The 72,089-nt window shown below is 38.1% G+C and overlaps 2 protein-coding genes and 1 long non-coding RNA gene across 3 annotated transcripts; 2 read left to right on the top strand and 1 right to left on the bottom strand.

The window, feature by feature from the left end:
• Window positions 1-41,495: 41,495 nt before the first annotated feature.
• Window positions 41,496-42,500, bottom strand: LOC115985331. The gene is made up of 2 exons (XM_031108285.1): window positions 42,004-42,500; window positions 41,496-41,574 (listed from the first exon to the last, which is right to left on the bottom strand). The coding sequence occupies exons 1-2, from the start codon at window positions 42,498-42,500 to the stop codon at window positions 41,496-41,498; spliced, it is 576 nt and encodes a 191-aa protein (XP_030964145.1).
• A 4,817-nt stretch (window positions 42,501-47,317) lies between these two features.
• Window positions 47,318-47,620, top strand: LOC115988045. Its single transcript, XR_004091302.1, has 2 exons — window positions 47,318-47,431; window positions 47,536-47,620. It is a non-coding gene; the product is annotated as an uncharacterized LOC115988045 (long non-coding RNA).
• Window positions 47,621-48,132: 512 nt separating this feature from the next.
• On the top strand, window positions 48,133-64,002 carry LOC115985330. The gene is made up of 10 exons (XM_031108284.1): window positions 48,133-48,177; window positions 48,296-48,419; window positions 48,503-48,611; window positions 48,712-48,885; window positions 48,970-49,074; window positions 51,011-51,146; window positions 53,413-53,472; window positions 53,754-53,948; window positions 54,066-54,240; window positions 63,514-64,002. Exons 1-10 carry the CDS (start codon window positions 48,133-48,135, stop codon window positions 63,816-63,818), a joined length of 1,428 nt encoding a protein of 475 aa, XP_030964144.1. The 3' UTR covers window positions 63,819-64,002.
• Window positions 64,003-72,089: the final 8,087 nt, after the last annotated feature.

Below are 72,089 nucleotides of genomic sequence, written 5' to 3'. Positions count from 1 at the left end.
GAGATTGAAGCCACGGTAAAAACGTTTTGGTGGGATAGCGTGGAGAGTTTTTGCTCAATGATGATGATTTTGGATAGATATAATAGGATTTCAGACTATATTTTTTGCTCAATGATGATGGTTTTTTACTATTAAGTTAAAACACCAATGAAGGATTTTTTTTTTTTTTTTTTTTTTTGGTGTAGACAAGATTTGATTCTAGATCCATTATTTAAAGACAAGTAGGGGTCCACAGTGATATGAAAAAGCCAATTGAGTTGACCTCTCCACACTAATCGAATTGCATCAAGTGGCTACTAATGGCCAAACTAAATGTGCAGTCCAATGGTTTAAAAGGGGGTTACTAATTTAGGGTTGATGTGGTTGTCGATAGCAGGTGTTGTAGAAAAAAATCACACAAACTGACATTTTATTAATAAGAAAAAAATTTCAGTTGTGCATGCTATCATTTGTTTGTTTATTTTTTTTTTAAAGGAAAAAATGCAAAACTAACCCTCTAACTTTCAGTCTTTTTCATTTCAGTCCTCTAACTTTCAGTTTTGTCATTTCAGTCCTCTAACATTTAATTGCTATCAATTTGGTACTCTGTTAAACCCCAGTTATGTCCTACCGTTAATTGAGCCAAAATGACGTCATTTTGGCTCTTTTTTTTTTTAAATAAATTTTAGATTAAACCAAACTATGAGCAAAATCAATAAATTTATTAGATAAACCCATTCAAACCATTTTCTGCTAATACTCAAACCCCAGAAACTCCAAGTCCTAAAACCATATACCCTTTTTAACCAAAACACCAATTAACATGAAAAAATTTCAGATAAAACCACTATGAGCAAATTCAATAACTTTATTAGACAAACCCATTCAAACCAGTTTCTACTAATACTCAAAACCCACAAACCCCAAGTTCTGAAACTATATACCCTATAAACTAAAGTACCAAGATAAAACCAAACTATGATAAAATTCAATAAATATCAGACAAACCCATTCAAACCAGTTCCTACTTATACACAAAACCAACAAACCCCAAGTTATGAGACCATATACTCTCTTAACCAAAACACCAATTAACATGAAAAATTTTCAGATAAAACCACAAAGTAAGGAAAACCCAACAAATTTATCAGATAAACCAACATGATTTCAACAAACCCATCATCAATCATCCAAAAAATTTCACAAACATTCATCAGATATATCAAAATATAGGTTGTAACAAATTTGGGTTCAACAGGAAAGAAATTCCATTTAGGAAAAACAAGAAAGTTGGTACTTTTCAGTTTTTTAGGACATTTCAATCGACAGCGACAACCAAGGAAGACAGCATCAAGGTTCGCTCAATCAACAGAAAATGTTTTTTTTTTTCCCTTTAGAGGGTCAGTTTTGCATTTTTGCCTTAAAAACAAAAAAATTAAATAAGGGGTATAGATGTTAAAAATTCCTGGCTCCGCCACTAACATGGATCTGTTCCTTTAATTTTTTGGGTATCAACAAAATTTATATCAATTGCTTCCAAGGTCCTTAATATAAGAACAATAAACATATAACTTGAAGGCGACTTCACCAAGCACCTTCCCAATAATTAATTTTGTCACTAATCATATGTTTTCATTCATTTTCTAATTAGTCATTCAAAGTTTATATTAATTGCTTTCGATGTCCTTAGTATAAAAACAGTACATCATATAACATGGAACAGATGTACTTCATTGCCATTGGTAGTTGATTATATTAAATAGTTAAATATTGGACAAAGTTTGGCTCCAGTCCGTCATAATGCACATGAGCAACACATCATATTTGTAGTGGGAGTTGAAGTTTAGTGGAGATTGACGCTTAAGACTCCAAACATATATGAAGCTAAATTTTTTATTTAAATATTATATTAGCTGTTAATCAGTTTCTATTTTTTAAGTTTTAGAAGAGTCATATTTTTTAATATATATATATATATATATATAGATATATATTAGGTATTAAATTATGATGTTTGTTGCATGATATGCACTTTATTATCGAGTCCAAATCTTTCATCTCACTTTTCCTGCTCCACTCTATATTCACAAATAAAAACTTAACACATATACATATATTTAATTAAGTTCTTTTTTTACTTATTGTAGGGGCCTTTTTTGTGTATTGTGTGTTGGGCTGAGCTGCCTCCTGCGGTAATGGGCCCGAATGTTTCTGAGTAAGGGAGTTGGGACTGGTCCAATTGTAACTCAAGTTGGGCCGGTTTGTGCACAAACTTATGTCTTGTCTGCCAGGAGTAGGCTTACGGTAAGCAGAACTGTTTCAAATGAGTTACGGCAGGCAGATATAATAATAACCAAAACAGAGTATTCTGACTATTTAAATAAATGGCTATGTAATCCCTACTTATAAAGCATGATTACAGTTGTGATAATGTCATTCACAGAGAAAATAAAGGAGGAAGAAAATAATATGAACTAATCAAGAATGGGCATAAATCAAGTTTTAAGTTTAGTCTGCTGAAGCAAAGCCAAAGAGGGGAGAACGCCTCTACTCAATGCAAATAATCTCCTAGGAAAAGATCCTGTCGTGGGGATTAATGGTTTTGAGGGAGTCGGACTTGAATGGTTATTGCCCAAAAGGAGTCCTTGTTACATTTTGGAAGAGAGCAGGATTTGAAGGGGGAGAGAGGGAAACCGACCTACTGGTGCATGCCCCTCAAACTATCTCTCTTTTTTCCTCAATTTCCTCTCTTTTCTTCTCTATTTTCTTTCTTTTCTTTTTTCTTTTCTTTTTACTCTACTTTTCTTTTTTACTCCGTGAATCCTCTGTTTTTCGGTCCTTTTTTCAGGGCACGGCAAGGGCCCTTTTATAGTGCCTGCCATGACCAATGTTTTACCACTTTACGCCTTAACCGCCTTTATTTGGTCTGGGCATACTTGCCGACCACCAAGTCTGTGCGACATTCACCCTTACCAGACAAAGGCAGGTTTGTTTCGTTCCTCAGTCCACCATAGCACTCTTACCTACCACGCCATAAATGCTTTCTCTCTCTTTCCCTCAAGGCATGCACCCAACGGTTCCCCCCTCAACCTTGCCTCTTTTGGGTGGTCTGTCATCCCAGTAGGACGTTCCTCCCAAAAGGGCTTGGGCAGGAGCCGCAAAATAGATCTTTTCCTCTCTCCCCACCACCAAACCATACCCCCTTTTACCTCTTACCTCTGGCCCATGGCCCCACCACGTCCTATATTGGCTGGGTACAGGCTGGTGGTGCCTGGGCCTTGCGCGTGCTTTCCTTTCAGATATGTCCAAAAGTCTGCCTACTGCTCATGCATTTGCCGTGATCTAGAGACTCTCTGTCTGTGTTTTCTGACCTTTTATGTGGGCTTTCCTTTGGTTTCCCGCTCCATTTAAGAGCTGGACTTTGTTTGATGATGGGCCTTACATTTCTTTGGTCCACTCCTGATTTTCTTTATTTCTTGTAACGTTGAACTGTTATTCCTACCGTAATAACTTAATCTTGCTGGATCTCTTTTGGGCCAGCCGTTTATTCCTTTTCTCAGTGGCTTGTCATGGGCACTGTTTTGCTTTTACTTATGGGCTTCTATGTCCCTTTGGGCTTTCCTTTGGGCATCCACGGCCCGTTTGCTTTCTTTGGGCTTCCTCGGCCCGTTTGCTAATTCCACACTCACATGGGCTTTTTACTAACTTCATTGGGCTTCCCTGACCCAATAACCTTATTCTTATCCTTGGGGTTCATGAGCCTACCATAAACCCCTTACTCTCTTAGTTTGCATTGCCTTGGGCTTGCGGCGGCCCTTTCTCGCTTTTCTACCTCATACACTGCCCATAGGATGCTATTTCTTTATTTCCTGGCTTCTTTGAGCCCGCTTGCCTCTTCAAGACCCATTTGTTTATTTGTTGGGCCTGTGATCCATTATTCCTGCCGCTTGGGCCTAATGGTTTTTTGCTATATATTTTGTCAATTCTTTGTTGCCCTTATTATTGGGCTTTCTTTCTGTCTACCTGGGCTTTCACAAATGGCCCTCAACACTTATTTTAAATTCCCAGACTTTCGTTATCCCCTCTCTCTATTCTGTGTGAACACTATTGTTAGCCTGCCTTAAAAAGAAGCCCACCTCACAGTTTCTCTAGATCTACAACTTTTTCTACCAAACCAAGCCAAATTGCTTTGTTGTTTTGAATTGAAAGTTAGAATGCATAAACTTCTAGACTTGCATTTTGTTGTGATTCAAAATATAAGAAGGAAAAAGGAAAATTTTCGGTGCCTTGATAATTGAAGAGGAAAGCTACCGAATAATTACAAATAAAAATCTTTTTTTTTTTTTTTTGAACACTGAGGTGGCTCTTCTATCAAAACAATAGGATTTAATATTTGGGTTTACTAAGCATAAAGGCAATTACTTGAAAATAGAGGTGGTGGTGGCTTAAATTGGCAGCATTGATAGCACCGACGATCTCTGCCAATGGTGACCGATGGTGGTGAGAATGTGTAGGGCTTTTTATTTTTTATTTATTTTAGGTATCTTAAAAGAGAAAAGAAAAAATTTGGAATTTAATTAAATAAGTGGACATGTGTGAAGTTTTTATTTGTAAAGTATAAAATGGAACACTAAAAGTAGGATAGAATATTTGAACTCTTTATTATCAAAGCTCAAATACCAATTAATTTTTAGTGTAAGTGGAATATATTTAATTAAATTATGTTATATCTTATTTAAAAAAATATTTAAATTATGTTCCACTCTTGGCCTTTTGCTGTTTTTTTTTTTTTTATGAATTTTATTATTTTTGAAATTTTATTTAGCAATACTTATTATTATTATAACTAGAATTATGCCCGTGCGATGCACGGCTTAATCAAAATTCATATGTAAATAATTATTTTATTAATTTACTTAAATAATAAAAATAAATGAATATTTTACTTTTAAGTTACATAATAAATGCATGTTTTGTGAGACTAAGATATTATAATTGAATGGAAGATGATAGAGGTACCTAAATATATATATATATATATATATAATGATTTTCAATAAAACATTGAACTTTAAGGCTCAATTAATCACATATATTTAAAAGGAAAACCCTTGAATTTAATAGTCAAAAACTATTCAATAATAAAGAACAATCTAAATTATTAAACATTTAAAAATTTTAAGTAGAGAGACTCACATGAGAATTTAATTTTTGTCCTTGAAAGCATGGAAGAAGATATTGATACTTGAGTGAATTTCACCCTACCAAGTTTAAGTTAAAACTTAAAGTTTAAGTCCTGTGCATTGCACGCTACATGTGTATGTATATGCATGAAAAATGATCTGAATTTAACAACTATTGTAGAAAAGAGGTGGTATAGTCTTACCCCGGTTTAGCTAATTCTTGTTATAATCCCTTTGTGTAGCGTGTGTATATGCATGAAAAATGATATGAATTTAATATCTATTGTAGAAAAGAGGTGGTGTAGTCTTACCTCTGTCTAGTTAATTCTTATTATAATCCCTTTGTTTTGTGGGGAGAGAGAGAGAAAAGCTTATTTTGAAAAAAAAAAAAAAAAATCAGCGTATAATATGTAATAGCTAAGATATAAATATTTGGAAGTGGTATCTCATACAGATTAGTATTTCAATTATGGATTTTGGCAGTTAGAAACTAGCGCATAGTAGTTAATAATTAGAAAATTACTTTGAAATTTAAAAAAAAAAAATCCCTTAAAAAAGTTTTAGTAGAATTTAAATCACGTTAATAAATTATCTCTCTATTCAATTTTTTTTTTCAAATCATGTTAATAAAAAAATTACTAATAAAACTATTATTAGTAAACATTTTTTAGGCTTATCTATTTAGCTTTGTTGCCAAATTTATATAAACTCTTTCATTTTATTTTATTTCCTTTTTTTTTCTGAAGAATATAACACAACCAAAAACCTATAAACAACAATTTACATTCAATATAAAGAATATAATCAAACTTGTTCATAATTTAAAATTAAGAAATTAACACAAATTATTAATTAAGATATAAATTTAGAAAAAGAACAACAAATAAACTTGTTTGTTTTCTTTATCACTTTGGGAGATGAAAGTGTGAGTATGTAACTAAAACTTGAACCAATTATTGTAGAGGATATATATATATATATATATATATATATAGAGAGAGAGAGAGAGAGAGAGAGAGAGAGAGAGAGAGAGAGAGAGAGTTTCATTTGATATAGAATTTATATCCAATTGGAATTAAGATTTCTAATAAATTTGTTTGTTGCTATCTCATAAATCCCATAAAAAGTGGAATAAAAAAAATGTCATATGAATAGGAAAAAAAAACATTTTTTTATGGAAAAAAAGAAAGTTTTCTTTTATAACCAAAAACAAACAAACAAACGTTTTTTTTTTTTTTTTTTTGGGAGAAGAAAGAGAAGGTGTTTAGTTTAAACTTAAATACTTATTACCTTATTTACAATTTTTTTTTACTTTATCCAAAAACATATTTGGTAAATTTGTATAAACAATAATTATCTAAAAAAAGAGTCACGTGTGAAGAGGAAGATTTTGCTATTGAATACGTTGCTTTTTTTTTTTCCGAGTAGTATGTTTTTTTTCTACACAAAGTAATATAATTTAAATTTTTTAAAAAAAAAGGAATAGATGAAAATTGTTGTTGTTTTTTGTTTTTTTTACATGTATTGTGCTTTTTTTTTTTACACGTAGTAATATAATTTATATATATAAAAAAAAAAAGGATTAGATAAAGAGTTTGAGTTGTAGTCAAATTAAAAAAAAAATTATCAACTTATAAATTATAATAATATAAGGATTAGATGAAGAGTTTGGATTGTAATCAAATTAAGATTTTTATTAATTTAGAAATTATCGAAGAAGAAGATAAGTACAAAAAAAATTATATTTATTTTTTTAAAATTCAAAAAAAAAAATCTACAATTTAGTGCAATCACTTGGCATAACCACAACTTCTAAACCCAACTTTTATTTTAAAGTATACTAATCACTAACCTGTGCTATGCATGGGAACCTATCTATTTATGAGGTAGACTAAAATAATTTTATAAAATATTCAATTGATTAAGAAACTACACCATTGTATGATTTGCTCTTGTATGACTTTAATTTGTGTTACAATTTGATGAAGAAGCCATTGCTTGAACGTGCAATGGCTTACAAAAAATTTGTCAGATAATTCCGCAAAAAAATAACTCAAAAATTAAGATATTAAAACTTCTAAAAGACAAAAAAAAATTAAAGAATCAAATGATTCACAGCTTAGAAATTATTGATAACAAAACAAAATATATATGACTAAAAAATAGATAAATATAAAAGAAAGATGTGTTATATTTAAAAGAATAATTTCAATTATTGCAAGCTTTTTTATCTTGTAAAAAATGGTTAAAAAGAGTTTGGTGGTTTATGTACAAAAATTTCTTTTTAAAAATACATGAAAAACCATAAAATAAAATAAAAAAATTAACAAAGTAGAGGAGAAGAAAATAACATAAGAAGAGCTTATACCTCTACTCTACTTTTTAAAAAAAAAATTGGGGTTTGCATTGCTTTTATAGTGTTCATAATTAACCTCGCAAAATTTGAGTTTAAGTTAGACTTGTTAGAGAGATAGAGTTTCACTCCTTGTTAAGTTTGGACTAAACAAAAACAATTTTGTTTAAAAAAATGATAATTATGAGTTTAAAATTAAGTTGAACTTGTTAGAGAGATAGAGTTTTACTCCTTATTAAATCTGGACTAACAAAAAATAATTTTACTTTAAAAATGATAAAAAAAAATTGATGAATTTGAGTTTAAGTTGGACTTGTTAGAGAGATGGAGTTTCACTCATTGTTAAGTTTGGACCAAACAAAAATAATTTTATTTAAATAAAATGAAAATTTTATTTACATATTGTGCTAACGTGGAAAATTGTGAACAAAAAAAATTTTGTTTATAAAAAATGACAATGATGAGTTTGAGTTTAAGTTGGACTTGTTAGAGAGATAGAGTTTCACTCCTTCTTAAGTTGGACTAAACAAAAATAATTTTATTTAAATATTATGCTGACGTGGAAAATTGTGGGAGTTTCAGAGGTTTCGGTTTTTGTTTTAAAAAAAAGATAATGATGAGTTTGAGTTTAAGTTAGACTTGTTAGAGAGATAAAGTTTCACTTCTTGTTAAATTTGGACTAACAAAAAATAATTTTATTTAAAAAATGATGAATTTGAATTTGAGTTTAAGTTAGACTTGTTAGAGAGATAGAGTTTCACTCCTTGTTAAGTTTGGATTAGACAAAAATAATTTTATTTAATATATATATATATAGATTATATGATATGATTTTTTGAAACTGCAATACTTATTAATTTAAGGGTGAATTACAAATTACACCCTTGACATTTGAGGTTGTTTGGATTTCACACCCTAAAATTTTAGAACTTGGATTTTACACCCTGAAGTTTGGTTCTGTTAGCAATTCACCCCTTATTGTTAGTTTCTGCTGTTAACTAACACATCACCATGCTAACATATTTTGTTTTTGCCAAATCAGCCTCGAAACTACTAGTTAAAAAGTGACCTGGCATACACAAAACTAAAAGCCTAAAACTACACCGTTTCAACCTTACTTCTAAAATCCCAAACCAAAACCCACGAAGGCAGCTCCCTCCCACCTTGCATGGCAGAGACACATCGTGAACACACAGCAGAACAGCTCCACAACAGCAGCCACAACAGTGGTCAAAGCAGCAACCACAACGGCGGCCTCAGTGAGAACCCTTTCTCACCTTTCCAGCTCTATTTCTCTTTCTTTGCTTTCTCTTTCTTTGACAAATTTTTGAACCCACAACAATTATTTATTTCTTTTAAATGGAAGAATTGTTGTATTGGCTAAGGTTGAATCTGGAAAAAAGTTGTAGAAGCTAAAAATAGTGGAAATAGATTAAAGAGGGAGAAAGTGATTTACCTATACAGATTCTGCATTTTCAGATTTGTTGGCGTCAAAGCACTAGCCAGTTGCCAAAGTTTACTTATTTCTTAGTGATTTACTTAGTGATAAACCGTAAACTCTTGCTTCTTTTAGAAGCATGGTAATTTTTGTATTATTATCATTCACTTTTCTTTTTATCAAACCTTCATACCCTTTAGTTCCCTTAACTTGATTGTTCAAATCTAATGGGGTTCACTGAAGAAGTTTAACCTGAACTATTTTCTTTGTAAATTTGTTGCAATGATACTCACTGTGGCTGCCGCTGTGGCTGCTGCTGTGACCACCATTATGGCTACTGCTGTGGAGCTGTTCACAATGGGTCTCTACCGTGTAAAGATGGGAGGGAGCTGCCTTCGTGAGTTTTGGTTTGGGATTTTAGAAGTTAGGCTGAAACGGTGTAGTTTTAGGCTTTTATTTTGTGTATGTCAGGTCAAGTTTTACTTTTCATTGAAACCGGTAGTTTTTGAGGTTGATTTGGCAAAAATAAAACATGTCAGCATGTTGATGTGTCAGTTAAAAGCAAAAACTAACCGTAAGGGGTGAATTGCTAACGGAACCAAACTTCAGGGTATAAAATCCAAGCAATCCCAAACGTTAGGGGTGTAATTTGCAATTTACCCTTAATTTAATAATATGTAACATATATAAACATATTTTTTGCTTTGAATTTTCAACTAAAGGGTACAACTACAAATATAATACAAACCAAAAACTAAAGCCTTAGCTCTGATCTCTCTCTGCGACGCCTCTCAAAGCGACACGTAAAGAGAGAGAGAGCGTGATTTTTTGCTTGAACTTCTGTGTGTAATTGTGTATATCTTTGACATTTGAGTCTAGAGATTTATTGCAAATTTCAGTCGGTAACGAAAACCCAACCCTTCCTCTCTCTCTCTCTCTCTCTCTCTCTCTCTCTCTCTCTGTGTGTGTGTGTTCGTAGTCTCTGCCACCTCAATTCTCTCCCTCTAAAGCTTGGTACATGATAAGGTTAATTTTTTTTAATTAATAAACTCATCCATATTAGGCAAAGGCGATGGTCCTAATGAACTCGTCAGCCTCACTTGCACATTCACAGCCCAACAACAATAGGATAAAGTCGACGGCTCCTTCTCAAAGCCGACGGTTACACCTTGAAGTCAACAAACATCTGGACGAGACGACTAGAGTACGTAGATGGGATAAGAAGTTGACAGAAGAAAGCTGAAGGGAATAAGCAAATTTTTTACGAGTTTGACGTGGCCTTACTTAATCTCCACGCATAAGTATATAAGAAAATATCTTGTTCCCCATGATTTACCCTAATCAAGGGGAGTCCTACAAGGAAAGGATTCCACAAAATACGCGAATTAAAGAGGATCTCTTCCACAAGGAAACATCTTCTTAACCAAGGAACAGATGTCAACCCTAGGTTACTATAAAAACCCCAAAACCCTCACAAACCTAGGTACGCATAATTTCCCCAGCTCTGGCACTCTAGAGTTGCAAAAGCTTTCTAACTTAACCTTCGAGGGGTCTTTGGCCAGTACCACACCGATACTCTCATAGGGTCTTCTTTGTTTTTTGTTTCGCAAGTATTGTCTCGAGCACATGAGCACTATATGACTTACTGACAATTATCGGCATCATCAGTTGGCGCCGTCTATAGGAAACTTGCAACTTGCAACTTGTAAGCCATACTATCGCTTCCCGAACAAAGAGTTGCATGGTACTTACTCACTCAATGGTGACCACCAACAATGTTCAAGGAGATAAACCACGCACAACCGCCCTCAAGAGACAAGTTTAAACTCTCGCCGCTACTGTGGAGTGCCTCACCAAGCAAAACCATGATATGAAAGAGCAGCTGTGCCAAAAGAACGCAGGGCTTAACATTCAGGAGGAAGATCAAGAAGGCACCAGCGCTAAGAGAAGGGACCAAGAAGGACGGAAGGTAGCAACGCCCCAAACAGACCAGAACGACAAGACATGAGCCGTCCATCCATCACAAATACGGCTCCACCTCACATAGTCACAGAGATGCAAATGATGAAGGAACGAATGGACATTATGATGAACACCTTTAGAGGACGGGTGTCTAGCGACCTCAATGACTTGGTCCATCGAACTGATTCACCATTCACTGCATTTGTCATTTCGTTCCCCCTTCCAAGGAAGTTTCGTATGCCGCAGATGGACAGTTACGACGGATCCAAGGACCCCCTAGATCACTTGAAGTCTTTCAAGACCCTGATGCACCTTCAAGGGGTGGTGGACAAGATCATGTGCAAGGCCTTCCCCACTACGCTGAAGGGTCCCGCAAGGATTTGGTTCAACAGGTTGACGTCTAACTCCATTGATACCTTTAAGGGGTTAAGCACCCAGTTTGCCTCGCACTTTTCGGAGGGCACAGATATAGAAAGTCTACTGCATGCCTGATGAGCATTAAGCAACGAGAGAATGAGACGTTAAGGTCTTACATAGCCCGCTTTAACAAAGAGGTGCCTTCAATCGATGAAGTTAACGACAAGATACTTATTGCTGCATTCACGAATGGATTATGGAAGGGTAAGTTCTTATTTTCTCTATATAAGAATGACCCAAAGACTATGTCAGATGTGCTTTACAGGGCAACTAAGTACATGAATGCAAAAGACGCACTACTGGCCCGAGAAGAGAAGCCTAAGAAGAGGGAAAGATAGGAAGACATATAGTAGGATAGGGAGCGGAAAATGGCTAGGATTGGAAAACGACAAGAGGACAAGCGCTCCAAGCCCCCCACAGGGAAGTTCACGAGCTTCATCCTGCTAATTGCCCTGATCGACCAAGTCTTGATGCAAATCAAGGATGAAGGAGCCCTAACCTTTCTTGGCAAGCTGAAAGGAGATCCTAATAAGAGGTCTAAAGAGAAGTACTACAGCTTCCACCATGACCACGATCATGACACAGCCGATTGCTACGACTTGAAGCAACAAATTGAAGCTCTCATCGGGCAAGGAAAGTTACAAAGGTTTGTCAGCTGGGAGAGAGCGGACCCACCTCAAGAGCAGGTTCCCCAACGGGACAACGAGTGTCCAAGGCTGCCCCTAGGAGATATAAGAGTGATTGTGGGAGGCACGGTAGCCTCTGGTTAGTCCAAAAAGGCTCAGAAAACTTACCTCAAGATGGTTCAGAATGTCCAGCTAATGAGTTTCGTCCCAAAGATAGTGCTAATCAACAACCCCATCATCGAATTTTCGGAAGAAGATGCCCGACGTCTTCACCACCCATATGACGATGCACTCGTCATTAGCATACGAATAGGAGACTACAACACATACTGGGCCCTGGTCGACAATGGAAGCTCTGCTAATATCTTCTACTACCCGGCATTCTAACAAATGAGGATTGACAAAGAACGGCTGGTCCCGACCAATGCCCCACTCGTTCGGTTCGAAGGGAATAAAGTATACCCCCTCGGTGCGGTCACGTTACCCGTTATGGTTGGTGATTATCCTCAGCAAATCACTAAAGATGTTACATTCCTTGTTGTTGATTGCTCGTCCGCCTATAATGCCATCTTCGGACGACCTACCCTCAAGTCGTGGAAAGCCATAACTTCGACCTACCATCTAATTATCAAATTCCCCACCGAGTACAGAATAGGAGAAATATGTGGAGACCAAGTGGCTGCACGTGAGTGTTACATAGTAATGTTAGAAATGGATGATCACCTACAAACAATGAACATAAAAGAGCAATGAATAGTGGTAGAACCCGCTGAAAGGCTTGAAGAGATACTTCTCGACGACTCCAAGCCAAATCGAACAACCAGGATTGGCACCCTTGCCAGCCCGATGGTCCACCAAGTACTCACAACTTTTCTCAAAGATAACCAGGATGTATTTACCTAGAGCCATGAAGACATGCCAAGAATCGACCCTTCGGTCATGGTGCATAAGTTGAATGTGTCGCCCTTTTTTCCACCCATCTGTCAGAAGAAGCGAGTGTTTGTCCTAGAACGAGACCAAGCTATAGCGAAAGAAGTCCATAAGTTACTAGAGGCAGACTTCATCAAGGAAGTTTACTACCCCGACTGGCTGGCAAACATCGTGATGGTTAAGAAAGCCAACGGGAAATGGAGGATGTCCATAGAATTCACAGACTTGAACAAAGCATGCCTTAAAGATAGCTACCCCTTCCTGTGGGTCGATGCCCTAGTCAACTCTACGACCCAACACCAATTATTAAGTTTCATGGACGCTTTTTCAAGTTACAACCAGATTAGAATTGAAGAAATGGATCAGGAGAAGACTTCGTTTGTTACCAACCAGGGCCTCTTCTGCTATAAAGTAATGTCATTCGGCCTCAAAAATGCGAGCGCAACATATCAGAGGCTCATGAACTAGATGTTCGTACAGCAGATTGGGAGAAATGTTCAAGTCTACATTGACGACATGCTGGTAAAAAGCCGAAGAAAGGATGATCATTTGGAGGACCTTAAGGAAACCTTTGACACCATTCATTCTTACAACATGAAGCTTAATCCAGGCAAGTGTGTGTTCGGAGTGACGACAGGAAAGTTCCTAGGGTTTATGGTGTCCTAGAGAGGTATCGAGGCTAACCTAGATAAGATCCAAGCCATAATAGAAATGGCACCCCTTAAGAACTTGAAAGAAATATAAAGCCTCAATGGCAAGATAGCCACACTTAATAGATTCGTGTCAAGAGAAACGAATAAATGTCTACCTTTCTTCCGCACGCTGAAGAAATCTTTTGAATGGGCGGCCGAGTGTCAGCAAACATTCGAGGATCTAAAAGTCTACCTCTCTTCCCCACCACTACTAAGTCCCTCAAAACCAGGGGAAGAACTGTTCCCTTACTTGGCCGTATCCTCGGCTACCATCAATGCGGCCTTGATCAGAGAAGAAAATAAGGTACAAAAACCCGTATACTACACCAGCCGAGCACTTCGGGGTGTAAAGGAGAGGTATCCACCGATGGAAAAACTCGCCTTTGCTTTGATTACAGTAGCCTGCAAGCTCAAGCCATACTTCCAAGCCCACACAATAGTCATCCTAACCGACAAGCCTTTAAGACGAGCAATGAGCAATCCAAAAGTTTTCAGATGAATGGCACTATGGGCAATCAAGCAGAGTGAGTTCGACATACAATATCGCCCGTGCACTGCCATTAAGGGGCAGGTGGTCGCTGATTTCATCGCAAAGTTCACTAACGCGGAAGCCCAAGAGGCAGAAGAATATCCTTAGTGGAGTGTACACATGGACAAATCGTCCAACAGACAAGCTAGTGGAACGGGTGTTGTACTTCGTTCTCCAAAAGGAGACGAGATCGAATGCATGATTCGCCTTGACTTCCCTACGACTAACAACAAAGTAGAATACGAAACTCTAGTGGTAGGACTAGATCTCGCTAAAGCAGTAGGGGCTGCGAGTGTGGTTATTATTTGTGACTCCCAGGTCATTACAAACCAAGTAAATGGAGACTATGACTATAAGGGTGAGAGGATGAAGAAGTACCTAGATCAAGTAAAAAGAAGGGTGGATGACCTACAAGCTAGGATTGTTCAAATTCCTAGAGGAGAGAACAAGCAAGCCGACCACCTTGCCAAGGCCGCATCAACAAAACACATGGTTTTCCCCGACAAGGTACTCTCCTTTACTCAGTGTTCACCATTAATAGACCTCATCGATGTGCAGGAGATAGGTTTTGAAAACAACTGGACCATACCATTGGTCTCCTACTTAAAAAACGGCGCATTACCTAATGAAAGGGGAGCCGCAAGGAAGTTGAAGGTCCAAGTAGCACGATTTGTTTTGATAAAGGACATCTTGTACAAAAGAGGCTTCTCCGGCCCGTACCTGAGATGCTTATGCCCCAAAGAGGCAGACTATGTCATGAGAGAAAACATGAAGAGATCTACAGGAACCACTCAGGGTCGCGGTCTTTGATGCACAAACTGATTAGAGTTGGATACTACTGGCCTACTATGCAGAAGGACGTCCAGACTTATGTCAAAGTCTGCGACAAATGCCAAAAGTTCAGCAATGTCATAAGACAACCAACAGAAGAACTCACCCCAATGACAGCCCCGTGGCCATTCGCTCAATGGGAACTAGACATCATGGGCCAATTCCCGATAGCGTTGCAGCAACTAAAGTTTCTTCTAGTTGGCATAGACTATTTTACCAAATGAGTAGAAGCTGAAGCCTTGGCCACCATAACAAAAAAGAACGTGAGAAGCTTCGTCTGGAAAAACATTATCTACAAGTATGGGATCCCTAGAGTCTTGGTCTCAGATAACAGGAAACAGTTCGACAACAACTCTTTCAGGAATTTTTGCTCGCAGTTAGGAATTAAGAATCACTACTCCTCCCCCGCCCACCCTCAAGCCAACGGGCAGGTTGAGGTTACGAACCGATCCTTGCTTAAAATCATCAAGACTCAGCTCGAGGGGGCAAAGGGTGTATGGCCAGAAGAGCTGCCAAGCATACTATAAGCATATAGAACAATGACCAGAACACATACAGGAGAGACACCGTTTCAATTAGCATATGGAAGCGAGCAGTTATCCTAACAGAGGTCGGACTCATGAGCTATAGGGTGAGTAATCATGATGAAAGAAAGAACGATGAGGCTATGCGTCTACAGCTTTATCTACTAGACGAAGTCAAGACAATAGCTGAACAAAGACTTGCACGATACCAGGACTTCATGGCCAAGCACTACAACTCCCGAGTCAGACACAGAGACTTCAAGCTTGGAGACCTCGTCTTGAGGAAGGTAATGAGCGCTGCCAGAGACCCCACCCAAGGAAAGCTCGGCCCTAACTAGGAGGGACCCTATAGAATCACGTCATGGCAGAGAAAAGGCACCTATCACCTGGAGACACTAGATGAACAGAAGTTGCACCATCCATGGAACACTGAACATCTCTGAAAGTACTACCAATAGATGATAACATGAAGAGCGACACTCTTCATCTTCCAATTTATTTTAGTTAATTTTTGCTACAGTACTTTTTAAGCCCAAAGGGCTAGTCTTTTTCTTTAAAGAACAATTTTTTCTATGTATGCATGCATTTATCATAATAAGAGGAGTTTATTCAAATATGACTAGCATATTTATTTGTTCCTACAAAACTACTTTTATCACGAAGTTCACAAGTGGATAAATTCATTATTAAGCCCACAAGTGGACGAGTTCATCCCATGAGGATGAGTTAATATTATCAAGTCCACAAGTGGACAAATTCATTATTTAAGTCCACAAGTGGACAAGTTCATCCCATGAGGATGAGTTAATATTATTATTAATTCCACAAGTGGACGGATTCACTATTAAGTCTACAAGTGGACGAGTTCATCCCATGAGGATGAGTTAACATTATCAAGTCCACAAGTGGACGAATTCATTATTAAGTCTGCAAGTGGACGCAGTAAAATTACAAAGTCCTTAAGTGGACGAGCCCATTATTAAGTCCTTAAAGTAGACGAGTTCATTATTAAGTCCTTAAATGGACGAGCTCATTACTAAATCTTTAAATGGACGAACTCATTGCTAAGTACTTGAGTGGAAGAATTCATTACCAAGTCCTCAAGTGGACGACTTCATTACTAAGGACATGTACATTATTAAGGACTTAAGAGGACGAGTTTATTATTATTAAAATCCATAAGTGGACGAGTTCAACCCATTGGGATGCCTTAAATTTATTCAAGTCCACAAGTAGACAGATTTGTTACAATATCCCCAAGTGAACGAGTTCATCCCATAAGAATACCTGTTTGTTCCCTAAGTCCATAAGTGGATGGGGCTATCATAGAGTCCTCTAGCCAACAGATTCTTCCTGGTTAGTTATCAAGTTCTTTAAAGAATAAACACATCCTAACACTGGCACAAGAATGGAGGGACATGCGCATAAAACTCAAACACAATTGAAAGCGACGGGTGTAAAATAATAAAAATGTACCATAAATAAAGAAAAATTTTTACAAAAATGCCCAAAAACAAAGGGGCATTTAACATTGTCTAAAAGTTAGACTAAATATACAATAAAATTATCATTCAAAAAAATAAAAAGCTAATTTTAAGAGGCTAGTGCGTCCTAAGGTTTCCCGTCGTTTTTCAAGGAAGGGTCTTGGACGTCCTGAGTAAGAGGGTTTTCAACATTTGGTAGTTCAGTGGACGAGATAAGCGGAGTGACAAGAGGGTCTATAGCAAGTTGAGAAAGGACGACACTATCATCTTTTGGATCTCACTCTAACTAAGTGGATTCATCAGTTTTCTCAAAAATAATGTCGCCAGCAAGAGTTGACGATAGGGCATCGTCCATGGTGACCTTGGATAAATCCAAGTGAGGGTAGATGGGCTTAACCTACTTAAGGCAATTCTCAAACCCGTCACCATAGTAAATGGCGTAGGAATCAATGAATGGCTGTGAATCCTTGAATTCCTTCTTGGCGTCAGCCTTGGCTGTCTCCACCTGCCCAAGAAGGGTCGTCAGCTCTTTTTCTACCATCATCTTAGCTTCTTGCTCCTTCTTCTTCTAACGACCCTCCTCTTCCAGCTTCTCCCTTAGCTCCTTCACCTCCTTATTGAAAGTACGAAGGGCCTCCTTGTACTGCTCTTACTCATCAGTCAAGGTCCCGTTACACTTGTGCAGACGGGTAATCACCCCTTCTTGGGAGACGCTCCTATCCTACAGCACCTTCATACGGACTACCGCCTGCAAACAGAACAACCGTCAGCTATTGAGCAGTAAATAAATAAAATGTGAAAATGCACTTTTGGTTTCTACATTTTGGGCCTTGTTACAATTTGGTCCATAAATTGATTTAGGTCCTAGTTCAGTCCCTGATTTTCAAAAATCATTTTTAAAATAGTCCCTACCATCAACCCAGTGACAGAAAATGCTAAGGTGGCAAACGGCGTGCCCTACTTGCTGACATGGCACTGACGTGGATAATAAAATATTATTAAAAAAACTTATTTGGCATTTTTGAAATGCCATGTCAAATTTAAATTAATAAAAAATTAAAACAAAAATCCAGGTCAGAAATTTTAAAATAAATAAATAAATAAACATTAATTTAATTAAATTAAGAAAAAAAAAGTTTTTTCAGTTTAAAAATTTGAGTTTAAAAAATGGGTTTGTTTTTCATTATTTTTCGGAAGAACATTGTTCTTCTTCTTCCCCAGGACATGAACTTCATGCTTTATGTTCTTCCCCAAATCAAACCCAATAAATCCAAAAAATCAAACCCATAAACATCCGGTAAATCGAACCTAATAAATCCAAGAAATCAAACTCATAAACCACCCAATAAATCTAAGAAATCAAACCCATAAACATCCAGTAAATCAAACCCAATAAATCCAAGAAATCAAACCCATAAACCACTAGTAAATCAAACCCAATAAATCCAAGAAATAAATATACAAATCCACATCAGAAAGAAAAAAAAAAACACACACACACAAAACCAAACTCACCGAGACAACTCCATCTCCGAAACACAAACATGGTCACACCGATCTCCACGGCCACACCAATCTCCACCTCCACTACCGACCACCCACCCCACAGAAACCCAGAAAAAAGCAGCTGTATCTCCGGCTAAACAACCACCCTTGCTACTTCACCACCAGCTCCTGCTCCGGCCGTATCTCTATCCTCTCCCAACCCATACACCAAACCCAACCCAACAAAAAATCCAAAGGCAGCTCCTGGCTCTTCGTCTCCCATGACCAGATCGATCCCGACTCGGTCATCTCCCTCCTCTTCCTCGACTCACCAACTCACTCTGAACCAGAGTCTGAACTCGTCCTCCGCTTCGAACCGCTCATCATCGCAGTGGAGTGCAAAGATCTCGCCTCGACTCAGTTGCTGGTCTCCACAACGAGGTCGGCCAGGTTCAGAGATTCCGGCATAACCAACGCAAACAACAAGCGCGTGATCGTCACGATCCGCTACTCGATCCGACTGGAGGTTCCATTGGGGACCACCAAGTCCGTCATGGTCTTGTCGGAGTTCATTCTCACATCGTCCGCGTGGCCAACGAGAAAATGGAAGATACAGAGAAAGAGAGGATTTGAAAAAAAAAAAACAGACAGAGAGAATTGAAAAAGTTTTTTCTTTTTTTGTTTTTGATTTTGAATTTTTTCAGTTTAATTTTTTTAAAATTATTTTTATTTTTTTATTAATTAAAATGCTGACTTGTCATTAAAACGCTAACATGGATGCTAACGTGGTATTTTTAATAATATTTTAATATCCATGTCAGCGTCATGTCAGCAAGTAGGACACGCCATTTGCCACCTCAACATTTTTTGTCACTGGGTTGACGGTAGGGACTATTTTAAAAAAGATTTTTGAAAATCAGGGACTGACCTAGGACCTAAATCAATTTAGGGACCAAATTGTAACAAGGCCCAAAATGTAAGGACCAAAAGTGCATTTTCACCTAAATAAAAAAGAAAGGAAAAAAGAAAGAGACGTACCTGGGCAAGGTCAAAAGGCCTGACGCCCCTAGCTCCTCCGTCATTTGTCAGCGCAAGGATCCACGTCCTTATCCTTGATGATTGACTCAATCACCTCAACGATGTAGTCCTTGTGAGTAAGAAGACGATCATCAGGCCCCTGAGTGACGGGGCCTGACGTCATCATTAATCCCTTGCCTGCCCCATAGCTCGGCTTGGAAGGCGACAGCTTCTTAGGGAACTTATCCCCAGGAGTGACAAACACTTTCTTGGGAGGATGGTCATCCTTCCCATCAGCCTTCCTCTTTGGCATCCCCTTTCCTACGACCTTGGGGGCTGACGAGGATGCCCCTTCCTTCCTCTTCACCTTATTTTCTTCCTCTTTCCTGCGCATAGCGGCTGCCCTCACTTGCGCCCTCTGTCTGGCTGCCTCCATTTCTGCAAAGGAAAAGTGCCGAAAGTTAGACCAAGGGACGACCAAAAAGAAAAAACGACGAAAAGAAATAAGCAACTTACGCCAATAAGAGTAAGTATTTAATCTACGAGTTATAGGTGTCGTCTCCGGACCACCATTATATGGTGTAGCGTATCAAGGGTGATCAAATCCATTCACTTCCATTGCTCAAATAGGATTTCAGGAACCCAACGAATAAAGGCCTCCTGCTCATCAGTTATGTTCGGATGAACATTGGCTGAAAAAGGAAAACAACAACTTTAAAACACTTAACAAATAAATGAAAAAAAGTAAAAAGTAAAAACTGACAGTGCTAAACCTGAATCTTTGACAATACCCCAAGTATTGTCAAAACCATGGGGCATTGTAGCCCACTCTTCTGGACGGCATACTTAATCCGTCCCCTGAACAAAGAAGTATCTACCCTTCTAATTCCTGTTAGAGTCGGGCATGTCTGACACAAGCCTTAACCCTTTCTTCCACGCACCTTAACCCTTTCTTCCACGCAGCAAAGTGGTATATTCCTTGGGACAAGATGATGTGCTGAGGTCTGTAGCAATAAAAGAACTCGTCCAACGACAATTAATGGTTCCCACCACTCAGATGACCCCACAAAGTCTCAATCCCTATGAAGATCCTCCGAGCATTTAGAGCGATCTGGCCGACGAACAACCAAAGAAAATCATCCAACTGATGGTGCAACGCTATCAGTGGCAACCTTAGTCCTGCTATAAACATGGCATCTTACATGCTGACGTCCGCAGTCTTTCCTGAGTAGCACTTCTCAAATTTTCTAGGGAGACGGATTGGGATATGGTCAGGTATTTGTTAACGATTCGTCATATTTTAAAGATGTTGGCCATCATCGTCAGCAAGAAGTCATTGATAGTTGTTGAAGGCCAAAATTTCACAAGAAAACCCATTCCATGAAAAGTAAAGAAGGCCCAATTCAAGCAGCAAGAAGAATCAACATTAAGGCCCTATTTATGTTCAGATTTTCAGCAAAAAGGTCATTAAAAAATCCAGCAAAATCCAGTGAAAGAACTGGGCTGGGATACCCAGAAGCTGCCAGAGGCCCGGGATCCTCAAGTAATGCAGCACAGCTAATGTGGGATTGAGACAGCTCAAGAGAGGTACCACGAAATACAAGAAATGAAGAACAGAGATGTCTTTCTCAAGTATCCAGTGGTGCAACAAAGAATCAGAAAGTATAAAGTAAACATTCATGAACAAAGGAGCTGTATCACAAGGAATCAAGAATGAGAAAATCATAAGTAGAAGTGACTAGAAGGGAACTTTCAACCCAACAGTAAAAGATTCCAACTATTTGGGAATAATGACAGCAAGGAAATACAACCAACAGCTGAGTCTGAAAAGTAAGAAACCTTGAAGGAAGAGAGATTGAAGGCTAGTTGCCCAAGGACGCCCCGGAATGGAAAGTCAACAAGTGACTTTTAGAGAAACAGCACTAAAAGATGAAAACCATGAGAAAAAAAGGGAAGAGACCAGCCCCTAAACAACTGTCACAACACGAGCTCTGAGGGGCAAAAGAGAGAAATCACTAGCACCATGGAGCCCTAGAAAACACACTATAAAAGGAAGAGAAAACCCAAGTTGAAGAGGGGGGATTTTCAGTCTGAAGAATATCATAACAGAGTTATTAGAACTCTGTAAAATTCAAGAAAAACAGAGGAACGTCTCCCGGTATCCTAGAAACAGCCACTATAGCACATACTTGGATTCAAAAGGATTCAAACTTTGCAAGTCTTAGAGGCTTGAATAGCCATCAAAGTCTGTAATTTTTGAGCTTATTTGAACCTTGTATCACGTCTTAGTGAGCACATTTGTAATCCACAATTAAGAAAAATAATGAAATATCTCATATTGATTTGAGGATTTCTAACAATTATTTTGTATATTTATTTATTATATTATCTTCCTTTACTACTTCTTGCTGCTCAATACATATATTCTTGCTTGTAAAGCTGAGTCTTTTGCCTAAGCAAAGCCACTCAGACTTGAGTTCAAAATCCCACAAGTCTTGTGCAAAAGCACTAAGTCTGTGAGAATTGGGGCCAGGATCCTCGTGGCTGAATCATTCTCATGAAATTCATTTACATATATGTATATATGTTAATATATATAAATATATATATATATATATATATATATCCTAATCTAAGAAACTAACAATTATTTGAAGATATGTGCATTGTATAGTTGTTCTTGTGTAGGACCTATAGAGGTAAAATGAAAGAACAAAACTCCATTGCATAACAACCATGGAGAAAGATTGTATAGTGCAGAGAACCAGAGATTCTGGGTTCTTATAGGCCTAATACGCCCTAGGATCCCACGACAGTACGCCCCAGGATCCCACGACAATACGCCCAGGGTACCAAGTGAAGGAATTCTTTAAAATATTTATACGATAAAAGATAAGCCTTAAATATTCTATTTCAATCTCTTTCTCATTGTGAATATTATAAACATCTATTTTACTTATTTTGTAAGAGTAAAGGATCATTTTATGATACTAAAACACTTATAATGGTATTTTATTGCTTAGGAGGAATCGTATTTTGGCCTTGAGGAGATTTATGTGACTTGCGCACAACTTGATTCGTAATCAGCCCCTATTTAGCTGCGGTGAACCAAGTCCAATCCACCAAACTACAACTATTTGGCCCAAGATCCTTGGGCATGTGTGCTAAAAAAAAAGCACTCTCACATTTTGGCGACTCCACTGGGGACTGGGAAAAAGGAGAGGGAAAAAGTAGTCCCTTCGCAAGCATGGCTCCAAAGCTAGGAAACACCTAGAGGAAGGAAAGTTCCTCTTAGTGCATTCAACATCAAGATCCCAAAAGTGTGGGTTCCTCTAACGAACGTTCTACCGAGAGACTCTATATGGAATTTTGGGGAATTTCCCAACACAAGATAAGTTTTATGCATCATTATTTTTCTCCATTTCATATTTTGAACATAATGGACTGAAATCTATGGTTTTCAAATGGATAGCTATCATTGTTGCATGAAAGCAAAAGCATTGTATTGTTTAGTAATAGAAGTAGACACTTGTTCTACACAATATAGAATCATAGATAAGTTTGGTTGTCATACTCATCCTCCAACTAAATGGACCTCATTTTAAAGATATTCATAAAAGATAATTGCCCAGCTGAATTAATTAGTTTTGAAAAATAATAAATAAATAAATAATTAATTTTTCATGTTTTAAAAATTATTTTGGCTTTGATAATTCCTTTGCTCCACAAGGACTTGGAATCTCTAGTAGCCAAGCCCTTAGCTCAGCTCAACTTCTTCTTCAACCTTGTGTTGGAGGTGGGGTACTATAATGTTTTTTTATTTCAGCTTATTGGTGGTTGAGACCATGTTGCTAAATGGTTTTGACATTGATCAAAAGATCACAATGTTTTGAACATGGCATGGGATTGGCTGTTGATGACTCCACACCCTGAGCAATAGAAAGGGTAGGAAGGAGTGATGAGAAGAAAGTTGGTAAGTTTGATTAGCATTTAATCAGTTAGTTTAGTCCTAAACTTTGAAGTCCAAAACTTGAAGATGCTTGTTAAATGAGGTATTGGTGGTGTGAAACTACTTTGTACCATTGGTCTCTCCAAAGGCAACTCACTGGTTTCATAAAAACTTAACTAATACTAAAGGTGTTTTGAGAGTACAGCCAACCTATAGAGTACAACCAAAAAGTTGAAAAATAAATATTGAACTCAGCTAGAAGAAGCAAAATCTTTTTTCTCATAAGGATTCTACTCTTTATAAAAAGGGGGTAAGAGGGGTCATGTAATAATATGTTAACAATCAAAACATTGCCTCATTACTAAAAAAAAAAATGGAGAAGTGTGCCCAAAAAAAAAAAATAGAGATTGATGAAATGAAGATTGTATGAGCTACATAATAGAGAAATGGTCCCACATTTGGGGGCTAATGTATTCTTTCTTTTAAAAAAAAAAATTCATGATATTGTTTCATTTGTTTAAAAAGAAAAAGAAGAAAGAGAAGTAAGTGAATCAAAGAGATTTGATGAAATGTAAATTACATAGCAAAGCAATTTCCTCACGTTGTGGGACTAAATAATTTTGCAGCAACTTGATAATAATATCGTATGGCGCAGGTTAACAAAATGGACAAGTTCCTTGGCTCCACCCACGGGTTTAGCAAAATGGAGTAGTTCCATGATCCCAGCAAAGCCTTGGAGATCCTTGATCCCAGCAAAACTTAAGAAATCCTTGGTCCCAACAAATCTGAGGAGATCCTTTATTCTAGCAAGGCTGAGTACATCCTTAATTCCAGCAAAGTCTAGGAGATCCTTGACTCCAGGAAAGCAAAGCCTAGGAGATCCTTGATCCCAACAAAGCTGAGGAGATCCTTGATCCCAAAAAGTCTGAAGAGATCCTTAATCCCAACAAAGCTAAGGAGATCATTTATTCTAGCAAGGCTGAGTACATCCTTAATTCCAGCAAAGTCTAGGAGATCCTTGACTCTAGGAAAGCAAAGCCTGGGAGATCCTTGATCCCAACAAAGCTGAGGAGATCCTTTATTCCAGTAAGGCTCAGTACATCCTTAATTCCAGCAAAGTCTAAGAGATCCTTGACTCTAGGAAAGTAAAGTCTGGGAGATCCTTGATCCCAACAAAGCTGAGGAGATCCTTTATTCCAGCAAGGCTAAGTACACCCTCAATTTCAGCAAAGCTTAAAAGATCATTAGTTCCAGCAAAGGCGAAGTATTTCCATGAATCCAGCAAAGTAAAATGGTTGTAAAAAAAAATGGAGGCATCCGAAAAATGGATAGAAATTCCATAATAGCATCAAGAGAAGGTGGATCAAGCATGATTCAACAACCGCCTCATGTCTTGGGGGCTAAAGCCTATTATGCAGTGGACCTTAAATATATTTTGAAGAAAATCAATAGAAACACTATATTGCAAGTCAGCAGCAAAATCGACATTATTGAAAGCTCAACAACTATACAATGCATCTATCATTTCTTACAGCTCAATAATTGGGCTCACCTATGGAAATAACAAGATTTGGAGGAGATACAGAGACCACTGGAGGACACTTACAACTAGCTCTGAAGGCCAACCATGACATCATAACTATTGCCTAATCCTCTCAATGTACCACTAGTACGTGAAAGAGGGATTGAATGGGAAGCCCACAAAAGTCGCTGCCAATCCTAGTCCTTTCATCCAGCATAAAGTAAACTTTGTGAAAAATATATTTTATGGTGAATTAGCTCCAACTGTAGAATACCCCATTGTTAGGATCCCGGGGTGCTCCCATCTCTAGGATCCCGGGGGGCTCCCATCCCAAAAGAAAGAAGCAATACACATGGTTTGAGGGATCCTTTGGACAGAAATAGACAAAAGGAGGAAGGTTAATATACTGCTTATAAAGGTCCTGGAGAAACTTACAGATATGGAAAGGAAGGCATAAATCCTACCAAAGGAAAAAACTAGAAGAGGTGAACTTGGGGGCTGACTCAAGGAACCTGGGGCACATCCTAATCAGCAGACAGTTATCAGTACCAAAAAAAAAAAAGCAACTGGTGAAACTATTAAAAAAAAATAATATATGAAGATTTATTGGTGTGAACTCCTTCAAACTAAATAAGACACATCCAAAGGATAAATTTCCTTCGCCTAACATCGATCTCCTCATAGATCCAACTAAGGCAACAACAATATTAACCATGAAGAGGCATACCACGATCAGGGAACTCAAGAGCTTCTTAGAAAGAGTTTCTTACATTAGGAAGTTCACACCAAGACCAACCTTGGTCATTAGTGGACTATCCAGACTATTGAAAAAGGGGAATATTTTCATATGGAGAGTTGAGCAACCAAATGTTTTTCATAAAACTTCAACAGATCATGAGTCATTTGCCTACCATATGGGTACTATCCATGGCAAAATCACTATTGTTGTACCTGGGATCTTGATCCCAAGCATACAAAGCATTGAAGGACACTAAAATGAGGTATCCTAACATAGAAAGGGCGTGTATGGCAGTTATGCATCTCAACAACTGAATCATTACTTTTCATCCCACCAAATCCTATCGGTGACAAGCTCTTATCCAATAAAAGCCCTCCTCAATCAGCCCTTGCAATCTTAAAGAGTAGCCAGGTGGTTAATATTGATTTCCTAATACAACATAGGTCTGAAGGATCCCCAGAGCTATCAAGAGCTAAGCTGTAACAAACTCACTGACCCAGTTCCCCGAAGAAGAGAAATACCTATTAAGTGAGAAGATCTCTAAAAAAGTAGTGGCGGTAAAGATCCTTGTAAAGAAACAAACTATGAGGTTTGTGAAGACAGCCTTCAACGAGCATGCCTAGAGGAAGTCATCCTCTTCCAGGATCCCCGTACGAAGATCCCCCACTTGAAGAAAACACCATGACAGAATCATCTTGGTGGAGCTCCTGGCCATCAGTCCACCAGTGAGAGCAATCTTAGATGACTCATAAAAGAAGATTATTTCCATAAAGGATTTGTTCATAGCTAAGAGAGGACATTTTAGAAGATCCTCGGAGAAGAAAACAAATCCTCAATCCTTTAAAGAAAAGAAAAGAAATCAGTTCAGTGAGCCCAATTGAAAACGAAGGGCTATAAAAGAACTTTTTCTGAAGATCGAAAAACTCAATGGTCATGAACAAATTTTCCAAATGGCATGGCCTAGGACTTAGGAAAAGGAAAATTTTCCATGTACCTAGCCCAGGACTTGAGTAAAACAAAAATTTTCCAAGTGGCATGGCCTAGGACTTGGGAAAAGGCAAATTTTCCATGTACCTATCCCAAGACTTGAGCAAAACAGAAATTTTCCAAATGGCATGGCCTAGGACTTGGGAAAAGGAAAATTTTCCATGTACCTAGCCCAGGACTTTAGCAAAACAAAAAATTTTCCAAGTGGCATGGCCTAGGACTTGGGAAAAGGAAAATTTTCCATGTACCTAGCCCAGGACTTAAGCAAAATAGAAATTTTCCAAGTGACATGGCCTAGGACTTGAGAAAGAAAAAAAATTTCCATGTACCTAGCCCAGAACTTGACCAAAACAGATTTTTCCAAGTAACATGGCCTAGGACTTGGTAATAGCAAATTTTCCATGTACCTGGCCCAAGACTTGGCCTAGAACAATTTTTCTAAATACATGGCCCAGAAATTGGCCAAGAGCAAAAGTTTCCAAGTACGACCAAGAAAATGGTCAAAAGAAAAAGTTTATGGGTACAAACTGTAGCACATACCAGCAATAGGTAAAAGTGCAGATTGTAAGCATATTCCAGTCATGGCTACAACTTGTAGCACGTATTAGCACTGGGTACAAACTGTAGCACGTACCAGCAATAGGTACAAGCCGTAGCACGTCCTAACAAAGGATGCAAATGTAAGCAAAGCCCAACGAGGGGTACAAAGAGAAAGAGCCTCGAGTGGGTATGAAAACCCAAAAGTGGGTATGTAAAGTGCACAAGATTGACCTCCTTAAAAGGAATTGGTTCAAGGGAGCCTAAGGAAGCAAGGAAGGCATAACTTAAAAAAAAATTCTAAGAGTACATCACTCGAAGCCGCACAAGCATGGATACTTTTGCAAGTCTCTATACAAAGAGATTAGTCAATGACATTGCAAACTAGCTAGCGACATTTCCCTCCTCCTACAAGGTGCAAACTCACCAAAGGCTTGAAGGTACTTTGACTCAACAAAAGAAAGGTACCCTTTTGGTAAGCCCACTCATTAATACTATGTTTGAATATATCAAAACACTACAAAATGTTGTGCAAGAGGTATCACCCATGCACAAATATTTTATTCATATAGATTAAAACGAAAATTCTAATATTTTTGGTCTTCTTACTTGACGAATTATCAAAAATCAAATTTGGAATTCTTGTGTGGTTGAAATCCTCACATGGTTTCATATACATGAAATAATTTTTATTGCTATATCTTATTTGGCAATTGCTTTTCTAGTGCATACATTGGGGGCTAAGACAAGATTAAAAATCTTCCTTAGATATATCTTTCACTTGATGAAAATTAAGAAGTCTAGTGCAAACTTTACTGTACATAAGTTCAGCCACTGTTATTTTCTTTGGCTTATGAACTATATGGAATATAGCAATTCAAACAACAATATAATTGGTGGCATGGTATGTGAATAATTTGCTACAATCTAAAATATTATACAGTCTCTAACAATCTGGAAAAAGAATGAGGCAAAGATCAAGAGCATCCACCAAAAGAGCAAGGTCTTTAGCTAAAGCAAGGCGTGGAGATGTTCTTAAGCCTTCTAAGTCATGTCCTCAGGGAAGTTTCTATCTCTTAATACATTTTGAGAAGAATAGCTAACCTTGATTAGACTCTAAATCAGTATGTTTTTATGATTCAATGATTTATGATATCATGGTCCCATTGATAAGTCACTATTCATGGACTAAAAATCTCATGGGGCAAACATCTTGGTGTTATTCGCCTTAGCCATAGCAAGCATGTACTACAATGCATAGAATATCTTTGGCAAAGTTTATAGGGGGCTCCCCTCATTCAACCTATTTTGTAAAACAAACAAAATCTTGTTGACAAAGCTATACTATCTTATATTAAGATTTAATATGCATTCAACATGATTTTTGTATGCTACTTTCAAAAAAGCATATCCTAGAATTGCTAGCCAAAAAAAAAAACGTTAGTGCTAGAAATATACTTTTAGCATTAAATGCGATACCAATATAATTTGGTTATACATATATATCTGTATATATTATTGTTAGTTTGACAAAGTTGATTTATTGAATACCAATCTACAGCCTAACACTAATATGAAGGTGAATTCTAATCTTTCGCAACATGATAGTTCATCCCATGAAAGAAGTGTAGCAATTCCTTTGGAGTTTCCCTCAAGAATTATTTGATCTACACATTGGTTCTACAAACCAGGAAAGGTCCAAAAACAATTTATTTTCTCACACGTGGGCTACAGGTAACCCACGAGCTTGGGGGGCTAATGTTGAAGGCCAAAATTTCACAAGAAAACTCATTCCATGAAAAGTAAAGAAGGCCCAATTCAAGTAGCAAGAAGAATCAACATTAAGGCCCTATTTATGTTCAGATTTCCAGTAAAAAGGCCATTAAAAAATCCAGCAAAATCTAGTGAAAGAACTGGGCTGGGATACCCAGAAGCTGCCAGAGGCCCGGGATCCTCAGGTAATGCAGCATAGCTAATGTGAGATTGAGACAGCTCAAGAGAGGTACCACGAAATACAAGAAGTGAAGAACAAAGATGTCCTTCTCAAGTATCCAGTGGTGCAGCAAAGAATCAGAAAGTATAAAGTAAACATTCATGAACAAAGAAGCTGTATCACAAGGAACCAAGAATGAGAAAATCATAAGTAGAAGTGACTAGAAGGGAAATTTCAACCCAACAGTAAAAGATTCCAACTATTTGGGAATAATGACAGCAAGGAAATACAACCGACAGCTGAGTCTGAAAAGTGAGAAACCTTGCAGGAAGAGAGATTGAAGGCTAGTTGCCCAAGGACGCCCCGGAATGGAAAGTCAGCAAGCGACTTTAGAGAAATAGCACTAAAAGATGAAAACTATGAGAAAAAAGGGAAGAGACCAGCCCCTAAACAACTATCACAGCACGAGCTCTGAGGGGCAAAAGAGAGAAATCACTAGAACCATGGAGCCCTAGAAAACACACTATAAAAGGAAGAGAAAACCCGTGTTGAAGAGGGGGGATTTTCAGTCGGAAGAATATCATAACAGAGTCATTAGAACTCTGTAAAATTCAAGAAAAATGGAGGAACCTCTCCTGGTATCCCAGAAATAGCCACTATAGCACATACTTGGATTCAAAATGATTCAAACTTTGCAAGTCTTAGAGGCTTGAATAGCCATCAAAGTCTGTAATTTTTGAGCTTATTTGAACCTTGTATCACGTCTTAGTGAGCACATTTGTAATCCACAATTAAGAAAAATAATGAAATATCTCATATTGATTTGAGGATTTCTAACAATTACTTTGCATATTTATTTATTATATTATCTTCCTTTACTGCTTCTTGCTGCTCAATACATATATTCTTGCTTGTAAAGCTGAGTCTTTTGCCTAAGCAAAGCCACTCAGACTTGAGTTCCAAATCCCACAAGTCTTGTGCAAAAGCACTAAGTCTGTGAGAATTGGGGCCAGGATCCTCATGGCTGAATCATTCTCATGAAATTCATTTACATATATGTATATGTATTAATATATAAAAAAAAAAAAATATATATATATATATATATATCCTAATCTAAGAAACTAACAATTATTTGAAGATATGTGCATTGTATAGTTGTTCTTGTGTAGGACCTATAGAGGTAAAAGGAAAGGACAAAACTCCATTGCATAACAACCATGGAGAAAGATTGTATAGTGCAAAGAACCAAAGATTCTGGGTTCTTACAGGCCTAATACGCCCCGGGATCCCACGACAGTACGCCCCAGGATCCCACGACAATACGCCCGGGGTACCAAGTGAAGGAATTCTTTAAAATATTTATACGATAAAAAATAAGCCTTAAATATTCTATTTCAATCTCTTTCTCATTGTGAATATTATGAACATTTATTTTACTTATTTTGTAAGAGTAAAGGGTCATTTTATGATACTAAAACACTTATAATGGTATTTTATTGCTTAGGAGGATTTGCATTTTGGCCTTGAGGAGATTTATGTGACTTGTGCAGAACTTGGTTTGTAATTAGCCCACATTTAGCTGTAGTGAACTAAGCCCAGTCCACCAAACTACAACTATTTGGCCCAGGATCCTTGGGCTTGTGTGCTAAAAAAAAAAGCACTCTCACAATAGTCCACATATTGAGGAGGATAAATGGACGGGTATCACCCTCGAGGGCTCCTTCGTCAGCTTCACCCTCATCCTTGTTATCCTCTCCCTCCTCTCCTCCTTCATCACCTTCATCCTTTACCACATCTATCTCATCTTCCTCATTTTCCTTTCCAACATAACTTTCCACTTCCTCGTCAGGAGAATGGGCTGACATTTCCCTCTCTGATGACCAGGAAAGGCCCTCATCAGGCTCATAACCTGTCTGGAAGACCTCATTGTAGCCCGCTCCTTCACAGATTGACGATTGCTCACTCGTCACTTCTCTAGACATCTATTTATCTACAAGCAACGGAGGTATTCTAAGAACCTAAGTTGATGGCCTCTCTAAAAGAGTTAAACAATCAACTAGAAAAACAAAGATCAAAGATAGGATGAAATAAAAGAAAAGGTGACTTAACAAGTTAGCAGACGGTTCCTTGAGAGGTGACAGTCTCAACAAAAGGATGACAACGAAGGCAATGAGATCAGCAAGATGACGTGAGCAAAGTTCTCGAAGTGACAAGCTCTCTCTCTGAAGATTGTGAGGGTCCTTTTTGGACAATACCCAGGCCCAAGTGGAAACAAGGATCCTGGGCCCTTTAATAAGGATTTTGGGCCATTTAATAAGGATCTTGGGCCCTTTACTTGTTGTTTTGGTAGACTAGGCTTGGTTCACCGCAGCTAAATAGGTGCTGATTATGAACCAAGTTGTGCGCAAGTCACATAAATCTTCTCAAGGCAAAATGCGATTCCTCCTAAGTAATAAAATACCATTATAAGTGTTTTAGTGTTATAAAATGACCATTTACTCTTTCGAAACAAGTAAAATAATTATTCATAATATTCACAGTGAGAAAGAGATTAAAATATAATATTTAAGGCTTATCTTTTATTGTGTAAACATTTAAAAAAAAATACCTTCACTTGGTACCCCGGGCGTACTGTTGTGATATCCCAGGCATATTGTCATGGTTTCTAAGGGTACCAGACCTGTAAGAACCCAGAATGCTTATTCTCTGGACTACACGATCTTTCTCCATGCTTATTATGCAATGGAGTTTTGTCATTTCCCTTATCTCTATAGGTCCTACATAAGAACACCCTATACAATACACATATCTTCAAATAATTATTAGTTTCTTAGATTAGGATATACATTTTAATATATATACATATATATAAATGAATTTCATGAGAATGATTTAGCCACAAGGATCCTGGCCCCAATTCTCACAGACTTAGCGCTTTTGCACAAGACTTATGGGATTTGGAACTCAAGTCCAAGTGGTTTTGCTTGGGCATTGCCTTCCAAGATAGTTAGGTGAGAAGGATTTTTGTGGGAGAGAGTGATATCTGATGTGTGCATGTTTTGGCATATGTTTCTTTAGAGGCTAAGTGTGTCCAAGGCCCAAGTTGAAGTGAGGACTCCAGTAAAAAGACTCGGCTTTTGGCTGAGTAAAAGGAAAACTAGTAAGCTAGAATATATGTATTGAATAGAAAGAAAAAAGCAAAAGGAAAACAATGAAATAAAGAAACACACGAAATAACTGTTAAGGATCCTCCAATCACTATGAAATATTTCATTATTTTTCTTAATTGTGGATTATAATGTGCTCACTAAGACGTGTTACAAGGTCCAAATAAGCTCAAAAATTACATACTTAGATGGCTATCTAAGCCTCTAAGACTTGTAAAGTTTGAATCCCTTTGAATCCAAGTATGTTCTATAGTGGCTGTTTCTGGGATACCGGGCGCTGTTTTCTACTTTCTTTGAGTTTTTGACAGAGTTTTCTCAACGATTCTTGTTCCGATTCCCTATTACTAAATCCCCCTTCCAATGTTGGCTGCCTTCCCCTTTTATAGTGTCATTTTAGGGTTCAGGGTACCACTAATTCTCCCCCATTGGCTCCCTGGGTACCAACACCCCTATTGTGCCAGCCATTCTGATAGCTGATTCTTTCTCTGTTTCTCATAATTTTCATCTTTTAGTCGTGTTTTCCTAAAAGCCACTTGCTGACTTTCCATTCTGGGGTGTCCTTGGAGAGCTAAACTTCACCCTCTCTTCTTTCAAGGCTTTTTACCTTTTAGACTCAGCTTTTTTGGCTGTCCTTGCTGTCATTTTCCCAAGTGAGCAAAATCCATTTTTACTGGGTTGAAAGTTTTCCCAGCCACTTCCCCTTATAGCTCTTCATTCTAGGTTTCCCGAGGTACCAGCCTTTTGTTCATGAATTGTCACTCTCCAAGCTTTCTGGTTCTTTGCTACACCACTGGGTGCTTGAGAAGGACATATCTGTTTTTCATTTTTTTGTATTTTGGGGTACCCCTTTTAAGCTGTCTCAATCCCACGTTAGTTGTGCTGCACGTCCCGAGGATCCCAAGCCTCTAGCAGCCTCTGGGTATCCCGACCCAGTTCTTTCACTACATTTTGCTGGATTTTTTAATGGCCTTTTTGCTGGAAATCTGAACATACATAGGACCTTGATGTTGATTCTTCTTACTGCACAAATTGGGCCTTTTTTACTTTTCATGGAATGAGCTTTCTTGTGAAATTTTGGACCTTAAAAAAGATCAACAATGATGAAATAGGAGAAAATGAGGAAGGAAGTGATATGTATATAGGGCGAAAAGGCACGGAAGACGAAGCGATAGCCTCGTCTAGAAACGAGGCCAACCCACTTAAGCCACGAGTCCGAGCATGTAATAAAGGCTGCTCGAGGAATCACCTATAAATGCCATCTCTTTTTTGGAAAAATGAAAATAATAATAATAATAATAATAATAATAATAATAATAATAATAATAATAATAATAATAATAATAATAATAATAAATTACGAATTGAACTCCATAACCCGTTGGCTGAAGTCGACGGGGCTATGGAGTAGGGGGTAAATGATAAGAGTAATTTTGTCTTGTTAATAAACTCATCCATATTAGGCAAAGGCGACGGTCCTAATGAACTCATTAGCCTCACTTGTACGTTCATAGCCCAACAATGACAGGATAAAGTCGACGGTTCCACCTCAAAACTGATGGTTGCACCTTGAAGTCAACAAACATTTGAACGAGACAACTAGGGTACATAAATGGGATAAGAAGTTAATGGAAGAAAGCTGAAGGGAATAAGCAAATCTTTGACGAGTTTGACATGGCCTTACTTGACCTCCACGCATGAGTATATAAGGAAATATCCTATTCCCTATGATTTACCCTAATCAAGGGGAGTCCTACAAGGAAATGATTCCGCAAATATGTGAATTAAAGAGGATCTCTCCCATAAGGAAACATCTTTTTAACCAAGGAACGAATGTCAACCCCAACCCCAAAACCTTCACAAACTAAGGTATGCATAATTTCTCCATCTTTGGCACTCTAGAGTTGCGAAAGCTTTCTAACTTAACCTTCAGAGGATCTTTGGCTGGTATCACACCGGTACTCTCCTAGAGTCTTATTTGTTTTTGTTTCGCAGGTGTTGTCTCGAGCATGTGAGCACTGTGTGACTTACTGACGATTGTCGGTATCATTAGTACTGATGATTCCTTGGAAATCAGTAGGCTGAAAGTCTCGGGCGCTGATGATCTTAGGGCTTGACCCTGAAAAAACAAGTACTACGTCAGAGGAGACCGGCCAAAAGTCCTCCGATGGTAAAATCAGTGGATTTCTGATTCCAAGTAAAAAGGGAGTATTCTATGAAAAGTGTCTTAATGAATTACCTTATCGTAGGAGAACTCTTATATACTGCTTGCTAGAGGCAGTTACCTTCTCCTACTGTTGTAGAGTTTGGAGGATTCGGAGTTAACTTCCCTAACCACCAAGGAAGTTACGTTTTTCAGGGTCTGACTTTCATAACTGTTGATTGGGGGAGTGGTTTGTAACCTGACAGGAAAACAGGAACAACTACAACATGTTCAGGATGAATGAAGCTCGTCCAACTGATGTTGTGGACGGTACCTTGGACGAACAAGCCATATGTCATCACCTTTACCTTGGGACGAGCCATATGTCATCATCATGTCCTTGGGACGGACCATATGGACGAGCTTAGGAGTTGGCGTTTTTTATAACACCATCAGTTACCCCCTCATCCACATGGATCGTCTAAAGGATGTGTAGTTATATAGATCGTCTAAAGGATTTGTGTACTTAATGTCTACAGCTGTACGTGCCACGTGTCATAATTTTACTGATGGCTAGTCTCGTCAATTTATTTTTTCGAGGGGTAAGCCACGTGTCATATCCTGGTTGGTTATGTCATTTCGACTGCCCAAGTCAGCTGTCTATAAATAGTGGAATTCCTCCTCTACCCTTCACATTTCTAAAATTTTTCTTCCCAGACACTTCTCGTCTAGAGCTCCGTCTCGAAGTTCCTTCGTGTCCGTAGCTTCATTCCGTCTTAGAGCCAGGTATTCTTTCCTTTCTCGTCTTTAGGTTTTCCTTCATTTTTCAGAAAAAATGTCTATTTCTTCGTCTAGTAATAGCACGAAAAAAGCTATAGACGAGTACCATGACTCAACTAGTTATAATAGTTCTAACAATAGCACTAGTCATAGCAGTAGTGGGGGAAGCTCTACAGACGAGGGGTATACTTCTGGTGTCCCCAGTTTTCCTTTAGAAGTTATACAAGAACAAATTAGGAAGGTTTCAGGGTCTCAAGCCGGTACTTCATCCAATGTCCCTCCGTCTAGTCTTTTGGACGAGGCGGAGATCACTGTCTATAGTTATGCGATAGACATCCCTTCTAAGACAGATGAACAAAGACTAAATAATATTAGGAAAAGGAATCAAATCCCGGATGAGCTTAACCCTAGGTTGCCCGTCCGTGGAGAATGGTGCTACAACCCCCACTTTAGAATAGGCATCTATGAGGCTTATTTTTTGGGGGGTTTAAGGTTACCTTTGAACGCTTTTACTAGGGAATTGTTAGTAAGGTTAGGTTTAGGAGTATGTCAATTCAATCCCAATGCATGGAGATTAATTGTCTCCATGCAAATTTTATGTAGAGAAGTCTTTGGAGGGGACCGTCCTCTTACCGTGGACAAGTTCCTCTATTGTTACAAACCCTCAGAAATACATCAGTCCCTTGGCTTCTATCAATTCATAGTTAGGGGTATAGATTGTAGCATGATCAAGTCTTTGGCCTCGTCTGATAGAAACTAGAAGAAGGAATATTTCTTCGTCTCTGGTTTCTGGGCTGGGAATCCTATGGACGTTGGTCGGGACGTCTTTGGTCGTTGCACCGGGGTTCTAGGGAACCTTCGTCCTGAAGGTAAGTCCCTCCCCTTTTTTCTTCATTTTGTTCTCTTTCATATTCTAATTTTTTTTTACTTGTTTGTTTACAGCTGTTGAACGACCTTCTTTAAGTAAGTTTTATCGAGACCATGTTCATAGGGCTCGTCTACACGTGGATAGGAGCTTCCATTCCTTGGTCACACTCAGACGTCTTGCCAAGTGGGGATTAGGTCCTAATCCGTCCGACGAAGCACTTGCACACAAGATCACAATACGAAGAAGTAAGTTTTTTTAAGTTTTTTTTTTTTTTTTTTTTTTTTTTTTAACTTTAGATAAATACTACAATATTTATGTTCTATTTTAGTTTTTTTTTTTTTTAGGAATGGCAACAATGAAAGAAAACAAAGGAAAGGAGATTATGGGTGAGGAGGGTCATCTTAAGGCCCAACCCCAAACTCGTCCATCGCTTGGGGAGAAAAGGAAATCCCTGTCAAAGAAAATTGATTTGGGAAGTCTTCCCAGCTGATGAGATAGTCGATGAGAGAAGAGGGTTAAGCATGGGTCGTCCCAAGTGGTTAAACCTAAGCTTCCTCAATCCCAACCTCCCGTGCATATAGTTGATGTTAACTCGTCCACTCTAGTTGAGACTACCCCGTCCAAGGTTTCTCCGCCCAGGACGACTGCACCTGCTTTGTCCTAACTTCCTCCCAGGGTTCCCACAAATATTATTGAAAATGAAGACTTGACTTGGGAACGTTTTGGAGAAACTGTGAAGGACGAGGACATAACTGCTTGTTATGACATGTCCCTAAAGGATTTTGAGCACTCAGGTGTTTATGATATTTTTAAGGTATGTTGACTGTACTTTTTGTCTCGTCCTTATTATCCCATAATTTTTCTTCGTCTAATCAGAAATTTTGGATGTCTTTTTGCAGGGCATGTCAAAATTCATTACAGTGTACAGGCAAGCCACTGAATTGGATAAGAGGAGGATCTTGCTGGAGACGAGAATTCAAGAGATAAGGGACGAATGCAAGAAATAGGCTAAGGTGGCTGCCAAAGCTAAGGAGGAAGTGACGGAGCAGAAAAACTTGATTGGAGAGTTGAGAACCAATGTAGTTGAGAAAGATACTCATCTTGATCAGTTACAGAAAAAGAATGACGAGTTGAGTACTCTTCTCTCCCAGGCAAAAGAAGATGCAGTTGCTAAGTTCAAGGCGTCCAATGAATATACTGATCGTCTAGATGAACACTACGCTGCAGGCTTTGAAGATTTTAGAATGGATGCTATGGAAAACTTCCCTGAAGTGGACTTTAGCTCCATCAAGCTTAACCTTGCTGCTGCAACTAGCTTTCTTCTTCAGGCCAACTCCGAGGATGTCAATGTGGAGGACGATGCTACCACTCAGCTGACCCAGGACGATCCTAACATTAATGCACCCCCTGCCTAAATCTTTTGATTACCTTTGTATTATTATTATTTATTTTTTTTTTTTTTGGTCCTTAGTTTTGGGACCTTTTAATGTAACTGAAGTACACTAAGCTCGTCCATAGTTTTAGGATGGGCTATCAACACTTGGCTTTACTTTCATAAGGGTGTTTGGACGATGGTTGTCCGCCCTTGAACAATTTGAATGAATGTTATTTTTCTTTTATCATGATATGAACAGAAGCTTTATTTTTATAAACAATAGATTTCAAGCTCAGCTCGTCCATTGGTCATTAATATTTTTTATTTTCACCAAGTGTAATTTGTTTGTGAGATAATAATTCAGCATTACTCGTCCTTGGACTTAGCTGGTTTTCACCTTTAATGAAGGTTTTCACCTTTAATGAAGATAAGACATAACTTTTCACTCATCCATAAACTGGATTGTTGTAGTAGGCATCTTAATCAATAAGTTAAACACTTGCTTATGTGTTTCTTCATCCATGGGTTGAACATGCATTGCGTTTTACCTCGTCCATTATACGGACGAACATCCTCTGAACTTGCTGTGTTTTGCTCGGGGAAGCTAAGTTTTTTCCTCGTCCTTTACTTGGACGAGCATGCCTTGCTCGTCCAAGTAAAGCTTATTGACGTTATATCTCCACGTCCAAAGAATTTGCTCGTCTTGGGCTTTTCAGCCTTCTTGTGAATTAATTTGAACAAAAAATAGCATAAAAACTAAGATTCACACAACATTATGTACATGTCATAAATATTGTTCACAAACGAGGCATATACTTAGAAGCAAATGCCTTCTAGGGAGTTTAACAAATACAAACAAATCCATAACTTTGTTCATAAACATAACATGAATAATAAAGTAGCAGCATTATTAAACATAAGTAGAACATAAGTAGACAAACAGGCTCCAAGCTCATCCATAGTAACACTCGTCCAGGCTAGCACTTCTGCTGATAGTACCTCCTCAGGTGTTCAACATTCCAAGGATGCTCCAATTTTCTCCCGTCCAGGGCTTCCAAGTAGTATGATCCTTGTCTTTTATAGTTGATAACTCTATAGGGTCCTTCCCAATTAGGTCCCAGTTTCCCATGAGTTGGGTTCTTGGTTGCCAAAGAAACCTTCTTCAGGACGAGGTCTCCTATGTTGAATCGCCTCGGCTTCACCATTGCATCATACTGCCTAGCCATTAGGTTTTTATACCTTGCCATCCTGTGTTCTGCGTCCGTCCTTACCTCGCCTATTAGATCGAGGTTTAAATGGAGTTGCTCCTCGTTATTCTTGTCTTGATACATCATCACCCTATGGTTGGCCATGTGCACTTCTGCAGATATGACTATTTCACTTCCATAGGCTAGCTTGAAAGAAGTTTCCCCTGTAGGGGTTCTCGTCGTCGTTCTGTACGCCCATAGAACACCTCATAGTTCATCTGGCCATACCCCTTTTGCCCTCTTAAGCCGAGTCTTGATGATTTTCAACAAGGATCGGTTAGCAACTTCAGCCTGATCGTTTACTTATGGGTGAGCGGGTGAAGAGTAATGATTTTGAATTCCAAAGTGCTCACAGAAGTCTTTAAAAAGTGCATTATCAAACTGTCATCTGTTGTCAGATATTAGTACTTTGAGCACTCCAAACCTGCACACAATATTTTTCCACACGAAATTTTTAACATTTTGTTGTGTGATATTTGCTAATGGTTTAGCTTCCACCCATTTGGTGAAATAATCAATACCCACCACTAGAAACTTCATCTACCTCGTGCCCAACGGAAAGGGACCCAAAATGTCTAGTCCCCATTATGCAAAGGGCTACAGGGCCATCATCGGGGTGAGGTACTCTGATGGTTGCCTGGGGACGTTGCTAAACCGTTGGCATTGGTCGCAGACCTTAACATATGCCTTAGCATCAGCTTGCATATTTGGCCAATAGTACCTTGCATGGACGACCTTGTGGACGAGTAACCGAGCTCCTGAGTGATTGCCACACGCTCTTTCATAAACTTCTCTTAATACGTAGTTCCCCTCATCTAGAGCCAAGCATCTAAGATAAGGCTGAGAAAAACCTCTTTTGTATAGCACCTCGTCCATAAGAACGTACCTAGTCGATCTTACTCTTAGCTTTCTGGCCTTGTCTTTCCCTTCTGGAAGTCGTCCATCTTTCAGGTATGATATAATTGGGGTCATCCAATTTCCTCTGCTCTCTACCTGTTATACTTCTGGGATATCTATACTTGGCATATACTGAATCTCATCAAATTCGTCCATGGATTCATTTGCTGAGGCTTCTTTCACTATGGTATCAGCTTCCACGTTCTCCTCCCTTGGGATTTGAATGAAGTCAACTTCCTCAAATCTTTTCATAAGGCGCATCTATTAAGGTACTTCCTCATCCGTTCTTCCTTAGCCTCATATATACCATTCACTTGGCCCATAATCAACTAAGAATCCCCCAAGACGAGTATGGACTTGGCTTTCACAGACTTAGCCAATTCTAGCCCTTTGAGGAGTGCTTCATACTCGACTTCATTATTAGTTGTTTGGTACTGCAAACGAACCTCGTGTTTCAGTTTATCTCCTTCTGGGGATTGTAGAACCACACCAATCCCTCTTGCGTGCCGAGTAGACGAACCATCCACATGGACGACCCATCTCTTACTATTTTCTGTCTCATCTAAATCATTATAATTTGGGGTAAACTCCGCAATGAAATCTGCTAGGGCTTGAGCTTTTATGGCATACCTTGGTTGATATCTAATGTCAGACTCACTAAGCTCGACAGCCCATTGGATCAATCGTCCTATAGCTTCCAGTCTGTTTATTGCCTTCTTAAGCGGATGATCCGTCATGACATTAATGACATAAGTTTGGAATAATGCCTTAGCTTCCTGGAAGCTGTTATTAATGCAAAGGCCAATTTCTCCATTTGTGGATATCGTCCTTCCACTTCCCTCAATGCCTTACTTGTATAGTACACAGGCCTTTACACTCTGTCTTCTTCTCTTATCAATGCTGAACTTACGGCATGCGGGGTGACTGCCAAGTACAAATATAACTCTTCTCCCAACACAAACGGACTTAGCAAAGAAGCCATGGTGAGATACGCCTTTAGATCTTTGAAAGCTTTCTGACACTCATTGGACCATTCAAATGTTTTTTTAAGAACCTTTAAAAAATGACAAACATTTGTTAGTAGCTTTAGAGGCAAACCCGTTAAGTGCAGCAACTCGTCCGGTGAGGGACTGGATTTCTTTAGTATTTTACGGAGGCTTCATGTCCAGTATTGCTTGAATTTTGTCAAGATTCGCTTCAATTTCCCTATGGGAGACCATAAATCCAAGGAATTTCCCTAATGATACTCTAAAAGCACATTTGCTAGGGTTCAACTTTATGTGGTACTGCCTAAGTGTGTCAAATGTTTCTTGCAAGCCGTCTAGATGTCTTCCCTCGTCCTGACTCTTCACAAGCATGTCATCTACATAGACTTCCACATTCCGCCCGATCTACGAACGAAACATGTGGTTAACCAATCTCTAGTATGTTACCCCCGCATTCTTTAAACCGAAGGGCATCACCTTATAACAAAACAAGCCTTGACTGGTGACGAAGGATGTCTTCTCTTGGTCTACCTCGTTCATCCTTATCTGATTGTATCCAGAGAAAGCATCCATGAAGCTAAGCAACTTGTGGCCCGCAGTGGAATCTACCAACTGGTCAATGCGTGGCAACGGGTAACTATCCTTGGGGCAAGCCTTGTTTAGATCGGTGAAATCTACATACATTCTTCACTTGCCATTTGCCTTCTTGACCATTACTACATTGGCCAACCAATCCGGATAGTACACTTCTCAAATAAACTTCGCCACAATTAACTTTTGAACTTCGTCTTTGATAGCATTATCTCTCTCAGGGACAAACACCCTCTTCTTTTGTCACACTGGCTTGGAGGAAGGACATATATTTAGACTATAGGTAATGACACTAAGATCTATACCCGGCATGTCCTCATGACTCTAAGCAAACACATCAATATTTTTCTTCAAGAATTGGATGAGGTCCTTCTTAATCTTCTCTTCTAGATCTGCTCCAACCCTGGTACACCTCTCAGGGTTATTCTCATCCAAGGAAATATCTTCCAACGTTTTGGTAGGCTCTGCTACAACTCTCTTTTCTTCAATATTCATGGTCTAAACTTGTCCATCCATGGCCAACATGGCCAGGTAACATTCTCTTGCTGCTAGTTGGTCTCCTTGTACTTGTCCTACTCCGTATTCTGTTGGAAACTTGACCGATAGGTGGTAGGTAGATGTAACAGCCTTCCAACTATTTAAAGTTGGCCTTTCAATTATGGCGTTGTAGGAGGATGAACAATCTACCACAAGGAAGTTCACATCCTTGAAGATTTGTTGCGAGTATGCCCCCACTACCACTGATAATGAAATAGTGCCCACATACTATACCTTCATTCCACCAAAACCTACCAAGGAGGAGTTCACTGGACGGAGCCGGTCTCGTCCTAACCTCATCTGCTGAAAAGCTGGATAATATAAAATGTCTGCCGAGCTTCCGTTGTCCACTAGCACTCTTCTAGTTATGTAGTCAGCAATAAGTAAGGTGATGACGATAGCATCATCATGAGGGTGGTGAATTCTCTCGGCGTCTTCATCTGTGAAAGTGATCGCTTGCTCGTCCGTGGACCTTGCCTTTGGTGATTGTCCAGAAAGTTGGACGCTCTGCACTACCTTCAGGTATGCTTTCTTTGACTTGGATGACTGGCTTGCTGAACTTCCCTCTATGATAATTCTTATTTCTCCGAGCGGTGGTCGTGATGATTCTTCTATCTTCCCTTTCAATTTCTCGTCCTTATGGTCTCGTCCAAGGAAATTTCTCAACTTCCCTTGCCTTATAAGATTCTCAATTTGCTGCTTTAAATCAAAACACTCGTCTGTATCATGCCCATGATCTTTATGGAAGCGACAATACTTATTCCTATTACGCTTATTAGAATCTCCTTTCATTTTTTCCTACCACTTCAAGGAAGGATCATCCTTGATTTGCATAAAAACCTGCTCAAGTGGCATGTTCAAAGGGTTATATTGTTGACTCCATGCTGAAGAGCCAGGCTTCTTATTATCTCGGTCTTTCTTTTCTTCTGTCCGTCCCTTCTTTGGATGAGAGCCTTACTTGGACTGATGATTAGGATTTGCTTCTATTCTCTCAAACCTCTTCCTCTTCTTAGCAATGATCGCGTCTTCTGCATTCATAAAATTTTGGGCTGGATGGACGAGTTCAGCCATGGATTGAGGCTCTTTTTCATAGAGTTTATGTATGAATAAGTCAGAATTAACCCCATTATGGAAGGCCGCCAACAACAGCTTGTCATCTACCTCTTCCACGCTCAGGGCTTCTCTGTTGAAACGAGTGATGAATGACCGCAGGCTCTCATTCTCTACTTGTTCTATGGTTAACAAGCTGGATGAGGAACGCTTGTGTCTCTGTCCCCCAATGAAGTTATTAACAAACAACTTGCTCAATTCTTCAACAGAACTTATCGAATTCGGGGGTATTTTACTGAACCAAACTCGTGCCAGACCTTTAAGGGTGGTAGGGAAGCTCTACACATGATTTCATCAGGGACCCCTTGAAGGTGCATTGTAGTCTTAAGAGTAGCAATGTGATCAAACTGGTCATGCGTTCCATCATACGAATCCAGAGAAGGCAACTTGAACTTTGGTGGTAGAGGGTAACCGTTGATGGAAGCCGTAAAGGGGGAATCAGTTCTATAGACCAAATCTTCTACAAGATTTACCCTTCTCATGTTCTCTTTCATTTCTTCCATGACTTTCTTCATTTAGTCCATCTCCTCTTTCAAGTGTGGCACCATTCGTGAAGTGATACCTCTTAACTGACTTCTAATTTCAACGTTTTCTCTATCATCTTGACTCTGTATTTGTCCTCCTCCTTCACGCTCTTTATGTGTCTGCCTTCTCAGATTAATCTCCCTTCTTAATTCTTGGTTTTAGAGAGTTAACTCTGCCATTGCAGCTGCCATAAATTGCATATGTTGGACAGATGATGTCTGCATGACTGGTGCAGATTGGCGATCGCGATAAGGGTTGTTTGAAGCGTCTCTGCTTCCCTAATGGCTTGGGCTAGTAGCCCTTAATCTGGTCCGAACCATTCAACCTTTTGTCATGGAAAAGAAAACTGCAAAACAATCTCTTTCCCACAGACGACGCCAACTGATGATTCCTTGGAAATCAGTAGGTTGAAAGTCTCGAGCGCTGATGATCTTAGGGCTTAACCTTGAAAAAACAAGTACTAAGTCAGAGGAGACCAGTGGAGATTGGCCAAAAGTCCTCTGATGGTAAAGTCAGTAGATTTGTGATTCCAAATAAAAAGGGAGTATTCTGTGAAAAGTATCTGAATGAATTACCTTCTCGTAGAACTCTTATATACTACTTGCCAGAGGCAGTTACCTTCTCCTACCGTTGTAGAGTTCGGAGGATTCGGAGTTAACTTCCCTAACCACCAAGGAAGTTACGTTTTCAAGGTTTGACATTCATAACTGTTGATTAGGGGAGTGGTTTGTAACCTGACAGGAAAACAGGAACAGCCGCAACATGTTTAGGACGAATGAAGCTTGTCCAACTGATGTTGTGGACAGTACCTTGGACGAACAAGCCATATGTCATCACCTTTACCTTGGGACAAGCCATATGTCATCATCATGTCCTTGGGACGGACCATATGGACGAGCTTAGGAGTTGGCATTTTTTATAACACCATCAAGTACCCTTTTTTTTTTTTTTTTTTTTTTTTTTTCATTTGGGTTTTTGTAATTCTTGTCCAATATGCATGTTTAATTTTTTTTTTTTTCTTGGTTAGTGACACTATGCACTATAAATTTGGTTTGCAATTGTGGATTACTTTGTGGGTTTTGTTTTTTAGAGAGAGATTTAACGAAGCAATGAACTATATTGCTCTGCTATATTAATTCTTGGGTATGATACTATGGTCTTCCTCATTGTTGTGCCATTAGCTTAGAAGATAATTTACTTTCTTGGTGTTATTTATCTGTTCTTTAAAGTGCACTCCACATGCTTGATGAAATGTCTGAATTGAATTTTATGGGTAATTTAAATAGGTTGGATAAAGTTCTTGCATTGGGTTCAGCTTCTATCTGCAGATAGCCATTTGAATGATGGGAATATGAGGTGTTTCTTTTTTGAAAGCCCATTTAGTAGGTGAGGAGGAAGTTTGCCTAGGATGGACTATTGTAACAGTAGATGATTAAGAGGTTGTGGGATGTAATGATAGTGTTGGGCTATTGGGGAAACACCACTTTTGGAACTTAAAAAGACTTAAGAAATAGTTTTTCTTTTTTTTTTTCTTTTTAGCCCAAGTAAGCTAGGATTCACAGACACGGACACGAACATGGGTAGGGGTACGATATGATGACACGAGCAATTTTTCAAAAATTATAACATGATATGGCAGAAAAGACATAGATATGACACCCTAAACTAAGTATCCGTGCATCCTAGAAGTAGTGGTTATTATATCATCTTCCCTATAAATAGGATTAAGCTTCAACTTGGGTTGGTGATTTATGTGAATAGTGTAGACATAGTAGCATGTTCCTCTTCCATTTTTCTCATGTTCACTTTGCTTTTTCCTTTACCTTTTTTTAAACTTACAATTTTCTATCTTAAATGGGGTACAAGTTTTCTTCTCTGGAATCAAACTAGCATTGTTGGGTAAGAAATAAAAGTTTTGAGAATCAGGACCAACTAATTCAAGAACCCAAAATAAGGTTTGCTCTAAATTTCTTATGCAATTTTCAAATTAAATACAACCACTTATTTGAAAATGAGAGTTGCAACTTTCAACCTATAAATTAGTTTCCCGGGTTCCACCACATTCATTTTCCATTCACCAATTATCGTAATGTAGTTTGCTTATTGCAATATGAGGACATAATGATGGGCCTATATCGTAATCTAGTTGGACCTATATTCATTAACTAATTTGAAGAAGTTTTTTGTCCATCTTCCATATCATTACCGGTTTACCACTGTATCCTTTCACATAATGATGATGATTTGAACCTTTTTCACTAATCTCATATAAAAAGGATCGTTCAAAGTGTCTACAAGTAAGAACTTTTGGAGTCACAATTGCTTAGGCATAATTTTAAGAAGTCACTATAGTCAGAGTAGTTATATGTTTATATTGTGTAGTAATTCTTTTGTCTTCTATAATTATTAGTACTTATCCAGGCAAATGTAAGAGCACTTTTATGGTAATGGATTTAACTATATATGAATTGCATTCATTTAGCCTAATTTTTTTGTTATCATTTTCAAGTTATAGTACCTTCAAGTAAACTAGATAGTTTTAATATTTATTAAAATATACCATGCATCACATAGATTAGCAATTAGTACATATATATATAATCGTTCCCCGTGGCTGAAAATTTGGAGAATATAATTGTTCATAAATTATCCTCAGCAAGAGAACAAATTAGAGATATTATACATTTATCCATGCAAGGTTCATCCTTTTTAAGCTTTTTTTTTTTTTTTTTTTTCTCAATATAAAGCTTTTTCATTAAGAGTCATGTAAAACATTTTCATGAAAAAATGGATTTGTAAATGAGTTCAAGCCTATCTTTAAGGTTTGATTCCGAAACAGGACAAGCTTAAAATTAATAACGTATTTATAAATAAGTTCTTAAATATGAAGGTTGATTGAACTATATATAATATAATATTGGGCAAAAATACCTTTTAAGTAACTTTTTTTTTTTTTGTATGGGGGGTTTAGAGGTGTCCACGAGTCGGTCCGGGTCGGGTTTATGCCCAACCCGCAACCGACTCACTTCCATCGGGTGAACAGCTGAATGACCTGCCGCCGACCGCAGACGACCTCGGGTCGAGTCGGATCGGACTCCGGTGGACAACGGTCGGGTTGGTCGGCCTCGTGCTGACTTACAATCACCAGATTTTCGCCAGATCGAAGCTGAAAATCAACCCATCAAACCCAGATTTGAGCGAAAATCACGGATCTAAGCAAAAATCAAGGCAAAAACATCACATGAAGCTCAGATTTAAGCGAAAAATTTATCTCTATCGTCGGATCTAAGTGAAAATCGAAGCACAAGCACCAAATCTTCGCCGGATCGAAGCTCAAAATCACCACATTAAACCCAGATTTGAGCGAAAATCACTAGATCTAAGCAAAAATCGAAGCAAAAACCACATCAAGCTCAGATTTGAGCGAAAAAATCATCTCTATCTCTGGATCTAAAGTGAAAATCGAAGCACAATCTTTATCTCACCGCCGTATCTAAGGAATAAAACCTAGATCTTCACCGGATCAACCCAAAAACTACCAAACCTTCACCGGAATATTGATGAATCTGAACGGATCTACATAACTTCGGCATTCTTTCATGGGTTTCCTCGGTCAGATTGGGTGTATCGGGTTTTGAAGAAGAAAACCCGCCATCCGACCCGCGTCAGTCGGTTTTTAGGGGCGGAGACCCGTCTCCGACCATCACCGACGTCGGGTCGGTTGGTTTTCGGATCGATCCTGACGGTTTGGGCGGGTGGGTCGATTTACGGGTTGCCGTGGACACCCCTAGGGGGGGTAATTCATTTCTGGTCTTTATATGTTTTTAATGCATTGAATATGGTACTTGTTTTTAAAAATTTCATTTTGATCTTACTAAAGAAAAGATCCATTTGAGAATTTTTTTAAAAAAAATTCTAAAATAATGAATTTAAAATGAATAAAATAAATCGCCATCTTTTCTTGCACTTTCTTGGCGGCAACCAAACACAAGATTAGAGAGAAAACTGTACCTTGTGGTCATTGATACGAAGGAACAAAAGCAAAAGGTCTCATCTCCTCTCTTCTCCTGTGTTCTTGGCATTGCAAGGTAAACCCTATTAGAAATTGTATAGTATAATAGTCTTTGTATTATTATTCTAGACCATTACCATATTCTCCATCTTCAACCAACAGTCTCTATATTCGATTTAGGGCTTGGAGGAGTTCTTCCATCGTTGGACTGATTGTGGAAGATTTTTGGTCTGTGAGTTTTCTGACAACTCGAAGAACAGGTTTTGTTTCGTCTTCAACCCTTTCCCTCTTATTTTTTCTTAACCCTTGCTGACCTATATACACGTTCAAGATATCATTTTTTTGTGAGCATTTCTTCAATCTGCTTCTTGGCTACATTGTTAAGCATCATATTTTGGGTGCAAACAGAGGATTTCATTTTCCTTTATGGAACTTAGGATTTTACTCCACAAAAAAAAAAAAAAAAAAAAAAAAAAAAGAGCCTTTTCTTTTCAATCTGGGTTCTCCAAATTTGATCTGATTCTTTACCCAAATCTGGGTTCATTTATAATTCTCTTTCATATGCACTTCCTTCCTTGTGGGTTCTGTTAATTCTTGTGAAATTCAGCTGGAGCTGGATTTTAGCCATTTTGAAGATCACCCTTTTGATTAATTGCCAAAAGAATGCTTGGTGCTGTTTCGCCAAGATATTGTTGGAATGGGGGGGTTGAGATTAATCTCGACACCTATTTCTTCACTCGGCAAACTATGACCATTCAGATGTGATTTTGGGCCAGCATGTTCTTGATGCTTGAAGGTCCTAGTGTGGAGATAAGCACGTGGGTTTGTTTTTCTTGAGATTTGAAGCATGACCATTCAGTTTTTAACTCATTTCTATAACGTGTCTTGATCACAACATGGTTCTGAGCTTCAAGTTTTTTGGCTTGGCTCTTGTGGTCAGTTTTATGAGATTGTGACATCAAGCTGTCCTCCACATCGGTATGGTGATTTGGAAAGAGATTCTCATCTTTTTGCTGTGCATTTTCCTGCACTTACTGCATCTGTTGTGAGGCTCACAGGGGCTGGTGATTGCTTGGTTGGTGGGATGCTTGCTTCTCTTTCTGCAACTGGATGTTGCACTTTGTTTTTGCTATGGTGGATTACTCAGTTTGCAGCTGGGTTTCATTGGTTTCTGTTGCCATTGATATTGGCATCTCTTCTAAGAATTTGATGCTAGATTTTAGACTTATGGGTTACTACCTCACTGCATTTGAAAGGTTCTATCAATCCATGTCTAGTACTCTAGGCACTCTACTCTGTTTTGGAGCTATGGTGCTCGTCTATTTTAGAGCCATGGTGTACATCATATTTTTGGAGCTGTGGGGCTCGCCTTTACGCAGCAAGTTCTGCATTGTTTCCGGATTCTGCAGCAAGTTCTGCATTGTTTCCGGATTCTGCAGCAAGTTCTGTGTTGCTTCCGGCTTTGTTTCCGGTTTTGTTGTTCTCCATTGATGTGTTGGTTTTTGCCGGCAATACTTTGTCAGGTCTATTGTTCTCCAGCCATCGTTGGTGTTTTTGCAGCCATCATTCTAGTTTTCATCACTGCCCTTTTTTGGCATTTTTGTCTGTGATCAGTGAGGCCTCTCACCATGACCTTCGTGTTGCACTTGATCATGGCATCTTGGAGCTCACATTGAGCCTTTTACTTCTGCTATGCAGAATTTCTTCTTCTTCATCAAGGTTCATATGTGTGTACACTCCATCTTGACTCTTGAGGGGGCCTATTAGAAATTATATTGTAGATTAGTCTTTGTATTTTGTACATTGTATTTTAGTCTACACATTTTCCATATTTTCCACATGTGATTTTTTTAATTAGTTAGGAATTGCTACCTATTAAAAAAAATTAGTTAGGAATTACCAAATTAGTTAGTTTGTTAGTGATATTTTCTTAGGCCACCGCTTGTATATATAAGAGTGCTTTGATGTAATTTACACACATTGATAATACAAGAAGTTATTTATTTTAGTCTCTATATTTTGACAAGTCCTAAGCCCAAGTTTTAACTACACCAAACTAAAGCATGTATTAATTATTATGGTTGACGATCAGGCATTCAAGGTTCTAATTGTGTCTAATTGCAAAATTTTTTTCTTTTTCTTTTTTGTGTAAAACTAAAAATTATGTCTTTTTTTTTTTTTTTTCTCTTTTTTCTTTTTTAATTTTTTGTTGTCTATTCTCTGTGTGTCTGTTTTTCTATTTAGAATTTAAAAATGGATGAGACTATGAAGCAATTCCAAGAGGGCTTAATTGAGCTTGAAACTGAAGCTGAGCATCTTCTTTTAGCTCGCCATTAGGTAATTTTCTCAATTTTTTTTTTAACACTCTGTTATGTTGCTAAGAAAGTGTGGGAAAATAGAAAGACAATTGACATTTGGAGCTTGAGGACAATTTCTACTCACTATTTTGAAACGAATCTGTAAATTTAGAACTCAAAATTGAAACATTAATGCTTAAGAACACAAAATTATAAATTTTTGCTGTTATTAGGGAACCAAGAAACAAAATTGCAAAGCTCAACTAAGTCCAATACAAGGCTTGGTTGAGTCAATAACACTATTTTTTATTTATTTGAGGAAAAAATTATAATTTCTTGTTGTTGTTGTTTGGTTGTTTTTTTCCCTCTTTGATTAAAATTATGTTTACCTAAAGAAAAGGGAAGGGAAAGGAAAGGAATTAGAGAAGAAAATAATTCAAAATTCTTCCTTGGAAGTAAACAAAAGTTTTCTCTTCAAAATAGGTGAGATTTGGAGAGAAAAATTGGTTGCAAGGTGGCCTATGACTTGTGGAGTTCTGTTTTCCGACCTTTTGGGATGAATAGGGTTTAGTAGAGAAGGTGATTGATTTATTGCTTGGTTGGAGAAAATGGGTGGTAAACATTCATCAGACATATGGAAAATGGTTCCTTTGAGTTTGATGTGGACCATATGGAGAGAACGCAATAGACATACATTCGAAGATGAGAAGCACACAGGAAATCAGTTGCTTGTGATTTTTTTTTTTTTAGTTCCTTATTTTGTTGGTCTCAAGGTGTGGGGTTTTACAAATAGGGATTCTATTGTTGCGTTTTTAGATACGCTGCCTTTTTGTAGATAATTTTTTCATTTCTTGTAATTCTTTAGGCTCTTCATGTTCATTTTACATGAAGTAGCCTCTTTTTAATTAATTATTATTACCTAATGTTAAAGACGAGAATAAAATAATGTAGAGAAGTGATAGCAAAACAGAGAGAAAAACACAAGGGATTACATGGTTTGGCCAACGGCCTACATCCACGGGATAAAGCCCTGGCAGCTACATCTTTACTGTATTCTCAAGTGTTGATTACAATGAACCCTATTAGGGTATATATAGGAGGTAGGGTTAGCCTTATATGGGCTTACAATATATTGGTCCTTTTGGCCATTTTACATTGACATAAACTCAATATCTCCACCACCTATAAAGAAAATTTATTTCTTCTATTTACTTTAAAGGAGGTAATATAGCTTTTTATTCTTTTCTTTCTTCTTCTGTGTGCATGTGTATGTGTGATGGATAAATCTTGCTTTCTTTGTGAGGACATGAAAGGTTACTGATTCCTTTGATGAAAATGTAGTTGGTTGAAAATGATAGAGTGAGGAATGGGAATAGGGAGGCGCTTACTGCATTGAGGAAGAGGGCTCGGACAACAAAAACTAGTGTTGCATCTCCTTTTGAGTCAATAATGAGAGATATTGGGGGTCCTGAATCCAGGCCCTTGGTGAAGGAGGTATGTACCACCGGTGGCAACCATGACTCTAATGAGCGGACATGGATGATGTTCCCCGGGACTGATCTCATTGGTAGGATTCCATTTCATGTTGCTCATACCATCTTGGAGACAGGTTTTTCTCAAACCTTTCTTATTTTATTGCAATTATGTGTTTAAGTTGCTTTTTAATACGATAATTATAAATACACACAAAAATCATCACATACCAAATGAGGTGATTTATTAAGGAGTTCCTAGGCTTACTAAGTTTTTGAGTATGTTGAGTTGTTGAAGAAATATAAAATTAACATACATCAGAATTGAAACTTTTGTTCTTTCTAGAATTTGTGCTCTTTTTTCATGAGGTTGATTTTATAATATATATATATATATATATATATGCATATGTGGATAAAATGTAAATATATTTTGTGTATGTTCATATGAAAATTGTTGTTTATCATTGTTGCTCTAATTAATTCACACATCAAGTGGCATATTTTCAGTCTTCAAGTTTTGTGTATCATCTCCATCCTGTTGCATGCAGGAAGGAGCAATTCAAATGTTATGCACTATTATAACTTATTTTCCATCTTCTGTGCTTTGTTATTATGACAGTGTAAGTTTCTTATCCTTTGTTGCGAGACCTCCAACTATCAATATCAATGTTTTACAGGCCAAATATTTGAATGTCGATATATATTTTCCATATATACATAAAATGAGATGCATAAATTGAACTATTGGCACCATGTTCTATTGTACTATATCATCTTTTGAATGAAATAAGAGCAGGGTTCATATCTGCATGTGGTGGTAGATCATCTGCTACTCCTTGGATGCGAAAGTAATCATGCATAAATCTCATACTGTAGGAGCTTTGAATAGATTATATACTAATTCTTTTTGTTTGAAAATATCGAAGAAAGGGGTCTGTGCACCAATATATTCCATAAAAGGGCCAAGCCATAATAAAGCTTTATGTGCACTTTATAATGAAATCAAATGTCAAATTGGAAAATATATGCTATGTATATAGTAAACCCCAGCTTTTCACGAAAGACAATCTAATTTTCAATGTTTTTATGAAGGAATTTCCATTTGATGCTTAGGTTCCATTCAAGTGATTACATAAGTTGTCATGAATTTTCTATTTTTGGGTTAATGCTATATGTAACTGTTAGAATTATGGTTAAATGGTTAAATTCACCATATCCTAATAGTTTAACCTTTTGAGAGAATCGGTATTTTATCATGGTATCAGAACAGGAGATCCTAAATTTAATTCTTGTCTCTACTCTACCTCCTATTTTAAATGCTAAAAATCCCACATGTTGGGCCCCACTTACTAAGGGGGAGTTTAGGCTCACAAGTGAGAGGGAGTGTTAGAATTATGGTTAAATGAACTTATTTTTTTGATAAGTAAGACAGATGTATATTCAAAAAACTACTTTTTGCAAAGTAGCACAAAGCGAAACAGAAATTACAAAAAAGAAAGAAAAGCAGAAATAGAAAGGAAAAACTAATTAAAAAGAAAAAGAGAGCTAAGGAACAAAGAAAGAGAATCACTAGATGTGAGTCCCCAAGCCCTAGACCAATCAAAAAGGGAACCAGTGAAAAGAGCAAGTAGCTGGTCCTTGGATCTATCTAAGTTCTCAAAGGTCCGCTGATTGTGTTCCCTCCAAATACACCACATCAAACAAAACGGAACTAAATTCCAAAAATAAATTCACCATTTTTTAGCAGCTTTAACTTTTGGAACAATTGGTAACTTTATCAGTAATGTATTTGTAGAATTACACTTTATATAAAGATATTCAGTATATTTTTTTAAAGATATGATTCAAAACATTGTTTTTCTCCTTTTTATAAGTAAGATATTTTATTAGAAGAAAGGAGAGCCTGAAATGGTGAACTTCCTTGAAGAATTACAAATGGACATCCATATGGTCCAAAAAATCAACTATAAAGATATGATTTGATACACATCATGAACACAAATCAAGATCAAGCTCAAGCACGATACAAAATTTGACCCTATGCCTTAGTGATTTCACATAAGTCCCACTTCATTATAAATATCCACCATGAGTCAAGTGCTCTGTCATAGTTTAGCTCTTTGTGGTTGCTGTTACTGATGTCTTATTTCTTCTCTGTTAGACTTAGTGTTATGGAATCTAAAAAACAATAGCTATAGCAGGAGCACCTCATATTAGGAGCATCTACTACAAAATATTAGATGGTTGTAAACTCAATAATGATGGATGCTAATTACTCTTTGCAGGCTGAAGTTGCTATTGCTTCAAAACCTTTTTCAGGAAAATGTGGTGTTGATATGCTGAAGGTAACATTGTTTTTTTTGCTTAGTATGAGCTGTTTCTGGCATATGACTAAGATGTATGTGAACTTGTTCTGAGGTATTTCTGTTTGGTCTTCAAAATTCAGAAGCTTGCTCATTGCCTAGCATTACTGCCAAAATCAAGAGGAGACAGAAAAATTTATTATTATTAAATGCGCACCTGAATGATGCCTTCCAAGGTCTAGAAGAAGGTAGGTTTGAATTCAATCTTGGTTATTCTGGAACTGGTTTTGGGACTTGAAAGTGACGTCTTACACATCTTGCAGAAGGTAAAATGTAAGGAAGCTGTTAGATTATTGGTTGCACCAGGAAAAGATCTCCCGCCACCCTTGGGAGCTCAGATATTGTCAGGAGAAGCCTCAGACAATTCAACAAGGAGGTCTGAGCAATCACTGATGTCCAGTGTCTCTATGCTGATGCTCTGCTGTTGTACAATGCTTACAAGTTCATACCCTGTGCAGGTAGAGTTAACTCTTTAAGAAACTTTACTGAAAAACAGGAATGTAGATCTACTTACCATACTTAAAATGTTTATGGATGTGAAAATTTTAAGATATGTCCTATGTTCTGGTTAGTAGGTAAATGTTCCTGTTCGATCATTATTAGTCCTTGTTGAGAGAGTATTGATGGTGGATGGATCGGTGCCACACGCTTTATCAGCCTTCATGACTTCCATGCAGCAAGAGCTCATATGTTCAGAACTTCCAGTTCTGCACTTACATAGTTTGGAACTCCTCATTGCAATCATAAAGGGTACGTGCAGGTAAGTCACAGTTTTTTTCCTATATAGTATGTATATATGTATTGATTATTAATTTGTAAACTAGTTGTTAACACATGCAATGCATGGGAACGTTCGAATATGTGTGTGTATGTGAAGCATATTTAATTAATAAGTTTTAATAATAAAAAGTCAAATTGGAGAATGTGTAGAAAAACCTTAACTAATTCAATTAGAATTCTTTTAGGGAAGATCAAACATGGTTTAATCCCCCTCCTCCCCTGGGTCTCTACACAGTTCCATCATTGTATTTAAATAAGGCTCCAACAATAGTTTGAGAAGTGCATTTGAATAAAATTTCTGACTAGAGATGTTTCCTTACAGCTTGTTGGTAATTCCAAACACCCTTAGGGACTTGTCAAAAACATTCCAAGCACCCTTTGTTGGTGAAGCCTTGGGTTTTTGGTCTGTTTTTTTCTTTCTGTTACTTATTTTTGAACCCTGTTCTGCATCACTTCTTAATATGATTGTTGCTTGAAAAGTTTCTAATGATACTTTGGAAAGATTCTGCCAGCTTTAAAACAATCCTAACCTATATAAACCAGGGAAGGTTTTAGAGGCTTTTGAATTCTTGTTCTGTCACCTTCAATGTATCTTCCCAGTTGTTTTTCTTACCTTTACTTTTTCTCAATGTCTTTTTTTTTTTTTTTTTGATAGGTAATCAGAAAATTATTAATAATGAGAAAATAAGGAAAAGTACAAGTTGTTCATGACGATGAACAAGAAGAAATAAAAGAACAAACAGCACAGCAAAACAAGAAATCAGGAAACTAAGCTAAGGGAAGGCATAAACTCAAAGAGAGAAGAACAATCAGTAACACCCCAACAACGAGACCACTCCAAAAGACTACGTTGGCATAAAACCTTTAACTCATCCAACGTCTTCTCATTATCCTACGTCTTCTCATTATCCTCAAAGGAACGACAATTTCGTTCCAACCACACAATCCACATTAAGCACCCTGGAACCAAATTCCAAATGTTCGAATTATGTTTCCCAAGCCACTGATCCTGGCATAACCCAATGAATACCAAAGGCTTGAAGCTTAAAAGTCCGAAGGGAATGAGTAACAGGACAATGAAGAAGAAGATGGTCTACCAACTCCCCACCACAACAACACATACAACACCAAGTAGCCAACGAAGAGTATCACTCCGGCTGTCAAACTTAACATCACCTTTTAACCGCCAACAAAGAGTATCACTCCTATCACCCCAAGGAATACGAGTTTGGATAAGCTGGAATAGGGAATAAGATGCAGCTAGCTCCCAATCTTCAAAAGCTCTATAAAACCTTAAATCCCATACTCTAACAGTACCTCCTTCTGGAATCCACAAAACCTTAGAGATACAAGCATCCTTGACCGCTGAGCACACATAGAGCTCAGGATAGAGATCTTTTAGATTATTATCACCAATCCACCTAATGCCAAAAGCGGATACGAGTGCCTTCACCCACTACGAAAGACAAATGCTTAGAGAAGCTCTCCCACCCTCTAGTAATGCTTCTCCATAGGCCACACCCATGAGTCCTCCTGCACACTTTAGTACACCACCCCCCTTGACCCTCACCATATTTTGTGGAGATAACTCGCCACCAAAGATGGGTATCTTCATGACCATATCTCCACAATCATTTCCCTTATAAAGCTTGATTAAATGACACCACACTTCTTATCCCCAAACCACCCATTTCGACAGGTAAACACACCTTTTCCCACGCCACCAAAGGATATTTGAAACTCCCCTCAGAAGACCCCCAAAGAAAGTTCCTCTGAATACTTTCCAATCTAGCAACTACAAATTTAGGAATAGTAAAAAAAGATAAAAAGTACGTTGGGAGGCTTGAGAGTGTACTCTTAAGCAACATGAGCCTACCACTCTTAGATAAATAGAGACACTTTCACCCAGATAGCTTCTTCTCCATTTTCTCCAAAATAGAATTCCAAATCAAAGCTGTCTTAAAAGAAGTCCCCAACGGCATCCCCAAATATTTCATAGGCAAACTGCACACTCTACATTGAAGAATATTAGCTAGTGCATCTAGATTATTCACCTCCCCAGCAAGGACAATCTCACTTTTCCCAACATTGAACTTCAAACCCGAAAAAGCCTAAAAACAAGACAACACCAACCTTATGGACAGTAGCTGTTCCCTAGAGGCATCACAAAATAAGATAGTGTCATCAGCAAATAACAGATGGGAGATACGCACACCAACAGAGTTCACAGAGCCCACCTGAAAACCCCGAATAAGATTACACTCCTCTGACTTCTTCAATAGTCTACTCAAAACCTCCATTATCAAAAGAAACAGAAGCGGGGATAATGGATCCCCTTGTCTCAATCCACGAGAACTTCCAAAAAAACCTTTAGGGGAACCATTTACCAAGACTGAAAAACAGACAGAAGTAACACAAGCCTTAATCCACCCCCTCCATTTCAACCCAAAACCCATCCGGCCCAACAAATAAAACAAGGCCTCCCAGTTCACATGGTCATATGCTTTTTCAATGTCAAACTTGCAAACCACACCCGGTAATCTGCTTTTCAACCTGCTATCCAGACATTCATTTGCAATAAGCACTGAATCCAGAATCTGCCTTCTGCCAATAAATGAATTTTGAGACTTAGAGATAAGATTATCCAAAACCGCCCTCAACCTATTAGCTAACACCTTGGATAGCAACTTGTATACGCTACCCACCAAACTGATGGGGCGAAAGTCCTTAATGTTAACAGCATTACACTTCTTGGGAATTAGAGTGAGAAACGAAGCATTCATAGACCGTTCAAACACAAAGTGCCGATGAAAGTAATCAAAGAAATCCATGACATCCTTTTCCACAACACTCCAACATTTGTGGAAAAAAGCCATGGTGAAACCATCAGGACCAGGGCCTTTATCACCCTCCATCTCCCTCCATCTCCCTTAATACCTGGATGACTTCCTCCTTCGAGAACTCCTCCAAGGACAACCTCTCTTCCTCTTCAATGCATACGAAATCTAACCCATCCATAGAAGGACGCCAAACCTCAGTTTCCTCATAAAACCCCTAGTAAAAGAGAACTAACTGAGAGCGCACATCAGCCTCATCCTCATAAAGAACACCATCCACCTTTATCCTCTTAATTAGATTAGCATTTCTATGAGAATTTGCTAATCTATGAAAGAAACAAGTATTATTATCTCCCTCCTTCACAAACAAAGCACGAGACTTTTGTCTCCAGGAAATTTCCTCAAGAGAAGCCAAATGTTATAGGCTGAACAAGGGAGTTTCACATCCTTCCACAAAAAACCCACAAGGGGAACATGACTCTTGCTCCCCCTCACCCCCCCTCCCCCACCCCACCCCACCCTCTCCCTCTCCCTCTCCCTCTCCTCTCCCTCAACCATCACCTTCTTTCTTTCCTTTTTTGCCACCCTCACATTTTCCCTCTCCCTCCCTCATATGCTTTCCTCCACAGTTTGGGCTATTCCCATATCCTTATCTCCTCCACCACTGCCTTTGCCCTCCCCTCCCCCACCACCTCAGGGGTCTAACCAAGCTCTGCCTAAACAGCCGTCACTTGTACCTGCACCATTAACCATACCAAGTTCTCCCTCCATCGAAACCTCTCTAAACATCCCTCCTAAACCTCAATCCTTTGTCCTTGGGGGCAGCAAGGGGTCTTTTCATATTGATGCAAAACTTTTTTCTTTTTCTTTTGATGGGGGGCGGTCTGATTCGTATGCTATACATGAGACACGTTGGAATGTTAAGAGCTCTATTTGGGTTGGAACTTGGACGTAGGGGCATAGAGTGGATACTCACTTGTCTTGAAGATATAAGAAATTGGGTGCCTGGCCATGTTTTACTTTGTAAGAGATTCAGGGAAAATGGGAAGTTGTTAGAGTTTTGTGGGAGATCTAACAAAGTTGGTCTGTTTGTTATTATTGCAATATATTTTGGATGGGTCTAGGAGAGGTTGTATTATGATACCAGCAAGCTCTAATAGAGCTGGTTGGTCTTTGTTTCAGAAAGAGCTTAGGAATTTTTGCTCTGGTGCTAAACCGGTATCTCTGGCCAAAGTTTCTGTTATTAATGGTGGTGGAGGTGGTTAGCTTGTTGGTGGTGGCCGGAGTGAGAAGAGTATGTCTGTTTATGGTAATCTGCAAAAAATCAGGAATTTTGAAAAAAAGGGAACTAAATGGGGGCAGAACGTGATCCATGGAGATTTTTTAGAAAATGGTTCAGCTAGAAATGGCAATGTTTCAACTTTATATGGCAGAACCACGTGGGCATTTAAGTTTAAGTTGACTCCTGCTTTGTTGGCTTTGAGGGTGTGCAAGCCTGGGGGAGGGAGACGTGTTGTGAGTTATCTGGGTGCTAAGGAGATCAGCTGGACCAAGAATTTTAGTGGTGGGCTAGAAGTCTCAAAACAAACAGGTGGGCTTGTTGAAGCCCAACCTGTGGTGCAAGTGCCTTCACTTAAGAAGGGCAACTTAAGAAGGGCAGTTTGGTCAAGCCCAGTTTTTTACAAGTGAAGTCAAATGCTCAGTCAACGTGGTATATAGGCGAGAGCTCGAGAGGTATTTTGTGTGGAGAATTCGAGTCGCCAAAGAGCGCAGCGGTGCCGGATCTGGTACTCAGTGCCTCTACCCTCAACGTCGACCTAGTCCATGGTGCCTTGGTGACTTCACTGTCTGCCATTTTGGAGGGAGCCAATCCCGATGTAGAGATAAGTGCGACGGTGGCTTCAGTTTATGAGCTAGAGCTTGATGGGTGCACGTCGATGGAGGATTCCAGTGCATCGGGAGCTAATATGGTGGATTCCAACGCCAGCAAGGTGGGTTCTACTCCGGCGATTACTGCGATGGTGTCTCCGACACTGCAAAATGGATCACAGGCACATCATCGGCATTAGTGGGTGAAACAGAATCGTTTTTCCCCTTTGTCTGAGCTGGGTAACGAGATGGGTACTGAGTTTGGGTAAGGGGAAGATCGAGTTGAGGCTCTTAGTGACTACCACAAAGTGGTGGCACAGCCGAGTTCAGTGACTTCTATTGGTTTTAGTCATAATGATTCTGGGCTTCTTTTCCTGCCATGGGGCAACAGTGGAGCCGATAACTATGGTGGTGGTAGTGGGGTGAAAGATAATTGTCTTTTGGAGTGTAATCCTTTGACTCGGTGGGATCCCAATACTCTTGGTGAGGTGGTGTTGGTTCAAGATGATGCAGGAGGGGCTCAGGTGGCAGAAACTGAACCAATTTCAAGTTGGGTGTCCCAGCTGATGAAAGATTTTTGTAATATGGTGGGTTTTCCTATTGTGAAACATGAAGTTCAATGTTTGACTTTGTTTCGCCTTCTTGAACAGGAATGTCTCAAGGTGATCGATGTTGGGGTGCCTAAGCAACCTCCAAACTCAGGTCACGAGGTCTTAGGGAGCTTAAGGGGCTCATTTCTAATGTTAATTAAGATGGTGTCTCTTCTAGGAGTAGGAGCAGAGCTCCTTCAAATGCTATAGGGGTTGTTGATAGTTTTTAATGAATTTACGCCTACTTTCTTGGAACGTAAGGGGGCTTAACAATCCCCGAAAGAGACAGGTTTGTAAGAATCTTTTAAAAGAGTGGAAATGTGATATTGTTTATTTTCAAGAAACGAAAGTAGCTTCTATCGACTCTGCTTTTGTTCGAAGTTTATGGGGAAGTCCTTTCATTAATTGAGTTGCTTTGGATGCTATCTAGACTTCGGGAGGGATCTTGCTGGTTTGGGACAAGAGGGTTTTTGAAAAGATGGATGTTATTGTTGGACAGTTTTCTGTCAGTGTCTTATTGAGAGGGGTGGTGGATGACTTTGTTTGGGCCTATATAGGTGTATATGGCCCCAATGATGACGGTCAGCAGTCTTCTTTGTGGGAGGAGTTATTACGAGTGTGAGCTAGGTGGCCCATGGCATGGTGTTTAGTAGGGAATTTTAATATTATCAGGTACCCAAGTGAAAGACTTGGCTGTGAGTCGTTCAACCCTGCTATGTTTGCCTTCTCGGACTTTATAGAGAGTAATTCTTTAGTTGATTTACCATTAGAGGGGGCTTCCTTTACTTGGTTTAGAGATTTTGGTATCCCCTCTTATGTCAAGAATTGATAGGGGCTTTGGTTTATCTAGATTGGGAGGAACATTTTGAGAATATATCCCAATGGATGCTTCCTCGTGCTATTTCAGATCACTATCCACTTTTGTTGGAAGCTGGTGTTGTTCGACGAGGCCGAAGTGCCTTTAAATTTGAAAACATGTGGCTGCAAGCTGAGGGTTTTGTTGATAGAGTGCAGCAATGGTGGGTTGGTTACAGTTTTACGGGCTCTCCAAGTTATATTTTGGCACAAAAGTTGAAGACTTTGAAAGCTGATTTAAAAAAGTGGAACAGGGAGGTGTTTGGTTGTTGAAACTCACTTTCTGCCCATGTCATTATATTCATTTGCAGTCAACTATTACCATATGCTGCTTCTATTGTGCGTCTGATTACAGCATATTTCAAGTGATGTGCATTGCCGGAATTAAGGATAAAGGTCTACTCAATCACAAGGATATTGCTGATATCCATGGGTGTTGGTATGTAGTAATTCCTTAAAGAATCTTTGTATCACATTTTTGTTTATTATGCTGCAAAGTTGCCAAGTGCTAATATTCATGTACAGAGCATCAGTGCTTTGTTGTTGCCAAAGAAGTGCTAGTACTTGAAACTTAATATCCAACTAGTTCTATAGATTAGAAATTCTGTGTAGCTAAAATTAAATCCTTTGACTTTTATTTGTCCAAGTAAATGAAAAATCCTAACAAATCCCTTAACTTCATTTTCAAGGAGTGTGTTGTTGTTGTAAAACCGCATTAGGACAAGACAGTATATTTTCTGAAAAGCTTATAAATACATATGTAAATTCTTAATTTCAATTGGCAAAGTTGTTCCAAACTTTAAAACTGGTCAGATAGTTAATATTATAATATTCTTCTTGAGTGTTATGGGATATAGATGATTTGACATACCAGGTGGCCTCTGAACTTCTTTTTTTTTCTTTTTTTCTTTTTTTTTGCTTTTACAACTGCATTTTATAATTTATACACCCTTGCAAAATAGCCCTATATAATTCTTGGAGAAAAATAAATTAGCCCATGATGGCCCTACGAGTGAACCTTAAGTCTCCCAAAAAAACTAATAAACACAGCCATGAAACAAGACACAGCCAATCCTCAGGTAAACTAGAAGCAAAGTAGACTCAACAAATGGCATACCTGCCTTTGTCTACAAAAGTTTAGAGGCCGCTGGACTATCAAGCTGAATACCCATGCTTCCCTAAAACTTGTAATGAAACCTTCAAACTGTTAAAAACCAGAAACTTTGTTTATTTTCTTAGTAGGTATTTGGTAGATAGCAGCTAAGCAACACCAGCAAGCCTGAAATTATTCTACTTTTAAAGCACTAATTATTCTTCTTATCCGGCACTATTGACTTGTTTTGTTGTAGATTTGAGGAAAGCTAAATAACTATAAGGATTTAGCTTTACTTTGACATTTCGCTGTTGAATTTGTCAATATGTTTGTAAGGGTGGAATTAGTAGCTCAAAGATGCAAGGAATAACTTTTTTATTTTTTTTTTATTTTTTTGTTTTCCTCATTGACCTGGCCACTTTTATGATATGGCTGTGTTGGTTATTAAATTTGGAGGGGGTCTTTGATGAGGTAACTAGCTAATTTCTCTGTTTGTCAGCAGTTATTTTGTCATGGTGTTAAGGGTGGGATTTTTGTTTGGGTCTTTATGTGCTGTTGTGCGTATTGTTTACTGTTGCTTTGGACAATTGTTAACTTAGTATAGTTGTGGCTTTTAGGTTCAGTCTTTCTACATCGTGGCTTTATTGTTGTTTTTGTTTACCGTAGATGATCGCTTTTATCATACAAGTGCAACAACAACAAAACCTTAGTTCCAAATTTTTTTGAGTTAGCTATGAATCTTCAATAGATTAGTTAGGGTCAGTCATATGTACTCTTTTTCTCCATTTTATTCTATCAGAAATTATAGTAATTATATTCTCTATTACTTCCTTTTCTTTTTTTCTTTTTTTTGGTAAGGAAGAATGCAATTTTATTAAAATCAAATATACTTTATGTTCATGATGATGAACACTAAGTGTCAAAAAAGTATAGAAGTCTCAGAAGGAAAATCTAAGAGAAACTAGAAACTTTAAAATAGAAACACATTTTGTGAAACCTAAAATCCGGGACCAATCGAACAAAGTTTTAATTGATCCAAGGAGCTCTCCATATCTTAAAAAGTAAGTCTATTCTGCTAATTCCAAACAACCAAGCCACATCAAACAAGCCGGCATCATGTTCCAAATATCTGAGCCATGTTTGCGAAACCAACATGTTCTTTTTAACTACTTCTACTAACGTTATTTTTGGTCTTCCTCTGCCTTTTTCTACTCCCTCAACTTGAATCAACTTCCTCTTTCTTACCAATGCATTAATCATTTGAATATATTTCCTACAAACATGTCAAAACATGGAAATATAGTCACAATAAATATTTTGAGAATAAACTTTATAGTTAAACATGAAGAGTTATTATACAATTCACACAATCTGCAGTATCATAATCTCCCCCACTTAAATCCTTGATTTCTATATTTGGACTTGGGTTTTGTTGCAGTGCCCTAAAGCCACATGACATTATTAGTTTCACTTTAATACCATTTGTCATTATCATAGAAAAGCACTAGCTACATCTCCTTTATACCATAAAAGGACCAGTCACAATTAGTTTTTCTCATAATTGTTTATATATCCAGATAAACGAATTAAAAACCCAATGTGGGATTCAACACACGCCCATACAATGCAATGTAATAAAATCCACACAATCTGGGGTATCATAGCTAGAGTATGTAACTTTAGTAAATACAATTTTTATTGAGTTAATAAACATAGAAGAATAACTTAAGTACACTGGCTGTATGCCTATCCTCGTTTACTTCTTATCTTAAAATTAATTTCTTGTACGCTTTTATCTGTGCATTGCATATGTGCAGCATGGATTTTCTAGTATTTTCTTATGTTGATGTTCGAGCTTTAAACCCTGGCTATTTAATTCAGCTAGCTCTTGTTTGATCACAGAGCTTTCTTAGCAATTCTCCATGTCTACAATCGTTGTTGCAGTTTTCATGGTTTCACATTTTGTGGTTTTACTAATTCATCATCATATCATGATCAGGGATGGCTGTATGTCTTGCACAGGAAGTTGTCAACAATGCATTTGTTGATTTGAATCTCATTACTAATAAGAGTGTTGGAGCATCTGCTAGTACTAACCTGAAGGCCTCTTCTGAAGCATTGCTGCAGCCATGCCATAGAAAAAGGAAACATGGTACTTCAACTGGATATCCTGAGGAACAGCATGACCATAGTGGTTTTCCAGTTGCAGCCCCTAAGATCCATGCAATATCTCCAATTGCTGTGAAGATAGCACTTGAGGCATTAGAAGCACTTCTCACCATGGTATTTGTTTTGTGTGCATGAAGAATGTCTTATCAGGGTAAATAAATAAATTAGAATTAAGTTATCCTCAGACATCCTAACAATCAATAGTTACAGCTGGCAGGTTTTTCCATTTAATCATTTTATGTTATTGTTCTTGCATTTGTCGTCACCCTACTGAAGCCGTATCAAGTAGGCTGCTAGTGGAAAAGTTTCAATTGTCCTATTTGGATTTTTTTTTTTTTAAGATTTCCAAAATTTCCTTGCTGATGTCACTATTTATTTTTCTGAAGCTGGTGGTTTGTAAATCTTTTAGGATTTAGAAAACTACATGGAGATCTCAACCACCATATTATGTAGGCATTCCCTCATTGGCTTTCAAACATGTATTTATGCATATTCTGGTAGATGTAAATGTAAGTACCTATGCTAATTCATGTCAATTCCTGGATATAGGGCTGACTTACACTGTAGAAAGAATGATTATTATTATTATTATTTTTTAATAATATTTAGAGGTAGAATCTTTACTTACACCTCCAGAAGTTCATTTTATCCAGTGCCTGAGGCTGATCATTGAAAATGCTGTCCTATTAACTTATTTACAAGAGACGGAGAGAATGACCCATCAACTGATGACTCCCTAGATATCTTGTTAAATAGTAAAATTATTATGGTGTCTTGGTTCTTGTAGCTTGCTTTAACGCTTTAGCAGGTGAAAATGCTTTTGGAAAATGTCAAATAAGTCTTCAAGACTGATGGTTCATGGTTCTCTGAGCACATGAATTCTGTTGAGTCCTGCATGTACATTTGCCATGTGTTGTACTATTAACCATATTGACTCACATGGGTCTCTTCTATAAAGTTCCAGTCCAAGACATTCCTCTTGCCCAAATGGGTTGTTCTATTTCATATTTTAAATTTGATCGAGGTTCTAGTAACTGGGAAAGCTTCAATCAGTACATCAGTCTGCACTTTGACATTAAACCTTTTAGCAATTACATTGAAGCTAATTGTAATCCTGCTAATAATCTCTGGCAACTAGAAATTTAAACTTATATTTCTTATCAAAAATATTTTTTTTCCTACCTAAAGTTCACACAAAGCTTGTTTTGCGTCTCTGAACTATTGAAAATGTACACTAAAGTAGCTTTTTTCAATAGTTTAGGGATAGAAAAAGATCATTTTAATGTTTTAAGGACAGAAAGTGTAATGTTTTTTAGGGACATCAAAAAGGAAATAAGACATTTAAATTGGGACAGGAGTATTACTTATGAAAGAAAAAAGTACTAATATTAGCAGTCATTGCCATTATTGCATTGCTAGTATGCCTCCAATTTTTTTAGCCGGATTGCATAGTGCACCTGGTCTAAATTATTTCCCTCTATAATATAAGAAATTTGCATTCTAGTGAGGTCTTCTTTCCTCAGTTCGTGTCCGCCCCCCATATTTAAGCCAGGGTCTTGAACTTTTTCGTAGAGGTAAGTCTCTTCAGCAATAGGCATTGTCCTTTTCCTCATCATTGATATCATCACGTTAATAATAATAGCAGCGGTATGTATTGACATTTGCAGACAAATGTGTGAGTTGATAATACCTGCAATGTTTTGAATTGACAATCAGAGAACATGTTTACATGACAATTAGATCAACCATGCTTTCCTCAACAAGGATATTTGATAATTGTGAATAATAGTAAAGATGACTGAGCGAATGCCATTTTAAAAACAAGGTGGAGGAGCTTGTGTGTTCAAAACTTGCCAGGTGCATACATTATTTCCCAATCAAAAAAGGAAAAAAAGGGAGAACATAAAGATGACTGTATTGAAGTAGTGGGAAAGACATTTTATAAATTAGTGCATTAAAGGAAAAGCCTAGATGTCTGCATAGATAATTTAAAAAAAGAGGATTTATATAAATGCTTAGTCTTGTGCTATGGAGACATTTGCAGGGGGAGCAAAGTGGGTTCTTAATTTCTCATAGGGGGGCTTATGCCTGCCTTCCAGCAAAATGCAGAAAACTTGTCACAACAATTAAAGAGCGTGATAGATAAAAGCCAGGGAAAAGTACTTAATGTATATTTACATATGGGCACTCATGTTTTTAAAAATAACAACAATAAAGTTAAAGTCTTAGTCCAAAATTTCGTAATTCATTGAGCTAATTATGTCTTCCAGGTTCCCTTCCTTTATCTTCTTCTAGGCATAATAAGTGACCAAATTTATCAAACCTTAAATTCTTCACCCTCCTAAGAAAATTGTATATCCTATAGGCTGTAACAGGAATTCTCATGGTGAGTCTACTGTAAATTTACAATTGTCCTGATCAAAGTAAAATTTTCTGCTAAAAAATCTGTTTAGTTTTAGAGATGTGACAGGATTCAGAGCTTATCTATCTCAGAAATGGTATGTCAATATTAAGCCGGACACAGCCTCCTATGAAATTGTCTCTGGTATTTATAAAATAACGCAGTGAAAGATTTTGGAAGTATATAAATTTACTACTGGATCTATATGGAGCAGAGTGGTAAAAGGAGATGCAGAATCAGGCCTGAACTCTCTCTCATACACAAAAAGAAAAAAAAGAAGAAAAAAACTTAATCCTTATCAAACTTTAATTCCTCTTAATGGCTAGGGATAAAGCATAATTTGACAAGGCACTTTTATTACGAGTAAAATAGCTTTAGCTTAGTGATGAAGTGTGCATTTGAAGTAATGTGGGCTGCTTTGGTCCTTTCAATGCGCTATGTGTGCATTTACAAGTGGCATACAGGGGATAAGGGACAATATTTCAGACTCGGATCATGATGACCTGTATGAAAGCTGGCTGGAGAATGGCAAAGAAACTGCAGATATAATGTATACTGAAGGGCCTATGTTTGTAATGTGGAGGGTTTGTCTATGTGACATAAATTCAGGAATTTCAAATTTAATCCTCCACAGTCCATACTAATCAATTTATGAGATTTTCAAAGAAGAAATATACTCCAAAAAATTTAGATTTCCTCTTCCTCATTTTTTTTTTAATAAAATAAATAAATTATTTTCTAACATTTTTTTCAAGAAAAAAAAAAAAAAATTGGCTAAGGCCCACTTAATAAATGTTTGGCCCAAAATGTCACTGAGCAGTGAGGAGGCAGAAATTGCAATAAAAGAAAAACAAATCCAAATAATTCAAAAAGACAAAAAGGGAAAAAAAAAAAAATGTGGGCTTCATCCACGCTAAGGCTCCCGAACATAAGACCCACACCTATCTCGTCCAATCAAAACCCATCCGAACCTGACACCAAACCAGTACCACAGGCTCGGAAACTGAAGGGAAGCGCTCGGCTGAACCGGTTGTCGAGGGCTCGCACGATTCGGTCCGGGCTGGAGCCAGTTGCTACTAATGTAAATGTGAGGATGAGATTATGGTTGAGACTGACCAATCTCATGAATCCGTAGCACAAGTTCAGGAACCCGTTTCTTCCAGAGGCGCCACAGTTCCTGAGTCAATTGGTCAAGGATGCACGGACGCGGCTCCCAGGCCAGCGCACCCGCGTCCGACGCGGCGACGCGGGAGGGACGCCGCAGACCGCGCGTCCGTCCCGCGTCGTGCCGCGTCGCGCCACGTGGCGGATCCCGACTCGGGCCGACGCGGGCTGACGCGGCCAAAATCGGCGCCGACGCGGCCGAAATCGGGCCGAATCGGTCCGTATCGGCCGTATCGGCCATATCGGCCGGAGACCGATACGGCCGATACGGCCGAAACAGGCCGAAATCGGCCGTGAAAATCGCCGGAGAGGCCGAAATTCTGGCCTCAGATGCGTTTCTTGCCTTATTCTTTCTTTGTTTTGTGAATCAAGTATATTAATGTGTTTTTTAAGAATATTTTAATAGTAAAAATATATAGAAAATATAAATAAAAATATTTTTAATAATTTTTTAATCGCCGAGTCCCGCCGCACCCGCACCCTACTTTTTCAAAAATTGCCGAGTCCCGCATCCGCACCCGCACCCGCACCCGAGTCCCGAAACACACCCGTGCTTCATAGCAATTGGTGCTTCTTTGGGCACAGAGAGTGCATCAGATCATGCAGGTAATGTATTTTCATCAGGCCAGGATGTCTTGGTAGCTAAAGGCGATGGATTTGTGAATACTAATGCTGCAATAGCAATTTCTGAGAAAATTACGGGAGTGGGTAAGATTTTGATGGTCCTGAAATTCTTTGGGAGAATTCAGAGACTGACGATGAATAAGCTGGGGCTTTTGTTGATTTATTTTTGGAATATGAAAAGGGATGAGTAAAAGATTAGTGTATTTGTATTCAGCAGAAGTTACAAGAACCTAGATTGTAGCTAATTAGCCTCAGCTCAAATGTCATTCCCTTCTCTTGTAAGACTAAAGTGAAAGGGGACTTTGTGGGTTTAAAGACTCACTGAGTATGCCAATAGTTTATCCCAAAAAAAAAAAAAAAAAAATCCTAAATTGTCATTTTATGTAATTCATTAGTCTATATAATTCAGGTTAGAAAAAAACACATTTTTAACATTTATATAATTTAATTACTTTACAACCAAAAGCAAGTTCTATGTAATTTATTCTAGATTTTTAAGAATTATTTATTTATTTTTTATTTGTGGTCTATCTAATATCTAATATCTAATAAATTCCTCACTCAAAGGTAGCACTTGGCACATTGTATGTCCTGAATCATTTGTATTAGCAAGAAAGCTCGTTTTCTATTATTTTTGCCATTCAATTCATACTTAATGATATCTGCCATAAATGGATAATTATTAAATCTACGTCCCTACATTACATTCAAAGATTAAGTTACCGAGTGTGAAGGTGTTAAACACCTATTTTTCCTGGTCCTAACATAATACATTCAAAGATTATGTATAAAATACAATTAATTAAAACGCACAAATAAATTTAAAAAATGAAGGAAAATTAATGTAGTTCACATTATCATCCATCACAACAATTAAAATTGACATGAACATTAAGAGAAATCTACTAAAATCCATTATGCTACATTATTATTTTTTTTTAAATGAGAAGATTATTTAATTTATTTTATATGACAATTTTTTAACAAAAACTATTATTTTATATGAATATTTGGTGAATTTCATGTGAGAAAGATGCATTAACCTAATCTACATGTCGTGTGAATAATGCTTAAAAATGAAAATCAAATTTAAAATTTTGTTTTTCTCATTATTTTATCTTTTGAAAATAAATTTACTACATGCTAGAATTTTAAACATTATGCATGTGAAACATTTTTTTTTTAATAAATATGCATGGGAAAATGAAATTATTCACATAAAATAACATATCATAAAATTATTCGCATAAAAAAATTCATAGAATTATGCTCTATATAATTGCATTGCAGTGGTTATGTTTTCTACCTCTTTGTAAATAAAAAATTTTCCATAGCCTAGACTATCATTTCATAAACATTATTATTCTGAATCCTTCATCTAGTTCGTGACGTAGCATGTTCTGCATATTGATTGAAAATGTTATGATACGTGATGCAAAGGTGCAAATCACCATGCAAAGAATGAGTTGACAAATCTATACCACTAAAATTGCACAACAACTATCACATGTTTTATCAATTAGAAAAAAATCTTCAATCATAGTACAATTAAAACTAAGGCAATGCATTTTATTTTTTGACAAACATAACCAATGATGACAAAATCTAAATTAACCAATATAATGCAAAGTAAAAAGGAGAAGAAGGAATTAAACTCACTAAAACGATTACTTGCATGCACGGCTCCTTGAATAAGTGTTGGTGGTGAGTGCTCCTTTGTTGATCAGCATCATAATTTGATGTTGTAATGGACAACTATATTCTCCACTCAAATGGTTAACTCATCATCAACTCTCCTTATGACCTCTATGGAGCAGTGTGTCGTGGTTGTGGTGTTTTGGCTCTAAATGTTAAGTAGATGACAGAAATGTTGTTAGATTACCTAGGTCTTTAGCTTTGTTGGTAGAATGAGATGATTTTGGTGAATTCTTTTTGTTGATGAAAGGTGTTTTTGAGTGAGGAAATGTGTGTTTTAGAAATATATGGCTTAATAATTAAATTTGTCATTTCCTAATAGTTTAAACTTTCGAGATAATCAATAATTTATCGTGGTATCAAAACAGAATGTCTGGAATTTGATCTTTGCCTCCACTTAACCTCCCTTTCAAAATGTTAAAAATCTCACATATTGGGCCACACTTTTTATTTATATATTTGTTAAAAAGAAAGAAAACACACTTATTATGCATGTAATAATTGTTATTTTTTTACACAAATTTTTATTTTTGGTGAATGGCATGTGCTACACATTGTTATATAATTTTTTTTGAGAATCAAATTGTTATATAATTAAATGGGTTAATATGTTCAAATCACCTCCACCAACCATCCATTATTCCTTTCACATGGCCATTAAAAACAACATATATATATAGAATATGACACTTCTCGATTTCATTCTGTAAGGCCACGATTTTTAGGCCAAGCCCAAAAGGTGATGAAGGTTGGCCCGGTACAATGAATTTGTAGAGAGTGGGTCAAAGAACTAGGCCCAATGAATTGGACAACAGTTAGTGTGGAGTTAGAAGACGATCCAACAAGCATAAAAGGGCCTGTAATGAATATGCTCAACGTCCGAGGAGGTAATGTCTCATTCCAATTGACCAAACAAACTACAAGTACAAGTATCCTTGCTACAGTGTTCTTTCTGATATTTTTCTCTTTTTTTCCTTTGGGGTTTACCTTTTAATTTATACTACACATCTTCTAATCCATGCCCTACACATGTACGGCCGGGAGCTTATCTTGGAGCTTGTCCCATCAGCCTCCTCTTGAAGTCCTTGGGGATGGTTATAAGCCTGAGGGAATACTGTTCAGAGATCACTTCACCATTAATGTGGCCAAGGGGTTAGATGCAGAGCATTAAATGCGGTGGCAACAGCTTTCACAGTGATACTTTTGGGGCTCCCAATCTTTTTGTACGACCTTGGTGCACTTCTTTGTCATTGGAGCTTCATGGAAGGTCGTCTTGATGCTAAGGATCTACATCCGACCCGTGTTTAGCCTATCCGAGGAGATGGCCCTCCTCGGACCACTCTTCATTCATGTCTGGTTCATGTAGGACTGAGGTTCATATCATTTATCACTATTCATCCGTCCGAGGACTGCCAGTGTCCTCGGACAAGCCCAAGGCCCAACATATGACTTAGGCCCATAACCCCACAATAGCCCCTCAAAACTTCGGTTTTTTCCCTCTCATCCGAGGAGAAAAATGGGGTTTTGACTTTTCAAAAGTTAACTTTATTTGATTCCCATACTTTCACACATGGGAGCGCCATTTTTCGTGCCACATCAATGCTACTGACACTTTGGAACCCGCAAGGTGTTATTAATTGCTCCAGGCAGCGTTCTGTCCCCCAGATCCAACGGTGGAGCGCGGATCCAGCGGTTGTCACTTCCCCTGGAGTTTTGAGCAAGGTAACTTCCACTCATTTCCCTCCACTATATAAAGCCTCGAGGGAGATCATTTCTCCCTTTACTTTGCAAATCTTTAAGTTCTTCAAAGTTCTTCAACGCTCCACCTTACAAAGCTTCCCAAGTCACCAAACCTCCCAAACCCTTTTCTATAAGAATTCTTCAAGACATTTCCAATAAGTTCAAAGAATTAACATACTCTCCCTCGTAAGTTCCTATTCCTTTAGATTTTTATTTTTCTTCTTGGCCTTCATCCTTTTTTAGCAACCTTCCTCCACGTCGTCCCAATTTGTTTAGATGGGTAGGTTTAAGTGTTTAGTTGACATCGGCTAGGATGGAGAACTTTAGGGCTCAATACCATATCCCACAGGGAGTGAACTTGCAATACTGTCCCCCAGACCGTATACTCACAGATAGGGAGGTCGGCGAAGTTGTCATTCCGATGATTGCTTTTATAGAGGGAGGAATGACGCTTCCTATTGGTAGAATCACCAGGGATTATTTGCTTAACCATAGACTATGTCCCCACCAGTGCGCTACCAATGTGTTTAGAATTTTAGGATGCGTAGACGCCCTAAATGACCAGATGAACCTTAGGCTAACTTGGCACGACGTCATTCATATGTACGAGTGTCATGTTCTCTCTGGGTGATATTATCTCAAATCTCGGTCCGAGGAGATGAGGTTGATATCCTGTCTTCCCAAGTCTAACAAGGGCTTGAAGGACGACTAACTGGTTGTCTCGGGGGAATGGCACGACAGTCTTCACTTCCCAATTAAGGCGGGAACACCAGTTGGGGTAC

Source organism: Quercus lobata, chromosome 4 (genome assembly GCF_001633185.2).
Source record: "Quercus lobata isolate SW786 chromosome 4, ValleyOak3.0 Primary Assembly, whole genome shotgun sequence".
NCBI lineage: Eukaryota > Viridiplantae > Streptophyta > Magnoliopsida > Fagales > Fagaceae > Quercus > Quercus lobata.
The sequence above is the reverse complement of the archived record's forward strand: the minus strand, read 5'-3'. Positions and strand labels throughout refer to the sequence as shown.

Excerpts from the sequence above, each read along its gene's own strand:
- LOC115985330 (XM_031108284.1), top strand. The coding sequence starts at position 48,133 with ATGTTCTTGATGCTTGAAGGTCCTAGTGTGGAGATAAGCACGTGG. Across the intron at positions 48,612-48,711 it reads TACCTCACTGCATTTGAAAG|CTGTGGGGCTCGCCTTTACG; the intron begins GTTCTATCAATC and ends ATATTTTTGGAG. Across the intron at positions 51,147-53,412 it reads CCAGGCCCTTGGTGAAGGAG|GCTGAAGTTGCTATTGCTTC; the intron begins GTATGTACCACC and ends TACTCTTTGCAG.
- LOC115985331 (XM_031108285.1), bottom strand. The coding sequence starts at position 42,500 with ATGAAAGGAGATTCTAATAAGCGTAATAGGAATAAGTATTGTCGCTTC. Across the intron at positions 41,575-42,003 it reads CCAGCTTTTCAGCAGATGAG|GGTTGGAGCAGATCTAGAAG; the intron begins GTTAGGACGAGA and ends GAGGTGTACCAG.